The 71,648-nt window shown below is 40.7% G+C and overlaps 5 protein-coding genes across 18 annotated transcripts in view; 2 read left to right on the top strand and 3 right to left on the bottom strand.

The window, feature by feature from the left end:
* The window catches only part of vg (transcription factor vestigial), a 35,735-nt gene extending 17,530 nt beyond the window's left edge, over nt 1-18,205 (bottom strand). The window contains exons 1-4 of one of the 3 annotated variants that reach the window (XM_028179939.2): nt 17,937-18,205; nt 5,639-5,810; nt 968-1,121; nt 301-465 (exon numbers count right to left, since the gene is read on the bottom strand). In XM_028179939.2, the coding sequence (XP_028035740.1) occupies nt 301-465; nt 968-1,121; nt 5,639-5,746 (427 nt within the window). In that variant the 5' untranslated portion in view covers nt 5,747-5,810; nt 17,937-18,205. The remainder of the gene's footprint in view (nt 1-300; nt 466-967; nt 1,122-5,638; nt 5,811-17,936) is intronic. The other 2 variants (XM_028179941.2, XM_028179940.2) reach the window with 2 other exon arrangements.
* An 8,627-nt stretch (nt 18,206-26,832) lies between these two features.
* LOC114247068 (uncharacterized) lies at nt 26,833-41,167 on the bottom strand. Of its 10 annotated transcripts, XR_016325049.1 has the most exons (5): nt 32,690-32,964; nt 29,256-32,051; nt 29,008-29,079; nt 28,431-28,551; nt 26,833-28,339 (listed from the first exon to the last, which is right to left on the bottom strand). XR_016325049.1 is itself a non-coding variant. In XM_089736961.1 (3 exons), exons 1-3 carry the CDS (start codon nt 41,150-41,152, stop codon nt 32,045-32,047), a joined length of 297 nt encoding a protein of 98 aa, XP_089593087.1. In that variant the 5' UTR covers nt 41,153-41,167; the 3' UTR covers nt 31,912-32,044. The 10 variants fall into 10 exon arrangements, 3 of the variants coding, with proteins under 3 accessions (XP_089593087.1, XP_028035675.2, XP_089593086.1); XR_016325048.1 differs by having other exon boundaries at nt 28,431-29,079; XR_016325050.1 differs by lacking the exon at nt 28,431-28,551.
* Gp93 (heat shock protein 90 Gp93) lies at nt 37,515-44,935 on the top strand. The gene is made up of 8 exons (XM_089736959.1): nt 37,515-37,796; nt 38,927-39,016; nt 41,180-41,340; nt 42,309-42,760; nt 42,840-43,556; nt 43,645-43,813; nt 43,995-44,151; nt 44,231-44,935. The coding sequence occupies exons 1-8, from the start codon at nt 37,733-37,735 to the stop codon at nt 44,827-44,829; spliced, it is 2,409 nt and encodes an 802-aa protein (XP_089593085.1). The 5' UTR covers nt 37,515-37,732; the 3' UTR covers nt 44,830-44,935.
* A 12,584-nt stretch (nt 44,936-57,519) lies between these two features.
* Nucleotides 57,520-59,540, bottom strand: TPT (triose-phosphate transporter-like protein). The gene is made up of 2 exons (XM_028179952.2): nt 58,962-59,540; nt 57,520-58,193 (listed from the first exon to the last, which is right to left on the bottom strand). Exons 1-2 carry the CDS (start codon nt 59,281-59,283, stop codon nt 57,580-57,582), a joined length of 936 nt encoding a protein of 311 aa, XP_028035753.2. The 5' UTR covers nt 59,284-59,540; the 3' UTR covers nt 57,520-57,579.
* Nucleotides 59,541-63,493: 3,953 nt separating this feature from the next.
* app (Palmitoyltransferase app) lies at nt 63,494-68,172 on the top strand. 3 transcript variants are annotated; one of them, XM_089736956.1, is made up of 5 exons: nt 63,538-63,850; nt 65,191-65,302; nt 66,744-67,532; nt 67,618-67,739; nt 67,809-68,172. In XM_089736956.1, the coding sequence occupies exons 3-5, from the start codon at nt 66,795-66,797 to the stop codon at nt 68,131-68,133; spliced, it is 1,185 nt and encodes a 394-aa protein (XP_089593082.1). In that variant the 5' UTR covers nt 63,538-63,850; nt 65,191-65,302; nt 66,744-66,794; the 3' UTR covers nt 68,134-68,172. The 3 variants fall into 3 exon arrangements, with proteins under 3 accessions (XP_089593084.1, XP_089593082.1, XP_089593083.1); XM_089736957.1 differs by having other exon boundaries at nt 65,191-65,306; XM_089736958.1 differs by lacking the exon at nt 65,191-65,302 and having other exon boundaries at nt 63,494-63,850.
* Nucleotides 68,173-71,648: the final 3,476 nt, after the last annotated feature.

Below are 71,648 nucleotides of genomic sequence, written 5' to 3'. Positions count from 1 at the left end.
TAATATTTCCGTGCTCAATACAGCATTTATACAATACAGCTTGTAATCTGTCCTTATACTCTAACAACAAATGAAACTAGAGCTTTATCCGTTCTCTGACTTTTGATTAATATGAACCTATGTTATGAATGACAAGCAATAAATATGAAATCAACAAATCTTACTTGTTAATTGAACAGTTCTCTGAAGTACCCGCTCATCTACTTGAACAGACAACCTCCACGACACTGTATGATGCAGTTTGGCGGTGTGTGAGTGTTGGCGTGAGTGAGTGTGAGTAGACAGTGCGTATTGATTGACCTTTAGTCTTGTCGAGCGAGAGCGCCCTGGCGAAGTGCTCGTCGACGACTGCGGCGACGTCCCCGGAGTAGTGCGTGAACACGACGCAGTTGGCGCTGACGTACTGCGCGCGCGCTCGCGGGCCCGCGCCGCCGCACTCGCCCTCCGACTCGGACGAACCGCCTCCTGGACAATACCAACTACCTCACACGTGCTTCAACCTTGTATCCTTCAGTGGATATTCATTGATAGACGAACACACGGCCGCGGCTGATGTGCGCGTGCCTTCAGAGTCTCAATATCCTCAGTCAGTACCTCACAGAGAAGATCCGGCGAGAAACTGAGTGGGCTGTGTCTATGGGTTAATTTACCCGTCGAGCCCTTCGTCGCAAGCGACGGGTTCACACGCAAGCGAGGACCGTGACCGGTGCTTGAGGTACCTAAAAGCACCGTTAATGGATCGGGAGGATCCATAACGACGGGCAACGTCGAATGCTTACCATTCGGTCCACAGGATCGGGTATGTAATTTCCGGCGGCCTCGATAAGAGGGTTTTCGTGTCGTGCCGCCTTCTCAAAGTGAGATGTAAAGCGACAATCAAAATGTTTGCGAAACAAAAGCTTATTTGAATGTAAGCTTCCCTCGGTGTTCAAACTGCAGGCTGAAGGGAGCGTGAGAGAGCAGTTACCGTCAGCGCTGGCTCGGCCGTGTGCAGAGAGATCCTCCTCCTTAGTGCGCAGACGGTGCGCCGGGAGCGCGTGCGGCGGAGAGCCCGGGGACTGCGCCCCCGACACGAACGCCTCGCTGCTGCCCGCATTGACGCCGCCGCTCTGCACGTTCAACTGTACCAACACACGACACCTCACCATGAGACGACACCAAACATATACAATGCGTACGAGAACGCACGTAAGTACATACATGAAACAACCATTGAAATAATCAAGTAGCCGCCATTAATCTTTCGGATTGGGCGTCGTTAGCTTTTATTATACTTAGTCTGGCCATAAATACTGTTACAATAAAAAATAAAAAAATTTCTTTTGCAAATAACATTTATTACTTGTTAGTTTAATACATAAATATAAAAGAATTTAAAGTATAAAAAGCTTATTCGAAGTGGTCTCCATTGGCTGCAATACAGTCCTTTAAACGTTGAGGCCAGTTATCAATAGAAGCACGCACTCTTTCCATGTGAAAATTTTTCACTGCCAATCGTACGGATTGTTTTAGGGACTCCAAATTATCATGGATTTTAGAGCAAGCCGTACTCTCTAAAACTGACCATAAATCATAATCCAGCGGATTAAGATCGGGTCTAGACGACGGCCAGTCTTCAGCTCTGATGAAGTCCGAAACGTTCGTTTCCAACCAAGACTGCGTAGACCGAGCTTTATGACCTGGCGCCGAGTCTTGCTGGAAGGAGCATTCTTGATTCTTGAACATGGTGTTGTTAAGGGGCTTCACTACCTACTCAAGAATGGTATCTTGATACACTTGTGCCGATGTTTTGATACCTTTTTCACAAAAGTATGGCTCAGTCACTCCTTCATAGCTAATACCCCACAAAACCATCACTGAAGTCGGATAGTGCCCACGTTGCACTCTGTTGGCTAATTGGGAAGCTTCCTTAGAGCTTTGAGCATAAATACGGTCATATTGTTTGTTAAAATCTTGCTCAATTGTAAAAAATTTCTCATCCGTAAACAAAATTTTTCTATAACCTCCCTTTGCGTACCGCTTCAGTAGTGTTTCGATTTTACCACCCTATTCTCTTTTAAATTATCAGTTAAGAAATAACCAGTACGTCTCTTACAGGCTGCAAGTCCTAAGTCATCTTTTAAAATACGCGACATGGTGCTATCTTCATCTCCCGAGATAAAATATTTTGCTTTCGGACAGAATTTCTTGGAATTCTTTCCCTTACTGCTTTGACCACCATTTTCGTACGAACACTACGTGGACGGCCAGATCTTTTTCTGTCACAAACAGAGGAGGTCTCATTGCACCTATTATTAGCCCGGTACACAAACATTTTACTAATACCAAGCGTATGGAGAGTTTTAAAAATTGCATTTGGCTCCATACCTACTTTGTGTAATGCAATCACAGCGATTCGGTTCTCTTTATCACCCCACTCCATTTTAATTTTGCAAAATATTGTACAATGTATTGGCGCCAAAACGAGAAAACTCAATGAGCAATCATATAAAAATGACAGATTCCAAATTCAAATGTCATATTTTGTTTATTTTTAATTGTAACAGTATTTATGGCCAGACTAAGTATATTAAGTCCATTCAAATGTTTACCACAATTTTATGATTGATATATTATAACTACTGAAATCTTCGTCACGAGATCTCCGAAGCTCCTCCGAAAAGTCTCCAGCGGTGCCGGCGCCCACTAATAATCGACTTAACGCTAACACTGCCCGACATTGGTGTTCTGACTACATACTAAAATCTAAAAAACAAGAAAGGCACAACTTCTACACTATTACCGTGGCGACGGTTTTCATGGTAACGGTCACTAAAGCAACTTTTGCTTATCGGGGGTGGAAGTCGGCGGGGTGGGGGTGAATTGTTATGTTGATGGGTGTGATTGATAGTAAACGAGGGTTAAAATAACTTACTTCAGAAAAAGGAGCGAGATGGAGATAGAACGAAGGAGGGGCAGAGAGGGGAGCGGAAGGCTTAAATGTAAATTAATTAGACTGCTATTAACGGAAACTCTGTCTGGAAACGTCATATCAATGAATCTTCGCTTGGTACTGGAATATAGCTAAATTCTAAAAGTCGCTCTTGTGTTTACAAGCAAGCATTACGACATTACCTTATAGATTTGGTGTAAAAGCATTAAATGCACATTTTTTATTTGATGGGCAACATTGTAGGTAAATAATATAAGTAGCTTAAGGCGCCGGTGAAATATTACATGAAACTTTGCACCCCCGCTCGAGCTAGCCTTAGGTTACGATACAGACTATAGCTGCCTGTACCCCACCAGTAAGCTATTTATTTAGGATGACTAGGAAATAAATAAGGTCATCAATGTCAGTTTACACCCAAGTGTTGAATGCTAAGGACGCTCCGAGCGCATCAGCATCACATCCAAATAGATATGAGTCGATGAGAGATATAGTCGTCGTTGAAGTCGTCGTGGCCTAAAGGATAACACGTCCCGTGCATTCGTATCTAGCAATGCAACGGTATTCGAATCCCGCAGGCGGGTACAAATTTTTCTAATGAAATACGGACTCGACTAATGTTCACGATCGACTTCCACGATGGAGGAATAACATCGTGGAAAAAATCAAACCCCCAAAATTATCATTTACGTAATTACTGGTGGTTATCACACCTCTTGTGAGTCCGCACGGGTAGGCACCACCACCCCGCCTATTTCTGCCGTGAAGCAGTAATGCGTTTCGGTTTGAAGGGTGGGGCAGTCGTTGGAGACCTTAGAACTTACATCTCAAGGTGTGTGGCGCATTTACGTTAATGCCAGGTGGGCTGTGAACTCGTCCAACCTTGTAAGCAATAAAAATAACATTAATAAAAACTTGAGACTTCAGTGGAAACGCACACCGCAGCGCCGCACGCACACCACTGTGCGTATTATATCGTTAACATAATATGTAATGATGTATACGCGTTTGTTTCCTTCTGTTAAACTTACATTCGTTTAATTAGTACTAATTAAAGTCAGCAATGTATGACGATCCAGCGATACGAATGAACACCAGAGAACACGAAACATGCATGTTAATGTGCGCGCGGAGTGACGTGTCGTTGACTCCGCCGCAGCCTCCCGACCCGATCGATCTCTACTCTCTACTTCATTTAGGGTTATCGACCAAAACTATTTCCTACTTAGTATTAAATATTTGATTCTCGACTGTTTGAAAGCTGCACTAAAATCCCGGAACCGTATAGGATGTGTGACGGAGGTGGTACGTCAGAGATTCATAATGGACTCGTATATCCGGCCACCCGGCGCGCTTTAGAGTGTGTGCGCCCCGACGCTTGTGGACACCAGCAATATCAGAGAGAGGCACAACTAATTTACTTACCACAGAACATTTATTTTTAATAGCTTAAAGAAGTATAATTATTTTCTGTTTCTCAGGAAACACCAAGGATGGTAGGGTAGATAATTCCAGAGCAAACCGGTGCGTGTTAAAAATATGTTTGGAAACTCAGTGTAGATTAGCGCCATGGTTCCAAATAGAATGGTTAGTAGATATCGCTCGTCCTAGTTGTACGATGCGCGATATCTCCAGATGGTTCCGCAGTTTTTGAAGGGTTCCGTAGAGTTAATACTTCCTAGCTCTACGGACCCCTCTCGCGTTGCTATGAGACACGATGGTAAATCGTATCGGTCTCTTTCATGGTCTGTCTCTCAGATCAGAGTCTGGGGTGGTTCCACCTGCGCATTGAATATGAGGTACTAGTGGAGTGCGCGCTGTGAGCACAGGCCACTGTGGGCACCGCCGCAGCGGCCTGATGATGATGAGAGCCGCACTCTAATCTCAAGTAAGCAATTTTGTGTTTATTTAAACTGAGTCGTGTGTTCAGATCCGTCATTTGAAGTTGTTACAGCACATATTATGTATATTGAATCCGCCTGCCGATGTCGTTGACGCCACGTGCAGTTCAGCGTCCGAAGCAATCACATACATACAATACATCAAATTGTACACTACGTACTGGTAATTATATAATTGATATACATATATTGGACTGGCTGACTGGTGGCCGTCGGTCGCGCACAGGAGGGTGCAGCCCTGTACTAGAGCCGGTACACTGGCTGTGAGTTTTTGCGTCTGTGATATATGGCCTGCGACCGGATCTCGCGTCATAAAAACTAACTGCTCCTCACAACTGTCCGGCTCCCAAGAACACGGGTCCAGTTTTACTTTCAAGCCTAGACGTGAATAGCCTCTAAATAGAATTAACTTAAGCTGGTTTTCTAATTATTTTCTTTCCTGAAATCTTAAAGAAAGCTAACCTAAGCATAGGCCTACTATTTCTAATCTTAAAGGAAGCAGAAACAATTATTATATTATACATAAAATATGTACAACACAATCATATTCGGTTTATCTCCACGAAACTCTCTGTTCTCTATTAACTTGACACAAAGCTTATTGAACTGTCCCAGTCCTTCGTTGTCAAATTTCATTAACAAACATAACCGTATTACAACTGGATGAAAGGCCAAATATGCTCCTTACTACCGTAGAAAGAGTTAGAGCGTGAGTGTATAAATGTGTTGTGAGGGAATTTATAATGTAAAGTAGCTAGTGCTCAAAGGCGGTAAAGGCGGTAGAGGCGGTAGAGGTGGTGATAGTTACCCGATCGTACTGGAAGTGCGGCGCGTGGTGGAAGGAGCGCGCGGCTCCGCGGCCGTACAGGTAGGGATAGTAGGCGCCGTACATCACCTCGGGGCAGCTCACCGCCATCCCGCCGGCGGCCCGCGCGCGAGCCCCATGCCGCCGCGACGCCGCCCCTCACCCTCCTCGCACTCTGACAACAACACACACCGTCCTAAATATATCTCGCCAACCAATCGCTTAACATTACTGACAGACGACTGTCATTATTCATAATACATATGCACACACACACACACACATGTACAGAAAGATTTTTTTTTATTTTTTATTTATTGATGCACAAAACAAATTACAATCATTACAGTACATATGAGCTAAATCGTACAAGTAGTACCTAGATCTAATCTGGATTGCAATCTAAATAGTATGTGCACTCAAATCAATATTAATGTGCATAACTTTGGCTATTGAAAACACAATTGAAATTACAAAATAAATATTGATAACTAGGAGTTAAATAGGATATCCTTCACACATTTGACAAATCCCCTGAGTCTAGGTTCAAAGATATCAAGGTAACCGTGACATTTAGCCAAATTATTATAATGCCTGACCATTCTTACCATAGGGTTATAGTATGATATATTATTTTTATATGTCCGTAACGCAAAGAGGTTTACATAATGCGAATTTCGGGCTCTGAAGTGACTGTTGATAGAAATATTCGGCAGCAGTTCCATGGTATCTATGTGAGTGTGAGTGTGAGTGTAAAATTTTGTACAAAAATATCAAATCAAAATACCTACGGCGAGCTTCCAAAGATTGGACATGGAAAAGAGCAAGTCTGGATTCATAATTTATGTCAAAACGACCTGGCCGCAGACGATAGGCGAATATTCTTAGTAACTTCTTCTGCACCTTTTCGATATCGTCGCTGTAGACTATGTAGTACGGAGACCATACCGGACTTCTATACTCTAACACACTCCTCACGATAGTAAAAAACAGATAAAGGGCACTTTGCGGCCTCTTAATGCCCTTAATCGATCTACAGAAGCTGGTTAGCTCTAGTGGTAATGGAATGGTAATGGGATCGAAAAGAAAGCTTGTCGTCAAAAATCATTCCAAGATCTCTAGCCTCATAGTATCGGTTCAGTATCTGTCCATCGATAGAGTAATCAGATATTATTTTGTTACGTTTCTTTGTAAATGACACAATGAAATATTTATTTATATTTAATAACATACGATTCTCCATGCACCAAGTCGATACGGTATCCAGATCCTGCTGCAAGGCTTCACAGTCGGCTATTGTCGAGATACGGTTAAAGATTTTTAAATCATCAGCGTATAGAAGACACTGACAGTGCAGACGTGGTAGCGGCTTGGCTCTGCCCCTGGCATTGCTGAAGTCCATGGGTGACGGTAACCACTCATCATCAGGTGGGCCGTATGCTCGTCTGCCTACAAGGGAAATAAAAAAATAAAAAAAAAGATCATTAATAAATACATATTAGGAATAAGAGGGGCCACAAATGTGATCCCTGCGGGACACCGGATGTTACGGACACTGACGACGATACAAAGTCCCTTAAGGCCACCAGTTGGCTCCTATTGCTGAGATACAAGCAAACCCAACGGTACAAGCAGCCATGAATACCATGTGAAGCTAATTTATGAAATTAGTTTGTGGCTAACCTTGTCAAAGGCCTTAGAAAAGTCTGTGTAAATGGTATCGACCTCCCAAAACAAATATTTTGCAGAGATAATTTTTATATTCCAGTAAGTTACTAATGGTGGACCTAATTTTTACGAAACCATGTTGCCTAGTTGAGATAGTAGGCTTTAAGCTGCAGAAGGTAACTTTTGCAGGTCTAGTCTCCCACCTCTACGCAAGTCAGATGACAGTCTGGTCCATAGTGCGAAAGAGAAGGCTGACCTTCTGGTCAAACTCTTCGCCTCGAACTCGACTGTGGATGACGGGGGTGCCACACCACCGAACATCCTCCGGTGTGATAGTTCCCTGCCGGAGATCTGCTTTACACAGTGTGCAGTCAGGCGGGAACTCCGACTTCTGGACGTCCATAAGTCGAGTGGGCCAGACGGCATCCCTGCAGTGGTTCTAAAAACGTGTGCCCCTGAGCTGACGCCTGCGCTAACGCGTTTGTATCGCCTCTCTTATTGCGCTAACAGGGTTCCGTCTTCATGGAAGACCGCCCACGTCCACCCTATCCCCAAGAAGGGTGACCGGTCGGACCCATCGAGCTATAGGCCTATCGCGATAACTTCCTTGCTTTCCAAGGTGATGGAGCGAATAATTAATATACAACTCCTGAAGTATCTGGAGGATCGCCAGCTGATCAGTGACCGACAGTACGGTTTCCGTCACGGTCGCTCAGCTGGCGATCTTCTTGTATACCTTACTCACAGGTGGGCTGAAGCCTTGGAGAGCAAGGGCGAGGCTCTTGCTGTGAGCCTTGATATCGCGAAGGCCTTCGACAGGGTCTGGCATAGGGCACTTCTGTCGAAGTTACCATCTTACGGAATCCCCGAGGGTCTCTGCAAGTGGATCGCTAGCTTTTTGGATGGGCGGAACATCACGGTCGTTGTAGACGGTGATTGTTCTGATACCATGACCATTAACGCTGGCGTTCCACAAGGTTCGGTGCTCTCCCCCACGCTTTTCATCCTGTATATCAATGACATGCTGTCTATTGATGGCATGCATTGCTATGCGGATGACAGCACGGGGGATGCGCGATATATCGGCCATCAGAGTCTCTCTCGTAGCGTGGTGCAAGAGAGACGATCAAAACTTGTGTCTGAAGTGGAGAACTCTCTGGGGCGAGTCTCCAAATGGGGTGAATTGAACTTGGTTCAATTCAACCCGTTAAAGACACAAGTTTGCGCGTTCACTGCGAAGAAGGACCCCTTTGTCATGGCGCTGCAATTCCAAGGAGTATCCCTGCAACCTTCCGAGAGTATTGGGATACTTGGGGTCGACATTTCGAGCGATGTCCAGTTTCGGAGTCATTTGGAAGGCAAAGCCAAGTTGGCGTCCAAAATGCTGGGAGTCCTCAACAGAGCGAAGCGGTACTTCACGCCTGGACAAAGGCTTTTGCTTTATAAAGCACAAGTCCGGCCTCGCGTGGAATACTGCTCCCATCTCTGGGCCGGGGCTCCCAAATACCAGCTTCTTCCATTTGACTCCATACAGAGGAGGGCCGTTCGGATTGTCGATAATCCCATTCTCACGGATCGTTTGGAGCCTCTGGGTCTGCGGAGGGACTTCGGTTCCCTCTGTATTTTTTACCGTTTGTTCCATGGGGAGTGCTCTGAGGAATTGTTCGAGATGATACCGGCATCTCGTTTTTACCATCGCACCGCCCGCCACCGGAGTAGAGTTCACCCATACTACCTGGAGCCACTGCGGTCATCCACAGTGCGTTTCCAGAGGTCTTTTTTGCCACGTACCATCCGGCTATGGAATGAGCTCCCCTCCACGGTGTTTCCCGAGCGCTATGACATGTCCTTCTTCAAACGAGGCTTGTGGAGAGTATTAAACGGTAGGCAGCGGCTTGGCTCTGCCCCTGGCATTGCTGAAGTCCATGGGCGACGGTAACCACTCACCATCAGGTGGGCCGTATGCTCGTCTGCCTACAAGGGCAATAAAAAAAAAATAAAAAAAATGATTGAACAAATAGTTATAAAGTAGGGATTCAAATATCTTGGCAATGCAACACAACATACTAACTGGTCAATAGTTTTCACCTTTACTTTTGTCTCCTTTTTTGAAAATAGGAATAATATTCTAGATATAACGCATAAGAACTGCTTGTATCGAAATCGGTAACCTTACTAAAATGTGTATCAAGCAAAACCTACATACATATGTATGTATAATCCACTAAGCTTTTAAGACCGGGCTACAAGAAATGATTTGATACAATAGATGAACTGGAAGAGTGCAGGTTTTAACATTCATGGAAAACATCTGTCCCATTAGTTTATTCAGAAGAACCTGTAAAAATTCAGTAAATTACAGAATCATTGTGCAAAGCAAATGTAAAAGTGAATTTAGAAGTGAATCAACCAATAACCAAGATTATCACAAATTCAAACTAATAATCTTCATAATCTATCTTCTATCTATATATAGGTATATAAAAATGAATTGCTGTTCGTTAGTCTCGCTAAAACTCGAGAACGGCTGGACCGATTTGGCTAATTTTGGTCTTGAATTATTTGTGGAAGTCCAGGGAAGGTTTAAAAGGTAAATAAATATGAAAATGCTCGGAATTAAATAAAAATAACAATTTTGTTTTTCTTAGATATGTCTCCCGTCGGACGGATTCCTTTTGTTTGTTCTAAGTTTATTTTATACAAAAGTTTAGGTCTTTTATTTATCGATTGAGGCACTACGAAGTCTGCCGGGTCAGCTTGTTAATAATAGATATGACTAATAATATTTTTTTCCTATCTGATTCTTGGTAGCATAAGGAAATATTCCAACAATTCATTGACCGGTAGGTGAGCTCGCGGGCTCAAGTTGAGTGAATCGCTAACACTGGACCTGGCAAAAGCAGTCATTGAATCCACCACCGCTCATCCACCCCCGAATCGGAACCGCGACCCACTAAGAAGATCCGGCGCGAAACTCAATGGGTTATGTCTATGGGCGTTGACCTGATCACATTTACATTACCGTGCGTAGCAAGAAATGCGAATGAGAAATACGGTGGGCAGCGACTTTCCGGTAGGCAGCGCCTTGGCTCTACTCCTGGCATTGCTGAAGTCCATAGGCGACGGTAACCACTCAGCGTGAGGTAGGCCGTATGCTCGTCTGCCAACAATGGAAATAAAATAAAAAAATAATGAAATGCATGTCGAAAAAGTACGAGAGAGTGATATCATGTTTTAACTGTAAAATTTAGGAAAAGTTACCAAATTTAAAACAAAAACCTGGAAACGGGCCTTTTCGCCATACCAATGTATTGTACATACACACGTTTCCCAGACTTGGTCCCTCGCCAAGCAAGACCTCGGAACCTTCGAAAGGACAGGATTTAGTTAGTGTGTGTTAGTAGTGTTTAGTTAGTTGGACAAGAAATTACAAACAATATAAGGAAAGATGTACTAAAGAATGTGTTCGAATAATAATGGTGACGGGCTGGTCACGCCCGAGGAATAATACATGAACGATGGCCAAAAGTGTTTTAACTATTAAAAAAATAGAGATTACGTAGACCTTAGTGCAGTAAGAATACAGTTGAGTGTGTAGAAAGAACATGTAATGCTCTGACCAAGTAGTAAGTGGCTTTTATCTACTGAGCCCTTTACGTAATTATCGCATAATAACATTGTGAATCACTTGAAATGCTGCTAAGAAAATAAACTCCATGAAATTTCTTGTAAGAAAGTGCTTTACCCAAAAATATAGTCAAATTGTGTCAGGAAAATTAAATAGTTTCTTACCATTTATCAACTTAATACAAATACAATGTAGAAGTCTCAGCCTATTGAAAACATATTGCCGCCATGATTCGATGACAATCAGAGAGCAAAGCCGCCCCACGAGTCATTGGGAAGAGTACTTAGAATACCTATGTTGTGTAGGTACACTGAGCAGACTAGTGTTGTGATTATACGAGTACAATACAATACAATACAATACACTTTATTGCACTCAGATATATCAAAATAAGAACAAAAATATTTTCAAAAGTACAAAATATATACATAAATAGATACAAACAAATATAAATAAAACCAATATATATTTAATATAATAAACAAACATAGAGAACAACAACATAAACACAAATTATTTCTTACTGCAAAATGTAACTTTCATTCATTTGGAAAGAACTCTTTGTTCAAAACAATCAGAAAACTATAAAAAACCTATCTACATAAGTACCTACTAGGTAAATGGGAATAGATGACAGATGTAACAAGGTGATAAATATAATAAATAAAATAAATAATGATTTTTGACGTTTATTTTAGAACACACCAACAGACTCGAGCTGCCAGAAAGAATGGAAATAGGAAGTTGAACGAAGTCTGACAGCCTTGACAGTACCTATAAGATCTGCCATAGAACTCAGTTTTATGAGTAGGCAAACTCACCTCCGTATCTTTAGTCGTTCACTCGAGTTTAACTCGACTCGACGAAACCTCCAACGAGCGTTTATTTGGTATTTTACATAGACCTATATAGTAGGGACACGACATATTGTTCTATACGTACAATTGCTTATATAAATAGCACCCATTTTGAAGGCACATACATAAACATATATCTATCTCGTTCTTACTCAGCACGTTAACTCGCAGGAAAACAATATAACAGTATTTCAGTGCGTACATAAAATGAAACATGAATATACGTAAATGTCTCCGTCTCCGTCTAATGAGGCCGAAAATCCGCCATGTTTAGCGCGCCAAATGTCATTGTCACGTCAGTGCGGCCGTCTGTTTTGGGTTGTACATTATTTATTGACTTTGATATCGATTTAATATGATTGCTTACATAAAATTTCTTATTTTATCATGCTTAAAACATACAAAAATAATAATTAAAACATATTTTATAGGATCTCAAGAAAGTCGTCGGAACTACAGGGTGGCCCATAAGTCCTTTGAAAAGTAAAATTTGAATAAAACGAACAGGGCGCGCGTGAGCGGTGCAGGGGAAGCGTGGGGAGTAACTTCGGTTTCTGGGAATTTAGTCGCGATGGAGCGTTTTACCGGAGCGGACTGTGCGTTTTGTGTGCGCGAGTTTTATAAAAACGACAATTCGGCAACCGTTGCGCGGCGTAAATTTCGAGAACACAAAGGTTTACACAACTTTGACGACACTCCAACTCTTCAAACGATTAAGAACTGGGTTGCTAAGTTCGAGGAGACCGGTTCGACGTTAGATAAACCGCGGTTGGGTCGCCCAAAGACGTCACGTACGGAACAAAACATAGACACAGTGACACAGTCTATTCGCGAAAATCCGACACAGTCAACTCGTAAGCGATATGTGGCTATGATCGAAGAGTTTTTCATACCAGAATTGCAAAACTTTTCAGGCTTTAATGCCAGGACGTGGTTTCAACAGGATGGGGCCACTTCTCACACCTCTAACACTGCTATGCCCGTTATCCGTCAACTTTTTCCTGGCAAAGTTATCTCTAAGAGAGGAGACATTTCCTGGCCTCCACGTAGTCCAGATCTGACCCCGATGGATTTTTTTTTGTGGGGCTACCTTAAAGCTAAAGTATACGACACAAACCCGCGGTCAATTGAGGCCCTAAAAGAAAACATCCGCAGAGAAATGACAAGCATTTCAGCAGTGACGTGCCGCGCAGTCATCGACAATTTTAGACGTCGTTTGCAAGAGTGCCGTGATCGCAACGGATTACATTTAGGAGATGTTATTTTCAAAAAATAATTCCCGTTTTTTAAGCTTTTTATGTAAATAAAAATTTAATTCATAATGTAATTAGTTTTATTTTAATAAATTTTTTTCATATCAAAGGACTTATGGGCCACCCTGTATTTAAATAAAATAGTTTTATAACACTATTGTCAACTCGTTAAATATTTAATAATTAAGTGATTTTAGAGAGGAAGTCACAAGGAATGACGTTTGTAATTTTATTAACGAATAAATGTTCTGTAGGTGTTTTTTTTTATCAGGCGGTCCCTTGATAAGTTTAAAATTTGAATCACTCAAGTGAGAGTGATTCAAATGGTGCGGCGTACCTTCCTTGAGGTGCGCTGCGGTAGTGTGTTACGGACTTTAGAGTCAGCAAAACAATTAAAATAGATTATAATAGTCTAAGAAAAACACGTACTCAAAATACGATAACATTCAGCATGCTAGAAATGGGCAGATGGCACTGTACTACGCCATGTCTTTATGTTTTGCGGCAAACGACAACTTTATAAAATCAGTGTAGCAAATTTTAAAAATCGTCATATCGTTTACTTGGCAAATTTGAAGCACGAACTCGTCTTAGATTTCACATAATATCTAAATCACATCATCTTTGCACATAACAATATACTTACTTCCTATTAAAGTATAAATTCTACAAATACATTCACTCAACAATATTTAAAATAAAATGAGCCAAGAACGTTTATCGATAAAACCTACTAACATTAAAATCTTCTGGGCAGCACTAAAACCGCCATGTTTTGTGGCCAGATGACGTCACAGTGGCACGAATTTTTTGTTGACGTTTCATTTCCATAGGTTTCCTACTTCAGTGGTATTTTATGGTATGCTTGATCGTAAACATAAACTCCACTCAAACGTCCCTCACCGGAGTAGAGTAATTGAACTGTCAAGTCAAGGTATGTCAAGACGTACCTTGACGTACGTTTTTTTTTTTATAAATTGTGTGGTTTAGAAATTGAGTATATTTAAATACGAATTACATATTGATAAAATGATGAAATATTCCAAGATCATTTAGGCATTTTTAAGTGAACACGCGAGTTAAAAAGACACAAATAATATAAATAAACAATTCATGTTCTTGGTCTAACCTTAAACCAAACACTCATTGGCTTCGGGTGGCTTAACAACGCCATCTGAAGTAGCTTAAGTGTTATTGTATCTTTAAAGCAGTTAGTTGCTCTCAATTAAGAAAAATAGTATTATTATTCGCCAATAGATGTCGGAAAGAGTCATGAAGTTGATTATCGATAAAGTTGATTATTAAAAACACGAATAAAACAACATTTTCTGAAAATAAATCGTAGGTACATCGATTTATCGCCCCCGAAATCCCCTGTATACTAAACTTTATAAAAATCGTTGGAGCCGTTTCCGAGTTCAGATTGCTCGTTTAAAGATATAAGATATATGATATTGTTATGCGATTGCCTGGATCTGTGCATGATTCGCGCATATTGAGCAACAGCAGATGTTGTTTGAGATTTGAACAAGGCGATTTGGCTGGAAGTGGCATTCTTGTCTGTCACTGACTTTATGTACACTCCTGTGCTGAATCCTCAAGCAGACCCAAAACATAGCTACAATCGAACACATGTATTAACAACAAACATAATGAACGTGTAAATGGGGTATTAACGAAACGCTTTGCTTGTTTGTATAGAATATTACAAAACAGTACACTAAATACAAGCCATATTATAGTGCTATAGGTACTCTTGTGCTGTCCTACACAACATTTGTTTAATGACTAATGAACCCTGAAAATTAGATAGAAAATGTACCAGTATCTAATACTCAGGACTCTGCCAGAGAGAGTATTATATGATCGGCTTTTATTTCTAGGCATTTTAGTTAAAAAATCTCATATAGGTATATAACTTGCTTCTAACTTCCGTATCTTTGTGGGAACTAAGCAGTGAGCACCATTATTGTAATGCAGAAAGTATTATTTATTTTGAAGATGAATGATTAAATTTGATTTGTTAATTTTGATAATTTTTACTAATAAAGTAAATATGTAGTTCAAGATTACACTTTTGAAACTCCTTATTTTATTTACCTACATAAGAGTCATATTTTGCTTACTACCTAATAAATAAAGTCAATGTGATTATGAGTTTTATTTAAATAATAAACTGGTGGTTGTGGAAAAGCAATTCAACAACACGATGCAATCAAAATCACACGAAAAAGCGAATAAAAATACTAAGCTGGTTCGCTGGAGGAGCTATAGATCAAAATCCGAAATCTATATATATAAAAATGAATTGCTGTTCGTTAATTTCGCTAAAACTTGAGAACGGCTGATTTGATTTGGCTAATTTTGGCTTTAAATTATTTGTGAAAGTCCAGAGAAGGTTTAAAAGGGGGATAAATATGAAAACGCAGGAAATTAAATAAAAATAACAATTTTGTTATTCCTTTTATGTGTCCCCCCGTCGGACGGATTCCTTTTGTTTGTTTTAAGTTTATTTTATACAAAAGTTTTGTTTATCGATTGAGGCACTACGAAGTCTGCCGGGTCAGCTAGTCTATATATATAAAAATTCAGTGCTGTTCGTTAGTCTCGCTAAAACTCGTGAACGGCTACACCGATTTGGCTAATATTGGTCTTGAATTATTTGTGGAAGACCAGAGAAGGTTTAAAAGGTAGATAAATATGAAAATTCTCGGAATTCAATAAAAATAACAATTTTGTTTTTCTTTTGGTGTCCCCCCCGTCGGACGGATTCCTTTTGTTTGTTTTAAGTTTATTTTATACAAAAGTTTAGGTCTTTTATTTATCGATTGAGGTACTACGAAGTCTGCCGGGTCAGCTAGTCACTTATATTATATTATTTGACGCCAATATTTGATTCCAGTTACATTTGGTTTGTAAACTCGAAACACAGTTTCAAACTTTTGAACCACCTTCATGATATCTGACAATAAAAAGTCTAATAAAGAAATTAATATATATTTTTTAGTCAGTAGGTTGAGAGCTCAAGATATCATTATATGAAAAAGATGAAAATGTAAATGTAGAGGGCAACATTTTTCATAAAATCCAAAACAGTGCGTTAATAAATTCGATAATTGATTAATATTTTCACATTATTTGAAAGTACTACTTTTAAAATGGAAACCATTTATTAAAGTCTGTGCTTGCGACGAGTGAACGTATCCTCGCCTTGCACCCGAACAAGCTCTTTGGCGTTCTCGAGTCTAAGGGAGCGGAGAGGCTGCAATTAATGGGATCATGGTAATTGCCCGTTACCCGGCACCTATATGAATGTAAATATTTTTATTTTTTATTGCTTAGATGGGTGGACGAGCTCACAGCCCACCTGCTGTTAAGTGGTTAATGGGGCCCATAGACATTTATAACGTAAATGCGCCACCCACCTTGAGATATAAGTTGTAAGGTCTCAGTATAGTAACAGTAAAAGTGATCACGTTGTGACGTTTAAGAACACGCCTTTTTATGATGCGTAAGCCGGAGCGCACGAGTGGTGGGAAAAAGAAGATAGTCTGTGACACGGGACCTTTTTACCGCCGAAAATTTAAAACGTAAAATAAAATAAAATGTGTATAATAACTAATATCATATAATAACATAGAATTGTTTATGCCGCTACAATAATAAAACTCCTATTGTTTCAACTGTGGTGTTAATTACATAAAACTCGATTTTACGGCGAAATAAATAAGGGACTCTGTTTTTTTTTTATTGCTTATATGGGTGGACGAGCTCACAGCCCACCTGGTTTTAAGTGGTTACTGGAGCCCATGGACATCTACAACGTAAATGCGCCACCCACCTTGAGATATAAGTTCTAAGATCTCGGTATAGTTACAACAGCTGCCCCACCCTTCAAGCCGAAACGCATTACTGCTTCACGGCTGAAATAGGCGCGGTGGTGGTACCTACCCGTGCGAGCTCACATGAGGTTCTACCACCAGTAATATAATAATAATATTATGTATGATAATAAATATGATGTTGTCAAACAAGTACTAGGTCGTGTAAAGAGCATCCACACACTACTGCACGAGTGTGTGGACGAGCCCCCACAGCCCCCAGAGCGACACCATTAAAGTATCAACGGCATCTTATGTGACTGTCGATACTTATCTGAGGATTACGCCCGGCCACTAATAATTACATAAACAATTTATATTATAAATAGAACGGGTTTGAATAGTTAACTCTATGCCCTTGCTGTGCCTAAATATATATATTTTATTTTATTATTGCATTTTCAATTATTATAAGTTTTTTTTTTATAAAAATCGATACTGCAAAAAATTGAAACAGCTGCACCCCTCGGTACCCACTAGACGCGACTCGGAGCCGCTTTAAGCAAACGAGGGCCCGCCTACCATCGACAGAGCACTGTGCAGTGCGCAGACTACCAGCCACCGGCGAACAAGGCGTATACTCCGATGGCTACCAATACTGAGTATAACAAAGTAAGTTGCATTTGATGAGATGAAACTCAGATAAGTAACTACAAATGATTAGAAGGGGTGCACGTTATTATCACTGTGGTGCACATTATGTATGTATTTATACCTAACTCAACATGTAGGTATATGATGCTGAGTGTCATTCGGACATAAGGAGCCCGGGAACATACGTACATAGAGCGCACACCTATATGAGTTGTTATTAAGGGCATTGCAAATCTGTTTGTCATTTTTCGTTACTTTTTATATAATGGTGACATGGTGGTAATAAATATATTATAAAACATTCAATAATTCATATAGGTAATAATGTATATAATAAAACAAAATTAACTGATCGTCTATCTCTTCGCGTTTTTCGCATTCAACGAACACAATAACATTTAAATAAGAAGCATCACTCACTATTGAAGCACTGTGTGTCGTCGGGATCAGTGAGAGAACACTTACAGTGGCACCGGACGCACGTTCAGTTTTACTAAACTGTCGATTGTTTTGATGAAGCAGACTTGTAATATCACAGTACGTAACGGAGACCCCGATCACTGGGCACGAAGCACTGCGCGGTCAGCAGCCGCCGCACTCCCACTGTGCACTCACTCGCGACGACACGCGGCGCTGGTCGCCAGGTTCGGTCGCAGCGAGGCGCCGCACGCCACTGCGCCACTCGCTCCTGCGGCACTCCGCCCCGCCACCGACCCACCAGCGACCCACCGGCGCTCCGCCCACCGCCCACATTGGCTCACACTTTTTGTGCACGCACTCTACAGATACGATTCTTTGAATGGATTCAAACCCATCATCGGTTTCTCGAGATATGATTAAATACGAAATTTAAGTTCTACTTATTCACTTATTACACACTTTTTCTAATGACTTCCCATTTTGTACTAGATGAAATTGGAAAGACTGTCCCGTCACGCTATAGGCTAGACTGTCATCAAACTTACGAAGCGGAGAACTGCAATGTCAGAAACTACCCTCAGATTAGGCTTGGCAAGCGTTCACCGGCCTCAATCGTCAGAGGAGAGGACCAAGTCGCTCCTCACTCCAGCTGAGATGTTTCGCCTTTGTCCTGCGGTCTGCGTTAAAGAAAAAGTACAGTTAATACCTAATCTTTATGGGCACTTATAAAAATCAAATACAGTTTAATAGATAATGGCTGCAGACTGCAGTAGGTACATGAACCCATTAAGCTATATCCGCACCTATCCGCCAGTTTACACGGTACCTGCTTTACATGGTTTATAAATTAAAGAATTTAACGTTAAAAAATTTATAAAACTGTACGTATGTGCATATTGGCATTCCCATAGGTATGTAGTAGTATGTACCCACAAATCGTTCATTTGACATCACTGATGGTAATAACGTAGGACTCCCGTATTGGGAAATTCTTAGGAAAATACGTGGGTACGCTTAAATTTGTACATATAGGTATATGTACATAACTACTTAATATGTAAACGGGAAGTAGGTAGTTGTATGTATAAGCAAGCGAAAAAGAAAAGCTCATATTTTTTATTACGTGTTTATATACCTATTATAGCTGTTGATTATCAGTTTGATAAAGGTTTTTTGGAGTTAGTACTACACATATTATATAGGTACCTAGTGATTTTTTAACTATTTTCTTTTTGGCAGCACTGCTTTTGACAGCTCACGCACGTTTCGTGTTTTATGTCACTGTCAACATCTTCAGTTTGATATACCTACCTACATACCTACTATAACTTACCCATGAATCGTCTTACAAACGCACAGCGCTTGCAAATCATTGAATTTTATTACCAAAATACGTGCTCCGTTAAGAAAGTTCTTTTTTTTTATTGATTGGTTGGGTGGACGAGCTCACAGCCCACCAAGTGATAAGTGGTTACTGGAGTGCATAGACATCCACAACGCAAATGCGCCTTCCACCTTGAGATATAAGATCTAAGGTCTCAAGTATAGTTACAACGGCTGCCCCACACTTCAAACCGAAACGCATTACTGCTTCGCGGCAGAAATAGGCTGGGTGGTGATACCCACCCGCGCGGACTCACAAGAGGTCCACCAGCACCACCAGTAATTAACTAATTACGCAAATTATAATTTTGCGGATTTGTTTTTTATTACACTATGTCATTCCTTCATCGTGAAAGTCAATCGTGAACATTTCTTAAGTACCTACGTAGGTATTTCATTATAAAAATTGGTACTCGCCTGCGGGATTCGAACACTGGGGCATCGCTAGATTCGAATGTCCCGGACGTCTTATCCTTTAGGCCATGACGATTTCAAAACGACGACGTTTCTCGCCGGATCTTCTCATCGGGTCGCGATTACGATCCGATAGAGTTGTTAGGTCTCCTCCGCAGGCGCTCGGCCACCTGTTAGCAAATCCCATTCCACCTGGCCGAACCTATGCTCACTCACCTGTCCTGGTGAAAGTGGAAAGGCCTCCGGGTCATAATAATCCTTCCTTCACAAAAAACACGTAGGGTCATTAAGAGTAACCGCACGTTCTCGATAGAAGTTCGCAGGGCTCGTACCGAAGCGCAACTACTGAAGAGTACATTTAGGTAACGTAACGGTGTCTGAGTGGCCGCCAGAGCCACGTGCAACTTGCCTAAGCGACTTCCTGATCGGATTACGACGAGGGATACATAAAGACAGTTATTTCTCAAAGACTCGAATGATTACTAAGAATGAAACACGCTAGGTACTAACAAACAGTACAACAATCCGACGTAGTACAGTAAGGTACCTAGATTTAAATTAATTAATTTTACATTACATTTCACAATTTAATTTTACAAGCTGCAAGATATTCGAATATTTACATGAGAAATATGTTATTAAAACTACTTTTACGGTTTAATCCCCTCATTTTATATTTTTTTAATGTCAAATTTCAGTAAGTAGTCTTTAGCACAAAATTCAAGAGTGAAATGAAATAATTGAAAAATATATAAATAAGAGATTAAATGTGAAAGTAATTTTAATTTGCAAAAATCGAATATTAAGAGAAATATTTTGATGTATGTATTAATTTTGTGTCTGTAGGCTATAAATATAAATATTATAAACTTCCGTTACGTTATATTTTAATATGTACCATATAATTTAATAAAAAAAAATATATATATAGTAGCTTTTCAAAAAATTTGAAAGCTCAGTAAACTTGATGGTAGTTTTATAATAATATCTCCTGGTTGTAATGTTGCCTCCTTCTTAGGTATGTAATCGATATGTAATGATTTTTCTGATTGCGTCCTGGAAGACTTTAGCCTGCCTGGTTGTGCGTTGTTAATCTATGTTTTTGAAAACAGTAGTTTCGGGTGCCTTTTGTTAACATTTTTGTTATCAGAATGTAAGTATTGTACCTATTTGGGCGTTTCAGCACAAATCAACGTATTAGTGCACTTTCCTTGCTACTGAATATTCCTTGTGGCTGTTAGGTAGTTACATTGGAGTAAATTGAACAAGTTACTTTACGAAGCTCGTAGTTTTATCTTCTGAATTTCTGACTTCTAATTCGTATTCACTGTGAGATAAATCTCTTGGCTAAAGCCAATGAAGTAGAGAACCTACCTTATAATGTCGATGTGAAATCCTCTTTTATTCCCATTTCATGTAGGTATACTGTTTATTTAAGCTAGGACGAGTAATTGACTCTTAAGGCGTTGCTCATATACCTAGTCAATGTTGGAACAGTAAATAGCACGCACGCTGTCGTTACTTAAAATGCTTAGGCGACCATGCCACCACCCACTGCTTGCGTGATATCAAAACAGTGACCGAACCCCTAACTGTACTCCCACCAATCGACTGTATCCTATGCCTTAGCAAGGATACCCCGCCAACTATCGTAGTTGCCCCGAGAGTCCTGTAGAAAAACTTTACCCGAAGCGTCGCCCCCAAAATTACCGGCCTTCTAACCACAACATGTTTCCCGTATGATATCGCTCATCGCCCGAGCACCATCGATCTGGCACTGCTTAGGAACGAAACTCTGTGCTTGAGATTCATCGAAGTAATGTCATAACTTAACTCTAACCACCGACCTGTCGTCAAACAGCTCGGTCATCCTTTCACCCCAGACCCAGTCACGAGGACCATAGTGGATTTGAAGAAACTAAGCATCACCTTGGCAGAATCCTCCCCACCAATCCTCTTTTACAGTCCGGATTCCTCACCATCCCTTTAGAATACTGTCGAATCCATAGATATCTTGACAAATGACCTATCCGCTGCGATAGGAAATGCATTACATCAAAGTCGAGTCCCGCATCCATTCTACCACATCAGACTATCCCCGGAGCTCAGGAATCTTCTATGAATTAGAAACGCGTTAATCCGGTCCTACGATCGTTATCCTACCGAATCAAACCCGATTCGGATGCGTCTACAGCGGAACGTCAAATTTCGCCAATACGAAGCCCGAAATAAGAGGTGGGAAGGTTATTTAAAAGGACTCCCTCTCCCCAAGCGTACTGGCAACTAGCTAGGACCCATAAATCGAAAATTATAGTCACCATGCCTCCCCTCGTATCCCTCTCAGGCCAACTCTCTTTTTTTTTATCCTACCTTTACTGATAGGTTATTTCAGCGTTGCCCTAGCGTGTAGGGAGCTCTCGGGCTCAAACCGGAGGTGTTGCTAACACTGGCCCTAGCAAGAGCAGTGCTTCGCAGAATCTACCACCGGATCGGAAACGCGACCCACTGAGAAGATCCGGCGAGAAACTCAGTGGGCTTACCCAACTCTCGATAACAATGAAAAGGCAAATTTAATGGACTGAAAGAGCAGTGCACCACCAGTACTCAATCCGCGGACCCCCAACACATCGTGTTAGTCCACAGGAAGGCCGAGCTGGAGAACAACATGGAGCTAGAGCCGAATATTCTATACACAGAAGTAACTGCCGCTGTTGGGAAATTGAAACCAAATAAGGCAATCGGCATCGATAATATTACCGCCGAAGTTTTCGAGGGCCTCGGAGAGAAGGGAGTTGCGAAACTTGTAAACTTATGCAACTCAATATGCCGAATATGAATGGCCGAAAGATTGGACTCACTCTGCGATACTGCCCTTACACAAAAAAGGCACTACCACCAGAAGGTGTAACAATTATAGAACTATTGCCCTGATATCACACACTAGCAAAGTTCTGCTGCATGTCATTAACTCAAGGCTTACACACTTCCTAGACTGGCAAATTCCACAATAACAAGCAGAATTTGTTAAGGGAAAGAGAATTCGCGAACAGATACTCAATGTAAGGCTTATCATAGAAAAGTGCTATGAGTATAACATCCCAGCCATCCTATGCTTCGTCGACTACCAAAAAACCTCTGACTGTGTTAGTTGGAAACATTTATGGTATGTGCTTATGGACATGGGCGTTCCCATCCATCTGATTCAGCTGATGAGAACCCTGTACCTGTCGGAACAGGGATTGATACGGATCGGCCCAGCACAATCAACAGAGTTGTGCGCCAGGGTTGCATCGTCTTATTTAACATATATGGCGAATACATAATGCGAAAACCCTAGACGAGTGGGATGGTGGCGTCACAGTCGGGGGCGTAAACATTGCGATACGCTGATTATACCACATTAGATACGTAATCAAAAGGGGAAATGGAAGAGCTGCTGTGACGTCTGGTTATTGTTAGCGAGGAAATGGGGCTAAAGATCAACCAGTCCAAAACAAAGATCATGATCGTGGATAAATCCCGCACCCTTAACGAAAATAATATTCTTGGCCAATACGACATCGTCAAGACTTTCGTGTACCTCGGCTCGATTATTTCCAATAGAGGTGGATCGGAAACCGAAATAAGGCCAAATCGGCCATCGGAATGGCCAAATCCGCTATGAGCCAGCTAAACAAAATATGGAGAGATCGGAACATATTCAAGAAGACGAAAGTGCAAATTGTTGAGTCGCTTGTTTTCTTAATCTTTTTGTATGGGGCTGAGGCCAGGCCCTTAAAAGAGTGAGACAGGCGACACATAGACGCGTTTGAGATGTGGTGCTGGCGGCGCATGTTGCGCATCCCTTGGACGGCTTTCCGGACGAACGCTTCCATCCTCAACGAGCTAAGAGTTGACCAGAGGCTATCAACCAAATGACTGTATAGAATGCTCCAATATTTTGGCCATATAGCAAGTAAACCCTCTGACAACCTGGAGACTCATAGTGACGAGTAAAGTGGATGGAAGACGATCCAGAGGTCGGAGCCGAAAAAGATGGAGTGACCAAGTGTCCGAGCATCTGGATATGAGACGGAGCCACGCACTTCACTGTGCCACTGACCGGCATAAGTGGCTAAAAATTAAAAAAAGGTCACAGGCGGCGCATCACGATGCTCAGCAATGAGCGATAGACTGAAGGGGGAAGAGGTTAAAATTTATTTTGTTAACCTTTGAAAGAGCTGAAGTCTGTTCTAGGTTCAAAGACCTGTATTGGTCTCCAGGCTCCCTCCTTTCTAGGTTAGATTATAAATTAAATTACTACATATTATATTAACATTAATTCCTGAGAAATAAATCATAGCAAAATTGTATTTTAGTGACTACGAGGGCTGCACTAAAAGTATCGGGAATGGAATATTTCCACTGTTCCTGTCATATTAAAATATTTTTAATTGAAGACTCCTTGGTTTTAAAAATCGAATACCATTTATTTATTTAAAAAAAGATTCTCGGTCTTGTCACGAGGTTTTGTCAAACTTGTTTAGTCGTTGAGAAAATGGAATTGACTCGAGAAAATTCCAGAGCGATGATTTATTATGACTTTCGAAGTGGTTTAACACAAAAACAGTGTGTTGACCGGATGATTTCTGCATTTGGTGATGAAGCCCCATCCAAAACCACAATTTATCGCTGGTTTGCTGAGTTTCAACGTGAACGTGTCAAGCTCAGTGATGATCCCCGTCAAAGTCGTCCAAAAATTGCAGTCACCCAAGAAAACGTTGATGCTGTGCGTAAGCTGATTGAGGAAGATCGACATGTGACATACCGCGAAATTCAGGCAACTTTAGACATTGGCATGAGTCAAATACAAATAATCTTGCATGAACAATTAGGTGTAAAAAAGTTGTTTTCCCGATGGATACCGCATTCGCTCTGTGAAGAGCAAAAAGCGGCTCGATTTACTTGGTGCGTCAGAACTCTCGAAAGATTCCACGCAGGATCCTCAAATGCTGTATACAACATTGTATCAGGTGACGAATCCTGGATATACCTACGCGTACGAACCCGAAACAAAAAACCAGTCACGAATTTGGGTGTTCGAAAATGAGTTAAAGCCAACAAAAATTGTTCGTTCACGGAGTGTTGCAAAAAAAATGGTGGCTACGTTTGTCTCCAAAACCGGCCATGTTACGACTATTCCTCTTGAGGGACAAAGAACGGTTAATGCAGAATGGTATGCTAGCATTTGTTTGCCACAGGTCGTTTCTGAACTCCGTAAAGAGAACTGCAACCGCCGCATCATCCTCCATCACGACAATGCGAGTTCTCATACCGCGCAGAGAACAAAAGAGTTTTTAGAGCAAGAAAACATAGAATTATTAGACCATCCGCCGTACAGCCCCGACCTAAGCCCTAATGATTTCTATACTTTCCCTAAAATAAAGAATAAATTGCGTGGACAGAGATTTTCATCACCTGAAAAAGCTGTGGACGCCTACAAAACAGCCATTTTGGAGACCCCAACTTCCGAATGGAATGGTTGCTTCAATGATTGGTTCCATCGTATGGAAAAATGTGTCAAATTTCGCGGAGAATACTTCGAAAAGCAATAAATACATTTTTAAATAGTAATGTTGTGTCACTTCGTTAATTCCCGAAATTTTCAGTGCCGCCTATGTATCTTGCATAGTGGTGTTAATGTGTGCAAATATGAAAGCGTAAAATGATGCGGCCATCAACAGTGCCAGGTACAGCCCAGCCGCTGTCTGCTTCATACTAACTTGGTGCACACCCGAGTTGGTGTTTTCAGATAACTTAGTATTTTAATTATTTCAAAAGTAGTGATTTTTTAATTAAGTTTTAACCGCCACCCATTATAGGAAACAATAAATTAAAGTATTGGCACATTGCAATTGGAACTGATTTAGTGTAAAGTTTATGGACCCTGCAGAACAGCCCAGCGCACATCAACGGCACCCGCGGTCATTGTTGATTCACCTGGCCGCTTCACCGATGACACCGCGGTCTGCTAGTCCAGTAGGAACATGTCCTTCATCGTGCAAAACTTCAGACCGCAGCCACAACCCTCGGACTTTAGTGGTGGTGTTGGACATCCGAAAGTGGTGGACCAAAATCGAAATTCGGCATATAAAAGTATATGCATATATGCAACATAACAATGTTATTAATATTATGTAATGCTTCTGCCCACAGCAATGATCCTGAATGACGACCACGACCGCTCTGACAAGAGTGACACGACAAAGGAAAAGAAAAAATATTAATAACCTCAACGGGCTATGTATGTTTCAGCGAACGTGTATGCGAGCTCACGGGGCTGTCTGGTAGACTTTGCTAACATCTGCCCTAGCAACCCGCCAGTGATTGGTTGATTTTACCACCGGAACGGAATTGCGACCCACTGAGAAGATGGGACAAGAAACTCAGTGGGCTGTGTCTGTGGGTTTAGTTTACACGTCGAACACTTAGTCATATTTGACGGGTTCACAAAGAACGGTGTCCGATGCTTGAAATGTCTAAAAGCACCGATAGTGGATCGGAAGAATCCGAAAAACGTACCCTGCGAAGACCATGACTTTTTAGTTACCTGAATGCTAAACCAGCCATGCCACTTACGAACCAACCAGCATGACGACGCTTACGACAATCAAAAAGACTACATTTCATCGCAAGTGACAATGCGGTTCAAAATCCCTTTACTTCTGCGTAAGTGAAGAAAAAAAAAAAAAAAAAGTGAAGTGCCGCTTGGCATCTCTTAAAGCTTTCGTCGTCGCTGGCGCCCATAGATTATACACTTAATATATTTGAGATAGATGCGCAACTCTCATTTTTATTTTTGCTTTAGTTAGAGCCCGGGACAGCAGGCGTCGCTGCTGTCGATTATTAGTCTCCCTACCCCCCACCAGGTGGCTTTTTTAGTAATTTTAATATTTTTTATAATTAACTCTCTTTATGAAAAAATCTTATCGTTTAGAATCGCTGAAATTCCCGGTAGTACTTATGAAATATTAAAGAACGTTTGATTGTGTTCAGCATTCTAATCGATAAGACCTTTTCATACAGAGAGAAAACAGTTTTTTTAAATAAAAAGCTGTAATTCTCTGTAAGCTATTTAATTTCCCTATATTACAAACAATTTACTGTTAAAAGATAGTATGAACGTACAATTGTATAAAATTTCGAATAACAATAACTCCTCTAGATTAATCCTACTAGAGTACTTAATAACATTAAATCGAAAGTTATCTAAAAGTTAATTAAGTCTAGATAATCAAATCATTCAATGTCACTTAAGTCATTTGTGCGAAATATAAACATGTCAGCTTTCCATTACAAACATAGTAGACAATTTGAATTAAATTTAATAAATTTGTTTCTTAACTATAGCAGTTCTTGCTTAAAGTTGATCGTGACAGATCATGACCTTGTATGAAAATATTACATCTATAAACACTACCTATGCTTCGTCATACAATAATTGTCATTTATACTAGCATTGTAGAGATAATACACACACTAAAGTGAATACTAAATTATTCTTAGCATTCTTATAAAAATTTTGAAATTTAAGAAACGATTAACCCACAATCATGTTCATAACATGTGACATTTTGTTCTGCACAAACGTTTTATTACATGATTTGAAAAACAAAAAATGTTTAAAAAATGTAATGATGATTTAAAGTACTCTTAAATATTGATAGTTTGTACTTAATGACGCTTATAGTAATCTTAGACATGATTACATTAGTTATACTTTTATTCCCTATCTAAATTATTTCTATTCTGACGTTTCTGATGCTTTAGCTTTGGTAATACTAGATGAAACAAACAGCAGATTGAAAGAAAATCATCTTAAAGTTAATTACATTCATTACAAACCATTAGTTTACATTTTGTTACAAAAGAAACTGGTGTTCGTTACATGCAAATGAATTATAAACATACACATGCAAACATAAAATGTAAATTTATCTTTTAATCCAAATTAAATGTACACTAATATTACATCTAAATAATAGAAAGGGTTTCGAAAATTTTTATTGCACTCAACAGCAGACGAGCACGCAACCCGGCCCATGATAAGTGGTCACCAGTGCTTATAAACTTCAGCAGTGCCATAGGGGTTGCTGTCTATCACTTAAGTTTTAATAAATTATTAATATACTCAGTCACAAGCATATTGATTTCACATAATGAAAATGTAAGAAACATAATCATGTTTGGGCATTTTCATTTATATCTGCTCATACAGAAAACACAACTTAGCAAATATATTCCACAGTTAATCTAAATAATTGCAAATAATGCTTTTAAAGACCGTTGACTTTTGATCATTAATTAAAATCATCTTCTCGTAGAATTTACAAAAGGTTATTTACAAAAATTTATATCAGTATTTTCATATATTACTAACTTACTAATTACAACTATTCAAACGTAATACTATAACTATAAGAACTAAACAACCTATTTTAAAACAAAATTGGCATCAATTTAGTTCTTATGAACTATTTCAATTATTAATTTATCAATTATAAACATATTTAAAAAAAATTAAGATCCCTTGAGAGTTCACGTTCCTTGCTGAATCAGTTTCTCTTCTGAAACGGAGAAACAAAGTATCTTAAGTATGTAACAAATATTGAAAAAATACGACCATGAAAAATTTAGTGTTAATGTAATCTTACTTACAAATTAATATATTACATAACACGTTCTGGTTCAAATATAGTGCATCAATCTTTTCATGTTTCAGACATTTTAGTGCTCCTTATAATTTTTCCATAAAATTTTGTCATTATCAAACCTTTGTCTACAAAAATAAAAACATTATTTTATATTGGGTAGAAGGATGAACGTGGTCACAGGCCACTTGGTGTAACTTAGTTATCAAACACCAGGAAACAAAACGTGAATGCCATCATCTAACTTTGGATGTGAGATCAATTGTGCTGTATTTTATTTAAACAGGAAAGCATGACTGATTGATCATTCCAAAAAACTAGTTCGGGCCCACTTGACAATAAGCATATAATACGCTGAGTTGCAAAACATAAATACTTCAACCCACTCGAGACAATTTTATTATCTGAGGTGTGTGTGTGATAGTAAGAGACTTAATACCGACTGTTTTGATCAAAACTTAACATATATGATAGCTAGGCAGCAGAAATAGGAAGGACCATTAGTTGGTGCTAATTCATTTAATTATATTATGAATAATAATTCTGTTAGCAAATAATATACCGGGAAAATAGTGTAAACTCACCGTTATCAAGGCATCCGAAATAGCATTTCATTTTCGATCTTCGAGGCATGCTGATTTTTAATAATAAACATTCTGTAAGAAATGAAAATAGTTACACAGGCTTACGAAACGCTAACGAAGAAAAAAGTATTGGAGCCAAGTTATGTCTAAAGATAATTCAAAACAGAGTTTCTCAATGTCTAATCGTCTAATATTCTCATAAAGCTAAAAGTTGCTCTAAATTAATACTACAACGTAAAATAACTCACACCAAGACCAAAAAAAAACGATTTAAAAAATTAAATCGTTCCGACATTTTGAAAACTTTTTTTTTTTTCTTGAGATTGTTTTACGGCCCTGGAATTTTGAAAACTTCAAAGCAGTGTTTCCACTTACGTTTTTTTTAACACATTTTACCCTAGTTTCTTTTGAATTTACCCTAAAATTCCCTAGACAACTTTCATAAATCCTTTATATAGAAAGCGTAAATAAAATACAGAAAATAAACCACAGCATATTATTTAATGTAGGTATATATAATATAAACGCCCCCAGAAGATCATAGATCTATAGGATTAGAATTTTCAAGGAAGTCGACGCATTGCTTTTATATTCTTTTGCTGCACAACCTAACACTGTTCGGTTCTAAAATTGAGCAATTGTTTGCTGGCAAAGTTGGGAACTTTCTATGAAGCAAGCCGTTCAGGGTTTCAAAAGCCTGTTTCTTTTGTCAGTTTTTAAATTTGAGAACACTGAATAATCTTTCCACCTCAGTCTTTGAAGAAGGAACTGCTAGCAAAAGTGAAATGACAATTACAAGGTTTTCGTAAATGAAATTACCATGATAATCTTTCATGGTACATGAAGTACCTGTATATTACAATACAAGTAAGTTCTGGTGACATCAACGAAAATAGGTAAATAAAAATTTGGCGGATTATACTTATTGGGATTCTGGGGAATCCCTAAGAAAAAGCAGTGGCTTAATCTATGATTTACTTTACTAGAGGGTTACTGTTGAATCAAACCTTTATAGTTTTTATACACAACTCTGTTTTATTCTTTTACTTGTCAACTCGACTTAATGTCATTCTCTCTCCATAAAATAAAATGTTCATTGTTTTACTTTAATTATCGTTTATTTTAAAATTCACAACAGTTACTAGTATAGGCTTTGCTTTTTACCCCGAAATATCCTAAATCCTGGTATTTTTTAAATTGTCTTTATCATCCAAAATATCAGCTATTTTTCCCTAAAAAAGGGAGAATTCCCTAAAAGTGGAAGCACTGCTTCAAAGTACGCTACATTTTTTATTGAGTCAGAACTCATATCTGCCATCTAGTGAGTTTATTAGATCATTAATGCCTAAAAGTTACAAAAATGACGTCGCCACAGGAGTAAGATGACGCTAGTTGTATGTTATTTTCCTTTGTATGGGAGTTGCACCCCCCTGCTGGCGCCCGTTCAGTTCGTGTGGCACGCACTTATCAAGTTTTCTTTGCCAAATTGCACACATTGTTGTGATGCTAGCTGCTAGCTCAGACGTAGTGTGTATCGTCAGCTTGCACTGTCGCCTTTCATTCGTCATTGTTGGTTTCAGGTTTCCGGCGACCACGGGGCTCATTTACAGATTAACATTTCCACGACGAAAGCGTCGAAACTAACAACCAGTTATTAGTGTTCACTGCGAACACATCGTGAACCTGGTGACTCGCTTTGTGGGGCATTGTTACAGAAACAAAACTATTATCCCATGATTACTTATATTTGTAATGTGTCCATATTGATGAAAAACATACTAATGTCACTACATTAATAGGTTTCATTACATATACAAAACAAAAAACTAATCAATAAAAAAATACCCGAATTTGTACATTATTTTGGTTTTACAATTTATTGCCAGCCATACATAAATTAATCAAGTTTCAAATGACCAGTATTTTTCATAGACAATACTTATGTATATATAATCTGACAAAGCATGTTGCGGATAATATAATAATATTATGTACTTTTAAGTTATTAAACTACCTTGCATTCTAAATTATCGTAATGTGTTGTGTCAAATAAAGTATTGATACTTAAGTATTGATTACATTTATTGGCCACGGGTCAAGCGACACTATAATTGTACTAAATCCCATAAAACTAAGTCGAAGAAAATACTAGATTGTATGTAGGCACTAACTAACAACTTCCAATGGATAAATGCAGGATGTTCCATTTTTAAATTAATTTTAACCAGATCTTAAGTTCCTTTTCTGTAAGTGAAAATTTATTTGTTAGTTTTTCATATCTAGCGGTTAGTTATTATTTATTATTTTATTCTTATATACATATGTAATTTATAAAAAAATATAAATAAAGCTTCCACGCAACTTCTCAGCAAAACCCCTTACGCTCGTGCTCAGAAGACTACAGTTTTAAATAAAACTATTTTTATAGTTTAATCTCAGTATTAATTCCGCCATTTCGAATACTTTACGGATGACAGGTGCTATTCGTCGACATTTTAATATTGTGCAAACCACCTTCTTAATGAAGAAGATTCATGAATCAGAGGTCCATCCATACAAATCAATAATGCCGCTCGCCGTCCGCAGCTGCAGTGTGTCCTCTGTGGTCAGGTCTCAGAAACATTCAGGGCTACTTTTAATTTCTGTAATAAGTGCTCGTTCAACAAGCGGCAAAGTGAACCTATCGAACATACTGCCGCAGGCGACGTACGCAGGGTGGTTGAGTGTGGCGGCGAGTCGACGCGCCATGGAGGTGGTGAGGGCGCCGTCCGCGCCGAGCAGCGCCGACGCCAGAGCCGCTCGTGGCGCGCCCGGTGCCGGCACGCCGAGCGCTAGCTCCCCCAACGCCGGCTCCTCCTTGCTTCCGAGCCACACCAAGACTGAATCCTTCATTCGCAGTGTCACCACTCGACATATCATTTCAGTGCTCCATATCTCAAACTCATGGACGCGCCACTTACTCCTTACGTATTTAATGCGACGCCTTGATGTAACTATTTTGGGTGATGTACCTTCTATCATGTTCACTGGAGTCCTTTTATACCCTGAAAAATATATCAGTGATCATTTAGTATTTACCTATGATTATTTTGAATTTTTTTATTATATTTAGATGAGAACAATAGTTTAAATATTTCAAAGGCTACATATAAAACTATTAAAGATATTAGTATCTACAAGTTTTATCAATGCCATTCAATATTAGAAAATCGGTGTAAACAGTTAAATGTACTTTCTGTCCAAAGTCCCTAGTTTAATTTGTTGTTACTTTATCATATAATTTTACATTATCAAACTGCATCGATTTAATATAGTTGTTAAGTATCTACATTAGATACTAAAGTATTGGTTTTTCTGGCAGTAAAGCATTACAGCATAGGTAGGTTAATGCAGTCCTTTGTTCCAGTTTGAAGGGTGGGACAACTGTAATACAATACAATTGAGACTTCAATCTCATGTCTCAAGGTGGGTGGTGGCATTCATGTGTAATATCCATATAGTACAGTAACCAGTTAACACCAGGTGGGTGATGGGCTCATTCACCCATATAGTATACTACTTACTTCCGTATTATATTTGACTTTAATTTTTTCTTCTAAGTTACCTGAATTGTCATTATAAAATGTGATATTCTAACTAGGTAATTGTAAGCTACCAGTGGAATAACCTGTGTGTACCTTACCTTAAATTACTAACCTAAACTACATTAAATTATTAAGGTGCACTCAACCATATTAGGTTTTATTTATTTAGTTTGGGTTTCACTGGCACCTATTGACAGGTTAATATCAAGTATAATACTTTGGTACTAAATGTCTGGTTTATCAAACCAGTGCCAAATATTTTTGTATTTATTTGTCTCTTCTACACAATAATGTATTTATAACTGTTTATTTAAAAACAATGATACTACTATAGTTTGGTGTACATTGAAATATAAGATCATAGATTATACACTTAATATATTATAAGATGGCCCTCTAATAGATTATACACTTATTATATTTGACAATGTAGGTACCTATGTAGTTTGTATGTCTGCCATGGAAGCCGAACAACTTATTACGAATAACAATGTTATTATCCCATCTATTTCTTAGCTAATAAGAAGAAATCAAGAGATAGCTTTCAGAAATTTGGCAAACATAGTTGCTTAATATTAAAGAACATGCTTTTTTAATTATTTCTGTTGAAGCGGAAGGTACTTTAGAAAATAAATTCAATAAATAAGACTTTATAACACTCACACGAAGGCTACGTTCCGATATACACCGTTAAACACTGTTACTCACTGCGTACTATAAAATGGGGCGATTAGGGATGGAGAGGCGAATCGGGAAAAAACCGGGAAAATCTTTCGACGCTCAATATAAGTTTTATATTCGTTGCAAAATCTTCCATTTTTTGTAGTTTAATAGTAGAAAGAATGTTAAAAGTTCGCAAAACAACACTGAATATGCATGATAATAGCTTAGATATTCAGTGTTGTGTCAGCTAACTTATAAAAAATCGCGTTTCAAATTAACTTCCTGTGGTGGTAATTATTTTAGTGCTAGAAACTTTGCTCTCTTTTATATATAATAATAGAAGACGACTGTGATTTATAAACGTTATTTAGTGTTTGAACCAGCTTATATATTAAAGGTTAGTCTCAGTAGTTATTGGTTATAATGTATTTGATAAAATAAAAATACATGTAAAAATCTGTTGTTTTTGGGGATATTGGGGACGTCTTTTTTTTTTTTTTTTTTTTTCCTACCTAAGCTGAGGGCCTTGAGAGGCTATGTCAGCGTAACCCTAACTTTTGTAGGTGAGCTCACGGGGCTCAAACCTGATGACGTTGCTAACACGAACCCTAGCAAGAGCCGTGCTTCGCAGAATCTACCACCGGATCGGAAACGCGACCCACTGAGAAGATCCGGCGAGAAACTCAGTGGGCTGTGTCTGGGAGGGACGTCTTAGGTACAAATAACAACCAAAAAGGGGTCAATTGGGATGAGAATAAGTGAAATGGAAACGACCTAAGTATAAATAGGTACAGGTTTGTAGGGTTGTCTATGTAGTTATAACAATATTTTTTTAATTTGTAGATAAAAATCTGGTTTATTCATGATGTTTTGTCTAGAACTTTTATTCAAAATTATCAATGTGTTATTTTATTGTTTGGTAAATATTTATATTATCAGTTACGTATTGTTTTCTATTTTTAGATATGCCTCGCGTGTACGTATCAAAGAGTGCAAAGCCTTATAAGGAATATGATCCCTTAATATTAAAAACAGCAATAGAAGCCTATGAAATTGGGAATAAGTCTTTAGTTGAAATAGAATAGTTAAGTAAGTCAATTTTGCACAGACATGTAACAAGAACAATGAAATCTCAAGGTGGACAAAAATGTCTAAGTAATACATAATAAAATATTTAATATTTGTTCAGAGTGGGGGTATTCATCTGATTAATCCATAGAATAACCGACAAATCTAATCTCTTAACCCAGATAAAAATATCAGCCCCTAAGTACTTACCAAGAACGAAGAAATATAAACCGTTTATAAGAAAGCCCACTATAATGTTAATGCACTGTCGATTGCACCTATTATTGAGGTGACATCTGCCATGAACTTTTGTCAGTTTTTCAATGTTTTTTAATGATGATCACTTTGTTGGTGCAACTAAATAAATTAATTAATTAAAACCAAGTAGTGCCAACCCTAGCAAATTTCTCATTTCGTCCCAATTAACCGCAATTTCTGGGTAAATAGGGATTACACCTATTTTTGCATTTTTTGCTTAAACTGGAATGCTAGTTGCATAGTTTTAAATTGGACAACAAAGATGCCCCCAAGACACAATCATTTTTATCCTGATATAGCATTATATACATCAACAACTACCTTAAAATTGGTCATAAAGTTGGAATTTGTCCCTAATCGCCCCATTTTACCGGTATACAGTCATAGCATCCTAGGCTAGGGCAATTGATGACAACATTTCCATACTGTGAACACGGATGTTTTCGAGGTAAGATGCTCTCAGTACTTTGATCACGTTGAGGGAATCCATACAGAGTCCCTTCTTTATTTCGCCGTAAAATCGTGTTTTATGTAATTAACACCACAGTTGAAACAATAGGAGTTTTATTATTGTAGCGGCATAAAAAAAGTGTGTGTGTCCGCTCCGACGCACGACTGGAGTTTACTGGATATAAAAAATTAAACGAAACAATACGAGAAATAGTTCTATATTACGACAACACGATACACTACAGATTATTAACAAATTAACGAGACACAAAACAAACGACTAACAAATATATGAAAATACAATAATGAGAGAAACGCGCGATCAGTACGAGGCTTTGTGGCGGACTGCCGGCGCATGTACTAGCATGTCACACGAAATGCGCATAACGCATTTCGTGTGACATGCTAGTACGATTTTGGTCCCCATAATTTTCATACCCCGGGCCTATATATGTAAATCGATTCTAAAGGAGTAAACTCCAATAATTCTAAGTTATTATATTATATTAGTTATTATACACATTTTATTTTTATTATATTATATACGTTTTAAATTTTCGGCGGTAAAAAGGTCCCGTGTTACAGACTATCTTCTTTTTCCCACCACTCGTGCTTTCCGGCTTACGCATCATAAAAAGGCGTGTTCTTAAACGCCACAACGTGATCACTTTTACCGTGCATTTTACCTCATTTAAAAATTCGGTTATTATGTTAATATACATTAAATTCTTTGATAAACAAAAAATTATTTTACTAACAAAGTATACTTACATTTACTATGTGATTAATTTAACTGAAAATAACTTAAATACTCAATAGTCAGGCTATGCTGCATTCCATTTTAAGCAGTAACCAGCATAACTAGCTATGTTTTTAAAAGAACAGCTTCGAATATACCAAATTGACGTCACACCTTATATATGAATTGGTTGCTCGCAGTGTAAATCGGAACATAGCCAAAGCCTTCCTCACTTTTTCAACATGGCAATAGGCTTCTTGGGATGTCATTATTGCCAGTTTTGATTTTATAAATTATTCCATTTTTGCACCTTTTATTACATGGTAAACTAAGATGAAACTGATTTATTTATACAAGAAAGAAAAAAGAAAATGAAATGAACTTTGCTACTTTAATAATTTCAGGGAGGCAGCCAAAAACCCTGAGTAAATTAGGAAGCGTTAAGATTGTATAGTAAGGATGTGGGTAGGCTAAGCTAAATGAGCTAGTGATAAATTCGGAGAGTGTTAAGTTACATCAGTTAATCTGATATTATTTTTTCTTTTTATCACTCACTCGAGAGCTACACAACTCTGTTATAAAGAACTCAATGCATATAACATAGCTCCAATGTGATTAAAAAAGGTAACAACAGATATATAATATTACGCGCTTAAAAATAATTGTGGCTATAACTGCTTGAGATTATGGCTTTAGACGAAAACATTCTTAAAATGGACGGATAAGCAATTTCAAGATCTCAATCAGGAGGGGAAGGCTTATTAACAACTACCCGAGCCCCCAGAAACAGTCTGACACCTCAATAACAGATGCTTCTAGAGTATATTTACCACTAAATCAGAATCACGACCCATCGAAGAGATCTGGCAAGAAACTCAGCGGGACGATGCCGAAGTTTACATCGAAGTTTCATTGTTTACATACTCGAAAAGAGAGTGAGGAGAATGTAACCCAAGCCCCTACCCACAGTTGAGGACTCTTCTCAAACCTAATTTTAAGAAAGATAGTATGTCAAATCGTACGGAAATCCACTGTCTACAGCGCTTTGGCACTGCCCCTAGTCTCCTGGTAGTGAAAGAAACATAGTGCATTTTTCCAATTGACTCATTTAAACCATTACTTACTTAAGAAACTTTATTTTCATATTATTTAATGTTGACCTCCTTAATACTTAATGTTAATGTTGACACAAATTATCGAATTTTCAATGGTTAGAAAGATATTAATATATTTTTTCTCTATCACTTGTTTAAATGCAAATATTATTATGTGAAACTATAAGACATGCCTTTATAAATTCTGAAGAACTTTTAAAATACCTCAGAATAGCATTGTAATGAATTGTTCACGACAACTTTTAGGAATTCTAAACACACACGTTAAGTATTTTATAGACAGAAATCGAAAAACTTAGGGAAATTTCGTCAATTCAGAAAAAATACAAATGGCTGTTCTAACGTAAACGTCGTCCATAGTTCAATATTATTGTTGGAAATTATTTTGTTAAATTGAAGCATGTTACATTGTTCTATGTTTCTTGTTATCTTTTTGTACTAATATGACAATGGACTAGTACTGCTAAGAATACACTTGATTGCTAATTTTGATTCTATTATTTAGTAGGTTTCAAAGAATCAATACTGGCAGGGAATAACAGCGGTCACTACTCAAAAAAAAGATAGAACTACCAATGAAACAGAGACATTTGTATTTATTTATCTGTGATTTGTCAAACTTGTTGCGTGGTTGTAAATGATTGGTACAGCACAGCTGGATTCTCTAGCCCTCACCAATAAGAATTAATGTCGAACACTTCTAAATGTCAAGAGTACATGATCAAGTTCACTGAAATGCCGAATAGCCTAACGGGTCTGTTGAGAGTACATTAAAACTGGGAACCTGTGTCAATTAACATTTTCTACAATTGTTCAATATAGAATAATTGACATCTAAATCACGTTGGATGTTCTTGACTCCAGCGATGAAACATATTTGGCTTTTCGGGCTCGGCGTCCTGCTGCTTTCAGGTAAGTCGTAAGCTTGTCGACGTTGCAAATTAAAACTTGTATAAATTCATAGATTGTAACAAACAACGTTCTGTGTCACTGAAACTACATTGGTTCTGAAACGAACTATTAATTTAAAAAGTTAAAATGTAGGCGTTCACTTAACCGTAGCCCAATTCTAGTCATCAAACTTACTAGAACTTTCGCATCATATAAACACCTCGTTTCAAAAACAAGTTATTACAAATCGATTTCAGATCTAATCATGTTAATACATCCCATCACGAAGTTTCTTAAAAAGAAAAAAAACGCGAAAACGTGAGCAACCAAAATTGAATTCTTCCATACTACCTCAAACCACTGCTTTAACTCGCAGTGCGTTTGCCGAGCGCTCTATTGGCCACGCACTATCCGGCTTTGCAATGAACTTTCCAATAGTTTCCAATATGACGTTTCCTGTATGTCCTTTAAACGAAGTATATGAAAAGTGTTCAGTAATGGGCAGCTGCATGACTGTGCGCCTGTCATTGCATTTGAAAGCATTTATAACTATAATAATATTTTGGAAGAGATAGATCGGAAGAGCTGTTTCTTTTTTCTGTGAATACTGGACTGATGCTAATGAATGTATATAAACAATCATAATATTTAGTAAGTATGCCCATTGATGTGATAGACCCATAGGTAAATACAGCTATTACACCATAATTTAACTATATGACCAAAGTTGATATGACTCAAATGACATCTGAATGGTAAGAGTAAAAAATGTGTTAGATTACTATTGAAATGAATATTTCAGAACAAGAAAAAAATGAAACACTATCAATTAAATTTTAATATGGTTTCAATTGATCTGTATCTATCTGCAATCATATCTTTTAATAAAATTTTTACAAACTTGGAAATGTCCAGTTCACTTGAAAATTTGCACACATATCAAGGACTAGTTACAATACAATCATATAACTTTACCCTAATATCCTGACATGTATCAACAGGAAAAGAAAATGAAATTAGTTGTTAGTTCAGTTTGCCATTTAAGCATGTTTCTTTAATTTTTAAACTACAAATCCTGTAGTTTTAGACTAAATTAACTTAAGTTTATCAACACCCCATGTTAAACTATACATCCTTTATTACACATATAGGATGGAGCCAGGCTCAAGAAGGGGTTGGCACAGTGGAAGAGGTCACAGTTGATGCCGACCTGGGTTCATCCAGAGAAGGATCCCGCACTGGTCAGTAAAGTATCTTTTAACAGTACTCAAACATAAAAAGGGGCTAGTAATAAATTGATCACTACAAACACTAAATATAATAAAGAAACTTGCCATAAATTTAATTGAAGTTCATAATATGTGTTCAATAATCCTGATTATCATTTATAAAATTACCTATGAAGGTTCCACATTATAAGCAGTAAATTTAATTTCAAATAATCAAATCCTGAGGATTATAGATACCTTATCGATATTATCATATTTAATATTGCGTGATGATTGTAAAATGTTGAATAATAATTCAAAATTAATTTTAGTTTATTTGTTAGATAATGAAAAAGTTACAGCTTGCTTAAGTATAAAGATACAATCAGTAGTAAAGTTACATAGTTCCAGAAAGAGTGAAATGAATAAGAATACTGAAAATTAAATGTATGCAAGTAACAGAAGAGTAATTGTATACCAAAAATTTTTTTGCAACATACAACACATAACATTGAAACTCACACAATACTAATAATAGAATATTAATTATAATACATCACTGTTAATAATAACCCAATCAAGTAGTTCTTTACAAAATGAGAAGTGGTATAATACAAATTTTTGTCAGGGAGCCATGGCAAGTATAATTGTTGTTGGTCACCGTGATCATAATGAGTTCTGCCCACAAGGGCTCCTAGTCAAACACATTCGATCTAATAGTTCAGGAAAATTTACCAACCAATTTGCTATAAGAATGTATTAAGGTTCCTCTATAAATATTTGGAAGTAGAGCAAAGAATTTCACAATGAATGCGCAATATAATCCACGGTGTATTTTATTTGTTGATAATGTAAAGGTATACCTATTGATTTAATATTATTGATCTAAATTAAACAGTCTCTTTTAAAAATAAAGAAGGAAGAGGACAGCACTGCTGCTCAAAAGTGTCTTTGATAAAAAAAAACTTGCTTAGGTGGGTGGACGAGCTCACGGCACACCTGAAGTTAAGTGGTCACCGGAGACACCATAAGTGAATGCCGCCACCTTGAGACATTAGTTCCAAATCTGTTTTTCCAGTATAATGACTGCCCCGCCTTTAAAACTGAGAAGTATTAACTGCTTCACGGGAGCAACAGGCAGGGCGGTGGTTCCTACCCGTGCGGGCCCATAAGACGTCCTACCACCAGTAATTACGCAAATTATAATTTTTGCGTGTTTGCTTTTTATTACATGATGTTATTCCTTCACCATGGAAATAATTCATCAAATTCCAGAAAAACCTACTGCCTTCAAAGGCATCGCACCAGGTTTCTTATCCTTTAGAACACAATTTCATTACTGAACTGAAGCTGCAATAAATTATTTAAGCTTCAGTTTATCATCAGCAGCTAGCACCCGCAGCCTTTCTTTAAGCCAGGCTGAATCTCTGATGTGATGCTGGAGCACAGCATCCCCTTTACATCGCTCACTGCACCACCATCCATATCTGTTGTTTAAAAACTATGTAATAAAATCAACAAACCAATTTATTTGAAAAGAACATAACATATGCTAACTGAAACAAAATAAAATTTAAAAACTAATATTGAAGATAATTATTTTTCATTTATAATTTCCAAAATTTGTGTTTGTGAGGCAGCGGCTCGTCCCTGGCATTACTGGTGTCCGTGAGCGACGCCGCGCTCGTCTGCGCACAATGGCAATAAAGGAGACTGGTGCAGTTCAGTGTAGTTAAATGAAATGAAATAAAGTCGAAGACCCGTGTAGGTTACATATCTAGAGCAAATTGAATAGGAAACACAACTAACTCTTGTGCTGAGGTGGACGGTTCTTGGTATTTATCCCGCGGCCCCAGCGCGAACATGTTGTCGATGCGGCTGAGGGCGCTCTCCTCCTGCAGCTCGCCGCCCTGCGGCCTGCTGTAGAACTTGTCCGTCACCGTTGCCGCTGTACACAAATAGCATCATGACTTCCGGAGACCAGCAACTTAACGTCCAATCCATTCAGAGAGACATACGTAATCCTAATGGTTTCACGAGAGACACGTAGGAACGTCCGACCTCCCTTTGCGCGGCAAATCGTAGTTTGAAAGAACGGGCGTGCAGAGCTCGCGGAGCATCCGCATTCTGCACACTCCGCTCTCGTCCCGAGCCGCTCGAGCGGGACATGACGTCACCGTGCCTCGCCCTCCGCAGACGCCGAGGCCGTGCTGCGCGAGGAGGAGGCCATCTCCCCGGACGCGCTGAGCGTGGCGCAGATGAAGGAGCTGCGCGACCGCGCGCAGAACTACACGTTCCAGACGGAGGTCAACCGCATGATGAAGCTCATCATCAACTCGCTCTACAGAAATAAAGAGGTTGGAATATTAATAACATTTCACACTTCATACTATTTGTAAATAGGTAAAGTACCTAATTAAATGCATTCACTACCCAATTATTTTACTAGATCTGAGAAAAAAAGTTGCAAAAAAATGAAAGTAACGACTGGTCGCACGTTCTAACACAGGCGCTAAACCATCATGACTGTCCACTAAATCAGTCACAACAAATGGCTCTCCTGTAGACCAGACTGAAATATGACAGTAGTTTTAGACGTAATCTAGTGGAAAATCTCACCTGAATTTTAATTACGCCAAGGCATCACTGATTAATTTATGACGTACACATGTACAGCTCGCCACAACTCGACGCGGCAGTCGGGAGTGAGGTGAGCCCCGAGGGCGGCTCAGTGGACCGATTGAACAATTTCGATCTCACTCACGTCGTTGTTGCTTGTAGTTGGTTATGTTTTGAAATTGACATCGGTTGCCTCTTTGTTCCGTATTAATAAAACATTATCAAAAACAATCCGAAAATTCGTCAAACGCACCAAAGAAAAAAAGAGATGTGTGATATCGAACGAAAAAACCTATTATCCTGTCGCCCGGCAACGGATAGGCCTCTGTCTTACATCGGGATAGCGCAAAGAGCTGTGTTAAAAATAAAATCAATTGATTGATTGATTACAAATGAATTGGACCAGATTAACATTACTCGAAAGAAGGAAAAAAACAGGTCTAAACATTTGTCTGGATGGATGACTTCGGTCGCCCGATGATCCACAACACTGGGTATAACATAATTATAACGACATAAGATGGTTCCGAAATGAAATTAACCTTAAATATTATAAATAACAAGGTCATTATTATTTTTACTTTCGTAATTAACAAAAATCACATAATTGAAGTCACTCAATAAATCTCTAGATTGTAGAATGTGCATTTGTATTTTTCGATGATGACCGCAAAGTCAGCCGGAATAATAATCTATTAATTTTCAGATCTTCCTCCGCGAGTTGATCTCGAACGGTTCAGATGCGTTGGACAAGATCCGTCTGATGTCGCTGACGGACCGCGGCGTGCTGGAAGCGAACCCGGAGCTCAGCATCCGCATCAAGGCCGAGCCCGACAAGCGGCTGCTGCACATCATCGACTCCGGCGTCGGCATGACGCGCGCCGACCTCATCAACAACCTCGGCACCATCGCCAAGTCCGGCACCGCGGACTTCCTGTCCAAGATGCAAGACGGCGAGAAGAGCGCGGCCCCCGAGATGAACGACATGATCGGCCAGTTCGGCGTCGGCTTCTACTCCGCCTTCCTCGTGGCCGACAGCGTCACCGTCGCCTCCAAGCACAACGACGACCGCCAGCACGTGTGGCAGTCCGACGCCAACTCCTTCAGCGTCGCCGAGGACCCGCGCGGCGACACCCTCAAGCGCGGCACGCATCTCACGTGAGGGCCCTCTCACTCCTCTCGACAAATGTGCTTGCGTACGCACACGTGATTCTATGTCAATGTCTTATTGTTTCAGGCTGCACATGAAAGAGGAAGCGAGCGACTACTTGCAGGCGGACACCATCCGCGCGCTCGTCAAGAAGTACTCGCAGTTCATCAACTTCCCCATTTACTTGTGGGCCTCGCGCACCGAGACCGTGGAGGAGCCCGTGGAGGAGACCGCGGAGGAGCGCGACGCGGAGGGCGACGAGGACGCGCAGGTCGAGGACGCCAAGGACGACGCCGAACCGAAGACCAAGAAGACCGAAAAGACCGTCTGGGACTGGGAGCTCATGAACGACAACAAGCCGATCTGGACGCGCAAGCCCAGCGAGGTGCAGGACGACGAGTACGCGCAGTTCTACAAGAGCCTCACCAAGGACGAGTCGCCTCCGCTGGCGCGCGCGCACTTCGTGGCCGAGGGCGAGGTCACCTTCCGCGCGCTGCTGTTCGTGCCGCGCGTGCAGCCCGCGGACAGCTTCAACAAGTACGGCACCAAGACCGACCACATCAAGCTGTACGTGAGGCGCGTGTTCATCACGGACGAGTTCAGCGACCTCATGCCCAACTACCTCGCCTTCGTGCAGGGCATCGTGGACTCCGACGACCTGCCGCTCAACGTGTCCCGCGAGACGCTGCAGCAACACAAGCTCATCAAGATCATCAAGAAGAAGCTCGTGCGCAAGGTGCTCGACATGCTCAAAAAGATTCCTGACGATGAATACGAACACTTCTGGAAGGAGTACTCCACCAAGTTAGTATTATTTTGGCAACAGTTGTGATGGGTGAATGTTTGAGGGCCGCACATGGCAATCTAATCATTTACGATGATACCATTACAGCATCAAGCTCGGGGTGATGGAAGATCCCAGCAACCGCTCCCGTCTTGCCAAGCTGCTGCGGTTCCACTCTTCCCACTCGGAGGAGAAGACCTTCCTGTCAGACTACGTGAAGCGCATGAAGCCCAAGCAACACCACATCTACTACATCGCGGGCTCCAGCCGCGCTGAGGTCAGTGTCGCGCGGGACTGATGCCCATTCATTATAAATCTGCGAACCGTGGTACCTTCTAAGATTCTTTGAAAACTGCTACAGATGCAAATATTTTTATTTTCACACTTTACGTCCTGTTGATGTGAAAAATGTTCGGAGGAGTTTGTCCCGCGGGTGCTGACCGAGCCGCCGGTTGCAGGTGGAGAAGTCGCCGTTCGCCGAGCGCCTGGTGAGCCGCGGCTACGAGGTGCTGTACCTCACCGAGGCCGTGGACGAGTACTGCCTCTCCTCGCTGCCCGAGTACGACGGCCACAAGTTCCAGAACATCGCCAAGGAAATATTCGACCTGGAGGAAGGTAAGCGCGGCACTCCACACTTACTTACGTTTGGTAATCATCATCGAAACGAATCTAAACTGTTGATCTGCGCGGACAGGCGACCGCGCCAAGGAGAAGCTGGAGGCCTACAAGAAGCAGTACGAGCCGCTGACGCGCTGGCTGGGCGACAAGCTGGGCAGCTGGATCACGCGCGCCACCGTGTCGCGCCGCCTGGCCCGCTCGCCCGCCGCGCTGGCCGCCACCGCCTTCGGCTGGACCGGCAACATGGAGCGCCTCGCCCTCTCCAACGCGCACCAGAAGGCCGACGACCCGCAGCGCCGCCACCACCTCACGCAGAAGAAGATGCTGGAGATCAACCCGCGCCACCCCATCGTGGCCGAGCTGCTGCGCCGCGTGCAGGACGACCCCGACTCCGCCGACGCGCTGCTGGCCGCCCACACGCTCTACCGCACCGCCGCCCTGCGCTCCGGCTACGTGCTGCAGGAGGGACAGGCCGTGCTCTTCGCAGACTCCGTCGAGACCATGCTGCAGCGCACCCTCGGCCTGCCCGCCGACGCCGCGCCCGAGCTCGACGACGAGGCCGACGACGACGCCGACGCCGAGGCCGACACCGAGGCCGACACCGAGGCCGACACCGAGGCCGACACCGGGGCCGACGCCGAGGCCGACGCGGTGCCGGAGCGCGACGAGCTGTAGAGTGTAGTGACTGCGAACCGAGTGTTTGTGTCGAGTGCTCAAACAAACCTTAGTCTTATTGTAAATAATTTATATTTATATTATTAAAAAAACTAAGAAATTGTCAGATCTGGTCATTACTTCCTGTTCACCCAGTTCTTTGTAAGTTTCTAGCAGCGAAGTTAATTGGGGCGACTCATCACACACATCGAACTAATTATTTACCGTAAAATGATTGCAGCGGCTTCACTGAATTATCACTCACGAATAAAAAATTAAGAAAAATGCCAATAATATTATATTATAAATACATAAATAACAATATTGGTTGTTAATTAAACAACTAATGTTAATTTAAACAATTTTGATTAAGTACTTTGCAACAATTTTTTTTGATAATCATACATATAATAAAATCGTAACTGGTCGCTGTCTATACATGGAAGATATCTTAGGAAAACTATTATAGGGGGATTTATGAACGCAATAGAACTCAAAAAAATGATTTTTTGAATTTTTGTCTGTTTTTCTGTGCGTTTGTGCACGCTAATCTCAGAAACAGCTCTGCCGATTTCAATGTGGTTTTCACTAATTTATTGTGGTAAGATTTACTTAACACTTGGTGTTTGTTTCATGCCAATTGGTTCATAAATAAAAAAAGTTATGCCAATTTAAAGAATCACGTAGCTGGGCGTTTGTAGATTGTTTACGTCTGTGCAGCCGCGCGGGTATACAGAGCGCGCCGCTGCCTCCTTGCCGAGCCGAGGGCTCCACGAGTAAATTAACCTATAGGCACGGTTGTTTTCTATAGTTAAAAGATTAGGTTGAAACGTCTTATAATAGTTGTATTATAACTGTAATAAAGTTAAACTGTGTAATAATCTGTAAGTATTTACAATTTAGTTTTATGATAAGTACGTGTTTACCAAACAACGTTGTGTTACTAGGTACTACTTATTGTAAGAATGCCTTGAAAAAAATCCAACCTCTCCCAGCGCAAGCAGGAATGCTAAAAGGATAAAATTAGTTCGATCACAGGAATCTGAAGCAGGTCATGAGGCAATACTCACTACATCTCAGGAACGTCGGGCGAGGTTTCGTGTTAGAGAAACTTCGGCTCAACGAGAATCTCGATTGAGTTCACATTGTTCTCAAATAATGGCCACTCGAATTGGGTTAACAGGGAACAGCGTGACGCAAGTTTGTCCATCGATCGTGAATCTTATACACTATCGCGTGAGTCTGAGACTTTCACTAATAAGGGAATCCCGCCTGAGCTCTCAGAGGGTTCAGACAACAAAAGCATGCCCGGTCTCGAGAGACACTAAAAGAACGGGAAGCACAACTGACTACCGATCGCGTTTCCAGTGAGCCTATGCTTCGTGATCATAGTAAATAAAGCCCAAGGTCAGACGCTAAAAGTTGTGGGTGTAGATATAAGTGTTAACTGCTTTTCACACAGTCAACTCGGTCACACGGTTATGTAGCTCTGTCACATGTTAGTAATCATAGCAACCTGTATGCTTTGATCCCCGATGGCTATACGTCTATGTCGTGTATAGAGAAGCATTACTTTAAATTAGATTTTTCTAAATGATGGTGTTTATAAACCAAAAGATACTTATGTCCTAAAACTGCTGCCCAAAGTCGCTATTCCACGCGGACGAAGTCGCGGGCACAGCTATTTCAAAATAAAATTAGTACCTATGGAAATGGATAGAGGCGCGTGCGCATGGATTCGCCGCGTAGTTCGGTTGGCTCTGGCGGGCCGCGGTGCGCTCCCCCCGCCCCCGCCCCGCCCCGGTTCAACATCGTCATCACGCGGCATGCGCGTGAACATTGGTGGTGGTAGGGCGTTGTGAGTCCGCGCGGGTAAGTACCACCGCCCTGCCTATGTCTGCCGTAAAGCGTTTTGATTTGAAAGCCGGGGCAGGTGTTTTACTAAAAAACTAAAATTTTAAACATGTTTCGAGGTGGGTGGGCGCCTGGGCGGCTTTTACGTTGTTGATGCCTATGGGCTCTGATGACCACATAACAACAGGCGAGCTGAGAGCTAGTCCGCCTACCTCTACAAGAAAAATATGAATGTAAATATTTGTAAAGATGTTGAATGGTGACTACTCAATTATACAAATTTGGATAAAATGTAGCATATCGATAGACCATTTCTTGGATTAACACCTAAAGGAATAATTTATATTTCGGTAATTTAATGTGTTCCGTTAGGATAGGAATTCCCCTTAGTTATTTTAACAATACTTCAGTCAGTGCGGACTCACAAAAGGTCCTACCACAGTAATTACGCAAATTATAATTTTGCGGGTTTGATTTTTATTACAGGATATTATTAAAATTTCTTTACCGTGTGTTCACCCTGTTTCTTCCAACTCCTAAAACCGTCACTAGAGAGCGCTGTAATACGCAAATCCGTTGTCATGATACCCTTGTCACAAGTGACACTGTATCCGTAAATTATTGATTTTTTATTGAATATACAAGTTTTTTTTCTAATCCAAGTTTATTTTCATAATCATCCTTCGGAAAGTCGAACATGGTCCAATACGAGCCGGATAAGAAAACAACTAATGATAAACAACAATTTTAAGTGCAAAAGAACGTTACAAACCGTAATTAACACACAACTATTTCGTTGCTAAGTACTAGTGAATGTGAAGAATGGGCCCGGAAAGTTATATTAAATTACAAACCGATGTTCAAAATAAGATATTTAAGGCACAGGTTAATTTAAAAAAGTCACCTGCGTCTAGAATAACAAGGAAATATATCGAAACGAGATTGCAATTATCGGAACAACATTGGTTAAAGTTTGAAGAAAATCACCAGAATGTTATATTGGGATGCGAAAGTAACGATTATAGCTATTAAACAAAAGGTACAATAACAAACGTTACATCGCGAACTGCATTCTGACCAGGCTAGTTGGGCAAAAGGGCTTTATCTTCAGAGTCATCCAACGGATGGATAAACCGAAGGTGTTCAGCGTGACGACGTCTGTATCCTGCCCATTCTGTTCGGAAGATCACTTGCTTTATCAATGCAAGAAATTTGTACAAGAAGCAATCGAAAATCGCCGGGAGTTCATCCAGAAGAGAAAACTGTGTTTCAATTGCTTCGGAGCTAACCATTCGGTAACACAGTGCAAACGACGCACGGCTTGTCGGCGCTGTGGCCGACGTCATCATTCGCTGCTGCACCAGGAAGGCGGCACACACAATCCGGCCCTGGCGGGCCCTAGTCAGCCCGCTAATCAACAGCGGGAGCCAGCACAAGAACCGCAGGCGGCGGATCACGTGGAGCGTGTTGTCAGCCATTTTTCTAACAGTGAAATGAGATCAAGTAGTCAAGTAATGTTAGCTACCGCATTAGTTAATGTATCCAGCAAGGGTATGTATCACACACTTAGGACATTGTTGGATCAGGGCTCTCAAGCCTCGTTTATTAGTGAACACGCAGTTCAACTTTTGCAGCTTTGAAGGTTGCCAGTTCGAAGTACCATATCTGGTTTAGGAGGAGAAAAATCTAGTATTTCAGTAAAACATATGGTTCAATTTAAAGTACAGTCCACATATAACTCTTTTAGCTATCCCGTTCAAGCCTATGTTTTTAAACTGCCTAACATCCACTCTTCCTTCACAGCAAATTAAATTTCAGGATTGGCCGGTATTTTTGCAATTGCAGATGGCTGATCCAGGATATGGTACACCAAGCAATATAGATCTTCTACTAGGCGCTAATGTGTATGGTCAGGTTTTGTCAGAAGGCATATTGAGAAATCCACCTGGAACCTTGACAGCTCAAAATACACAGCTGGGATGGATTCTGTCGGGACGAGTTTAGGTTAGTGGGGATACTCCTTGCATTATTAGCGCACATACCCATGACAAATCGATCAATGATTTGCTGCGTCAGTTCAGGGAGATTGAAACTGACTAGCATCATCCACTTTTATCCAAGGAAGAAGAATCCTGTGAAAGATACTTTGAATCCACTACAACTAGGGACAGTTTGGGTCGTTATGTTGTAGGTCTTCCTTTTCGCGACAACAATCCACTTGCTCAAGAAGAAACTTGAAAATAATCCAGTCTTGAAGCAAGAATAATCCAAGGTAATAAATGTAGCCACCTGGCTATGAATCATATAGAAGTAATTAATGACAAACAAGAAGCTGCTAAACCAGGATGCGTTTATCTACCTCATCATGCAGTTGGTTGTTCGCGAGGACAAAAGTACAACGAAGGTCGGCGTTGTTTTCGACGCTTCGTGTAGGGGTACCAGCAGCAAGTCATTGAACAATGATTTATTGGTAGGTCCAAGGCTTCAACCAGAGTTACGACACATAATTATGAAATGGCGTACTTATCCTATATGTTTCGCAGCGGACATAGCTAAGATGTATCGAATGGTCAAGGGCGTACCAGAGCATACTGACTTCCAGCGAGTACTGTGGAGAGAGAATCCTAGTGAAGAAGTCAAGGACTGCAGGCTGTTAAGAGTTACCTTTGGTGTTTCGTCGGCCCCATATCTAGCAGTTAAGAGTTTGCAACAAGTGGCAAAGGACTGAACCCACCATCGCTCTGGTTTGGCTGAAGGGACAGCCAAATCGATGGAAGACCTTCGTCGCAAATCGAGTGACTGAAATCTTGACAGTTTTTAAACAACGACCAATGGTCGCTTGTGGAGTCATGCCAGAATCCAGCCGATTGTGCATCCCGGGGGCTGGCTCCACAAGAATTTATCCACTGTGAACTCTGGTTCCATGGCCCTACGTTTTTAAGAGAATCCACGTATGTATCGCCAACGGTAAACATATCGACTGATTTAGAAGCCAAGCCGTTGAAGTCTCATCACCTAACTATTTCCGAAGTGGCTAGGTCAGATCTCCAGACATGGACGAAGTATTTATTTTTATAAAAAATGGTTAGAGTGGTCGCGTTTTGCATTCCATTTATTAATAAATTAAGGTCAAAGCGATATCCTTCTTACTTGATGGGTTCCGAATGAGATCATGCATTAAAGATAGGAATTAAGGTTTGTCAGACTCAGGCGTTTTCTAAAGATATTGAGCAAATAAATAATACAAAAAATGACTCAGCAGTTCTGGCGTAAGTGGTCTGCCGAGTACCTCACGACTCTAAATCAGAGATATTAGTGGACTAAAACTACACCAGAACCCCATTTAGGTGACGTTGTTCTTGTTAAGGAAGATGGCCTCCCTCCTTCAAAATGGTTATTCGGTTTGATAGAAGAGAAGCACACTGATCCAGATAATGTCACAAGGGTACTATCAAATGTAAGAAATCTAAAATTGTAAGACCAGTCTCCAAACTTTGCATTTTGCCTATCGCTTTTTAACATTACTTACCTGAATAACTGTAGATATTTCATGCAATGTATGTAACTTAAATGTATCTTTGGATGCATCAGCTATTAAGTATTTTGTTATTGTTTAGTTGTAAGTAAGTACGAACTGTTTAAAAGCAACCCTTGACTGAACTTTGTCGTTATTATGGTTTCTTTAATGTGTAAGTTTATATTTAGTTCATGTTGAGCAGTTCTTTATTGATTACTATTAGGTTAAGATGTTACGGTTTCATGGAGATGTTAATTGTACATGTAAAATTTGATGGCCTTATTGTTGGCTATGAACTTTTGTAGTTCATGGTGGGCGGAATGTTCACCCTGTTTCTTCCAACTCCTAAAACCGTCACTAGAGAGCGCTGTAATACGCAAATCCGTTGTCATGATACCCTTGTCACAAGTGACACTGTATCCGTAAATTATTGATTTTTTATTGAATATACAAGTTTTTTTTCTAATCCAAGTTTATTTTCATAATCATCCTTCGGAAAGTCGAACATGGTCCAATACGAGCCGGATAAGAAAACAACTAATGATAAACAACAATTTTAAGTGCAAAAGAACGTTACAAACCGTAATTAACACACAACTATTTCGTTGCTAAGTACTAGTGAATGTGAAGAATGGGCCCGGAAAGTTATATTAAATTACAAACCGATGTTCAAAATAAGATATTTAAGGCACAGGTTAATTTAAAAAAGTCACCTGCGTCTAGAATAACAAGGAAATATATCGAAACGAGATTGCAATTATCGGAACAACATTGGTTAAAGTTTGAAGAAAATCACCAGAATGTTATATTGGGATGCGAAAGTAACGATTATAGCTATTAAACAAAAGGTACAATAACAAACGTTACATCGCGAACTGCATTCTGACCAGGCTAGTTGGGCAAAAGGGCTTTATCTTCAGAGTCATCCAACGGATGGATAAACCGAAGGTGTTCAGCGTGACGACGTCTGTATCCTGCCCATTCTGTTCGGAAGATCACTTGCTTTATCAATGCAAGAAATTTGTACAAGAAGCAATCGAAAATCGCCGGGAGTTCATCCAGAAGAGAAAACTGTGTTTCAATTGCTTCGGAGCTAACCATTCGGTAACACAGTGCAAACGACGCACGGCTTGTCGGCGCTGTGGCCGACGTCATCATTCGCTGCTGCACCAGGAAGGCGGCACACACAATCCGGCCCTGGCGGGCCCTAGTCAGCCCGCTAATCAACAGCGGGAGCCAGCACAAGAACCGCAGGCGGCGGATCACGTGGAGCGTGTTGTCAGCCATTTTTCTAACAGTGAAATGAGATCAAGTAGTCAAGTAATGTTAGCTACCGCATTAGTTAATGTATCCAGCAAGGGTATGTATCACACACTTAGGACATTGTTGGATCAGGGCTCTCAAGCCTCGTTTATTAGTGAACACGCAGTTCAACTTTTGCAGCTTTGAAGGTTGCCAGTTCGAAGTACCATATCTGGTTTAGGAGGAGAAAAATCTAGTATTTCAGTAAAACATATGGTTCAATTTAAAGTACAGTCCACATATAACTCTTTTAGCTATCCCGTTCAAGCCTATGTTTTTAAACTGCCTAACATCCACTCTTCCTTCACAGCAAATTAAATTTCAGGATTGGCCGGTATTTTTGCAATTGCAGATGGCTGATCCAGGATATGGTACACCAAGCAATATAGATCTTCTACTAGGCGCTAATGTGTATGGTCAGGTTTTGTCAGAAGGCATATTGAGAAATCCACCTGGAACCTTGACAGCTCAAAATACACAGCTGGGATGGATTCTGTCGGGACGAGTTTAGGTTAGTGGGGATACTCCTTGCATTATTAGCGCACATACCCATGACAAATCGATCAATGATTTGCTGCGTCAGTTCAGGGAGATTGAAACTGACTAGCATCATCCACTTTTATCCAAGGAAGAAGAATCCTGTGAAAGATACTTTGAATCCACTACAACTAGGGACAGTTTGGGTCGTTATGTTGTAGGTCTTCCTTTTCGCGACAACAATCCACTTGCTCAAGAAGAAACTTGAAAATAATCCAGTCTTGAAGCAAGAATAATCCAAGGTAATAAATGTAGCCACCTGGCTATGAATCATATAGAAGTAATTAATGACAAACAAGAAGCTGCTAAACCAGGATGCGTTTATCTACCTCATCATGCAGTTGGTTGTTCGCGAGGACAAAAGTACAACGAAGGTCGGCGTTGTTTTCGACGCTTCGTGTAGGGGTACCAGCAGCAAGTCATTGAACAATGATTTATTGGTAGGTCCAAGGCTTCAACCAGAGTTACGACACATAATTATGAAATGGCGTACTTATCCTATATGTTTCGCAGCGGACATAGCTAAGATGTATCGAATGGTCAAGGGCGTACCAGAGCATACTGACTTCCAGCGAGTACTGTGGAGAGAGAATCCTAGTGAAGAAGTCAAGGACTGCAGGCTGTTAAGAGTTACCTTTGGTGTTTCGTCGGCCCCATATCTAGCAGTTAAGAGTTTGCAACAAGTGGCAAAGGACTGAACCCACCATCGCTCTGGTTTGGCTGAAGGGACAGCCAAATCGATGGAAGACCTTCGTCGCAAATCGAGTGACTGAAATCTTGACAGTTTTTAAACAACGACCAATGGTCGCTTGTGGAGTCATGCCAGAATCCAGCCGATTGTGCATCCCGGGGGCTGGCTCCACAAGAATTTATCCACTGTGAACTCTGGTTCCATGGCCCTACGTTTTTAAGAGAATCCACGTATGTATCGCCAACGGTAAACATATCGACTGATTTAGAAGCCAAGCCGTTGAAGTCTCATCACCTAACTATTTCCGAAGTGGCTAGGTCAGATCTCCAGACATGGACGAAGTATTTATTTTTATAAAAAATGGTTAGAGTGGTCGCGTTTTGCATTCCATTTATTAATAAATTAAGGTCAAAGCGATATCCTTCTTACTTGATGGGTTCCGAATGAGATCATGCATTAAAGATAGGAATTAAGGTTTGTCAGACTCAGGCGTTTTCTAAAGATATTGAGCAAATAAATAATACAAAAAATGACTCAGCAGTTCTGGCGTAAGTGGTCTGCCGAGTACCTCACGACTCTAAATCAGAGATATTAGTGGACTAAAACTACACCAGAACCCCATTTAGGTGACGTTGTTCTTGTTAAGGAAGATGGCCTCCCTCCTTCAAAATGGTTATTCGGTTTGATAGAAGAGAAGCACACTGATCCAGATAATGTCACAAGGGTACTATCAAATGTAAGAAATCTAAAATTGTAAGACCAGTCTCCAAACTTTGCATTTTGCCTATCGCTTTTTAACATTACTTACCTGAATAACTGTAGATATTTCATGCAATGTATGTAACTTAAATGTATCTTTGGATGCATCAGCTATTAAGTATTTTGTTATTGTTTAGTTGTAAGTAAGTACGAACTGTTTAAAAGCAACCCTTGACTGAACTTTGTCGTTATTATGGTTTCTTTAATGTGTAAGTTTATATTTAGTTCATGTTGAGCAGTTCTTTATTGATTACTATTAGGTTAAGATGTTACGGTTTCATGGAGATGTTAATTGTACATGTAAAATTTGATGGCCTTATTGTTGGCTATGAACTTTTGTAGTTCATGGTGGGCGGAATGTTCACCCTGTTTCTTCCAACTCCTAAAACCGTCACTAGAGAGCGCTGTAATACGCAAATCCGTTGTCATGATACCCTTGTCACAAGTGACACTGTATCCGTAAATTATTGATTTTTTATTGAATATACAAGTTTTTTTTCTAATCCAAGTTTATTTTCATAATCATCCTTCGGAAAGTCGAACATGGTCCAATACGAGCCGGATAAGAAAACAACTAATGATAAACAACAATTTTAAGTGCAAAAGAACGTTACAAACCGTAATTAACACACAACTATTTCGTTGCTAAGTACTAGTGAATGTGAAGAATGGGCCCGGAAAGTTATATTAAATTACAAACCGATGTTCAAAATAAGATATTTAAGGCACAGGTTAATTTAAAAAAGTCACCTGCGTCTAGAATAACAAGGAAATATATCGAAACGAGATTGCAATTATCGGAACAACATTGGTTAAAGTTTGAAGAAAATCACCAGAATGTTATATTGGGATGCGAAAGTAACGATTATAGCTATTAAACAAAAGGTACAATAACAAACGTTACATCGCGAACTGCATTCTGACCAGGCTAGTTGGGCAAAAGGGCTTTATCTTCAGAGTCATCCAACGGATGGATAAACCGAAGGTGTTCAGCGTGACGACGTCTGTATCCTGCCCATTCTGTTCGGAAGATCACTTGCTTTATCAATGCAAGAAATTTGTACAAGAAGCAATCGAAAATCGCCGGGAGTTCATCCAGAAGAGAAAACTGTGTTTCAATTGCTTCGGAGCTAACCATTCGGTAACACAGTGCAAACGACGCACGGCTTGTCGGCGCTGTGGCCGACGTCATCATTCGCTGCTGCACCAGGAAGGCGGCACACACAATCCGGCCCTGGCGGGCCCTAGTCAGCCCGCTAATCAACAGCGGGAGCCAGCACAAGAACCGCAGGCGGCGGATCACGTGGAGCGTGTTGTCAGCCATTTTTCTAACAGTGAAATGAGATCAAGTAGTCAAGTAATGTTAGCTACCGCATTAGTTAATGTATCCAGCAAGGGTATGTATCACACACTTAGGACATTGTTGGATCAGGGCTCTCAAGCCTCGTTTATTAGTGAACACGCAGTTCAACTTTTGCAGCTTTGAAGGTTGCCAGTTCGAAGTACCATATCTGGTTTAGGAGGAGAAAAATCTAGTATTTCAGTAAAACATATGGTTCAATTTAAAGTACAGTCCACATATAACTCTTTTAGCTATCCCGTTCAAGCCTATGTTTTTAAACTGCCTAACATCCACTCTTCCTTCACAGCAAATTAAATTTCAGGATTGGCCGGTATTTTTGCAATTGCAGATGGCTGATCCAGGATATGGTACACCAAGCAATATAGATCTTCTACTAGGCGCTAATGTGTATGGTCAGGTTTTGTCAGAAGGCATATTGAGAAATCCACCTGGAACCTTGACAGCTCAAAATACACAGCTGGGATGGATTCTGTCGGGACGAGTTTAGGTTAGTGGGGATACTCCTTGCATTATTAGCGCACATACCCATGACAAATCGATCAATGATTTGCTGCGTCAGTTCAGGGAGATTGAAACTGACTAGCATCATCCACTTTTATCCAAGGAAGAAGAATCCTGTGAAAGATACTTTGAATCCACTACAACTAGGGACAGTTTGGGTCGTTATGTTGTAGGTCTTCCTTTTCGCGACAACAATCCACTTGCTCAAGAAGAAACTTGAAAATAATCCAGTCTTGAAGCAAGAATAATCCAAGGTAATAAATGTAGCCACCTGGCTATGAATCATATAGAAGTAATTAATGACAAACAAGAAGCTGCTAAACCAGGATGCGTTTATCTACCTCATCATGCAGTTGGTTGTTCGCGAGGACAAAAGTACAACGAAGGTCGGCGTTGTTTTCGACGCTTCGTGTAGGGGTACCAGCAGCAAGTCATTGAACAATGATTTATTGGTAGGTCCAAGGCTTCAACCAGAGTTACGACACATAATTATGAAATGGCGTACTTATCCTATATGTTTCGCAGCGGACATAGCTAAGATGTATCGAATGGTCAAGGGCGTACCAGAGCATACTGACTTCCAGCGAGTACTGTGGAGAGAGAATCCTAGTGAAGAAGTCAAGGACTGCAGGCTGTTAAGAGTTACCTTTGGTGTTTCGTCGGCCCCATATCTAGCAGTTAAGAGTTTGCAACAAGTGGCAAAGGACTGAACCCACCATCGCTCTGGTTTGGCTGAAGGGACAGCCAAATCGATGGAAGACCTTCGTCGCAAATCGAGTGACTGAAATCTTGACAGTTTTTAAACAACGACCAATGGTCGCTTGTGGAGTCATGCCAGAATCCAGCCGATTGTGCATCCCGGGGGCTGGCTCCACAAGAATTTATCCACTGTGAACTCTGGTTCCATGGCCCTACGTTTTTAAGAGAATCCACGTATGTATCGCCAACGGTAAACATATCGACTGATTTAGAAGCCAAGCCGTTGAAGTCTCATCACCTAACTATTTCCGAAGTGGCTAGGTCAGATCTCCAGACATGGACGAAGTATTTATTTTTATAAAAAATGGTTAGAGTGGTCGCGTTTTGCATTCCATTTATTAATAAATTAAGGTCAAAGCGATATCCTTCTTACTTGATGGGTTCCGAATGAGATCATGCATTAAAGATAGGAATTAAGGTTTGTCAGACTCAGGCGTTTTCTAAAGATATTGAGCAAATAAATAATACAAAAAATGACTCAGCAGTTCTGGCGTAAGTGGTCTGCCGAGTACCTCACGACTCTAAATCAGAGATATTAGTGGACTAAAACTACACCAGAACCCCATTTAGGTGACGTTGTTCTTGTTAAGGAAGATGGCCTCCCTCCTTCAAAATGGTTATTCGGTTTGATAGAAGAGAAGCACACTGATCCAGATAATGTCACAAGGGTACTATCAAATGTAAGAAATCTAAAATTGTAAGACCAGTCTCCAAACTTTGCATTTTGCCTATCGCTTTTTAACATTACTTACCTGAATAACTGTAGATATTTCATGCAATGTATGTAACTTAAATGTATCTTTGGATGCATCAGCTATTAAGTATTTTGTTATTGTTTAGTTGTAAGTAAGTACGAACTGTTTAAAAGCAACCCTTGACTGAACTTTGTCGTTATTATGGTTTCTTTAATGTGTAAGTTTATATTTAGTTCATGTTGAGCAGTTCTTTATTGATTACTATTAGGTTAAGATGTTACGGTTTCATGGAGATGTTAATTGTACATGTAAAATTTGATGGCCTTATTGTTGGCTATGAACTTTTGTAGTTCATGGTGGGCGGAATGTTCACCCTGTTTCTTCCAACTCCTAAAACCGTCACTAGAGAGCGCTGTAATACGCAAATCCGTTGTCATGATACCCTTGTCACAAGTGACACTGTATCCGTAAATTATTGATTTTTTATTGAATATACAAGTTTTTTTTCTAATCCAAGTTTATTTTCATAATCATCCTTCGGAAAGTCGAACACCGTGGAAGTCAATCGTGAACTCACTAACTTGTGGGGCGTGTTCCGGCGATCAGGGCGGGACAGAACTTAAACAAAAAAAATGTAACTTTGACCTCTCTCGAGGTGGCATATAAACATTTTTTTTTTTAATTTTGCTGGTTAAAACTCTTGGATCTCAAGGATATGAATGAAACCAAACGGTAGAAATAAAAGTTTATTGTAACATGAGAAACAGCGTTCGAACATTAAAGTGATCGAATGTCAGACTGGCAGCGCGGGGCGGGGGGCGCGGCGGGCGGCCGCTCGGGCTCGGTCATAAGCCAGCACACCCAGCACTGCCACCGACATGCCCACCACGTTCAGCGGCGGCGCCGGGTTCCTCAGCACCACCAGCGACGCGCCCACCACCACGGCGCGCTTCGCAGCCGACGCCACTGAGTACGTCAGCGGCGACACTCGCGACAACACCGAGAACGCAGCCACCGCCTGCAGCCACGCCAGCACCCCGTCCGCCAGCAGCAGCGGGCCCGCGCGGTTCCACGCCACCTGGGCGCGCAGTACGGCGCCGGCGTCCCGCACCAACCACAACGGAGCCATCGGCACCAGCGCCAGACCCGACAACGTCGCCAGCAGTCGCAAGTGGTGCACGCCGGAGTCCTGCAGCGCGCGCTTCGAATACAGATGCTGCAGCGCCAACAGCGCGGCGGACGTGAGCGCGGCTCCCAGCCCCAGCGCATCGAACTGCAGCTCGGTGAGCGAGGCGAGCGCGACCCCGCCCGCGATCACGAGCAGCGCGCCCGCCACGCCGCGAGACACGCGCTCCCCAAACAGTACGCGAGCCAGCCCCGCCGTCCAGAGAGGAGTCGTCGCTTTCACTGTAAGCGAGACGAAGTCTGTTCACTGTGCACTGTAGTCTGTGCTAATTTGAATACCGTTTTTTTTTTATGTTCTAGTGTTAACCTTAACTATTTGTAGAAAATGAAGTTTTAGTCCTGCTAAAAAATGGTGTTCGTTAAAAATCTATAATCTTTTATTTTGCACTTTCACAAATGGGTTGTGAATGAATTTTTGACCAAAAACTCAACAAATACCATACTCAACCACATTATTCATCAGATTTGGGTCCAGCCGACTTCTTTCTTTCGCCTAAACTCAAATTACCACTTTGTGGCACCCTTTTCATTCAGTAGAAGACATAAATGAGAATTTGTGGCAAGAACTGAACTCAATTCCTGAAAAAGTATTTAAAAAATGTTTTGATGATTGGATTCTTCATTGTCATAAGTGTATCTTTTCTAAACTACTTACGAGGATACTTTGAAATAGATAAAATAAATTGGGATGAATAACTAACATTTTGTGTATTATTGATTTCTTTTTCAGATAATTTTTTGACAGAGTGGTATACAAATATAGATATTAGACACCCAGACAATAAGCAAAGGAAGTTGGTCATCACACAAACGTTTTCCTGATGCTGGTATCAAACCTGCTATCTTTGGTCTAGCAGTAAAGGGCATTAACTTCTGTACCACCAAGTCGATCTAATTAAAAATAGCTTCAAAGGTTGATGCTGAAGGTCTATAATGAAGGAATATGAGTTTTCCATCAGTGTAATGCTCACAGCTGTACAACAAACAAACCTGTGTGGGCATAGGAGACTGGCACTTTCCAAATGGAAACTTGCGAGCACAGTGTGGTAAGGAGTTTGGCGATCGCCAAGGGTACTAAGACACGGGTCCAATAGTCCGTCGGCCATCGCGTCGAACGTACTCCACATAGGGCTAGCGCGGGTACACTCAGCGAGGCCGCTGCACACAGCTGTACTGCTGTCATAGTTAGTGGAAATGGTAGCTCTGTTAATGCCAGTTTGCCCACGACATTACTGGCTGAACTTAACATATACCACGCTGCGCACAAGAAGCCAACTATTAGTGTCTCGCGCCTGGAGCCGGTTGTACCCATTGCGCTTTTTTTTTTATCAGAAAGTACTCTAAAGCAAAGTTGCTATCACAGAATCACTGAAGATCTTTAATTCATTATTATTCCGTAAATACACGAGATAATTTTGTGTAACATATACATTTGTGGTAATCAGGCTTGCTTATATTATATTGTAATGTAACAAGGAACAATTTCATTTTCATTTAATGTGAATGTGGCATGTGGCATTGGCATTTGGCATTTGGCACAGAGACTAGTTTAAGAATTACTCTATCATAGACTAATTTGACACAGGTAGTTCTTCTTCTTCTTTATTTTTGTCTCCGGGACGGGTTGTGCATTAGCCAATGTCAAGTAATAAGATTTTTAATTCGCCGTTTTAATTATTTACAGTTGATGAGTAATAATAAACGAACGAAACTTAATCAATTGGCATGAAATTAAATTAAATGAAATGACATGATATGAAATGAAATATAATCTCAGTAAAATGGTGGTCGTTTACTGAGACTTTCAGTGAATTTTTTGGAGGATCCCGAGAAGATACGTTCAGCGGCTTTGTTTGATTTTCCTACATTTGTGCACTTTCACAGATACTAAGCAGTTAATAAACCACCGTTATTGCATATTTAAACCTGAAGAAACACTAAATAGACAAAAAAACATCACTCAAATTCACTCATCGCGTTCCTGCGTTTTGTTATATAATTATTGATATACTAGCGACCCGCCCTCGCTTCGCTTCGGAAACATTAAAACACACATGAAACCAAAAAAATAAAATAAAATAAAAATAAAAAAAAGTAGCCTATGTTCATCAGGGACAATGTCGGCATCTAATGGAAAAAGAATTTTTCAAATCGGTCCAGTAGTTTCGGAGCCTATTCGAAACAAACAAACAAACAAATCTTTCCTCTTTATAATATTAGTATAGAAGTATAGATTTCTAGTTTTCTGCCAACTTCACTGGCTACCACAATTTCGGCTTCTGTAGTGGAGATAGCGAACGATGTTTGTCGCTGACTGATCCATGAAACTGTGCTTCCAGAATAGCGACCGATTACTCCCGTCGTGGAACGTCCAGTTTCTGGATCGCCTCCGTGGTCAGCGTCGTTAAATCTTTCTAGGATTCCAGATTTGAGACCAGCTTTATAGGAGATCCCATGCGAAATGGTACCTTGATATAGCGTAAGATACGTTTTACCTTGAGCCAATTTTTCTGTGCAGGTTTTTCCAACTTTTTTGAGACAACTCCGATAGCATAAGCAATGTCAGGCCGTGTACCAGCCATTAAGTATGCCAGAGCACCGACAGCTTCTCTATACGGGAAACAGGAATCTTCCGTTTCTTCTTTCCCTTCTTGAAGAGTCTCTCTCTCAATAGGTGTGAAAACAGGATTGCAGTCACTCTTTTGAAAGCGGTCTAATACTTTTTTCGCGTATGCCTCTTGATTGATGAAGATGGAGCCATCCTTTCCTCGACGGATTACCGATGGAAGACCAAGATAATATGTCACTGGTTTCGTCGTTATGCGCAGTCTCTTCTTCGAATGTTCTAACTAAGAAGGCTTTAGCCGTGTCTTCATCAGTGGCAGCTACTAATCTGTAATCGACATACAAGGAGATCAGTAGTTTCTTTCCGTTAACTTCTTTGAATATAAGCAGCAATCAGCATCGGACTGTTTGAATCTGACATCCAATAGGATCTCTTGTAAGTAAGAGTTCCAGCACCTTGGTGCTTGTTTAAGTCCGTACAGGCTACGATTATGCTTGAAAACAGTAGACGTAGACGTTCCTTCCGTGAGGTTGCACCCTTCTGGCGGTTGAACGTATATTTCTTTCTCGAGCTTTCCGTTCAGAAAGGCAGTGCAGACGTCGAATCGGACCAGGCGTAAGTTTTCCTGTGCACTAATACTGAGTAGTGCTCGTAGAGTAGTCAGGCGTGCCACAGGACTGAAGGTCTGGTCATAGTTTACTCCTTTCCTTTGTCTGTACCCTTTTACGACAAGTCGAGCCTTGTATTGGTCGATTGTGCCATCTGAATTTCGTGTGATCCATAAAACCCATTTGCAGGGAAGTGCTTTTCGTCCTTTTGGCAATGCACACGGCGTCCAAACGTTCAGGTCTTCGAAGGATTTTAATTCGCTATCCTATTCCTATTGGCCTTTGCCATTCTTCGCAATCGTCCCTTTTCATAGTTGTATTTCCCTCGTGAACGTGTGTTTGCTCTGGAATTGCAACTTCTCTTTCTGAGTTCGTGTTTGGTGTTATGGTAATCGGGTATTCTCTTGTCTCAACTTCTGTTTTAGGAATTTCACTATTACAGATGGAAAGAGGTTTCTCATCGAAGATTACGTCACGAGAGCGGACGAGCGTAGGGTATTTTTGTCTGTGACCCTGATACGGTAGCAATCTTCGTCGTACCCTCTGTTCTCTCTTTCGCTTACTCCGTTTTGTTCCGGTGTATACAGGGGGGGTGACGAGTTGCTGTACTATTCCACGAGTGGCTAAAACGCGTTGTCAAATTTACCGCTGTTGTCACTTAGTAGGCATTTTATGGTGTGTCCGACTGTTTTAGTTTGAGCGATCATTAAAACTAACTTGTTTTTGACCTGTGACTTTTTGCGTATAAAGTACACCGTACGGTAGCCAGTAAAATCGTCTTTAAACAAAACGTAGTACTGATAATTTGAGAAGCTAGGTTGAAACGGTCCACAAACGTCAGTGTGTACGATTTATCCGGGCGCGGTAGCTCCGGTTCTTCTACCAAATTTAAATCGATGCGCCTTTCCAAAGATGCAGCCTTCACAGGTCTCTTTATCCATTGGCTGGTTTAGAGCTAGTTCCCGTTGGTTCGTCGCTCTTACGTATCTTTTATTTTAGTGAGCGAGTCTCTCGTGGTACTCGTTGCTGTAGTTGTAAAGACTTCGGGTAGTGTTTCTAACAGTACGGGTTTTACTTCCAATCGATATGAGCCACCTTGATTTTATCTCTTCCCTATTAAGCATACTTTTCCGTTGACAATGACGTTGCATTCAGTTGTCCTGGATGAAAAGGTGCTGTTTGGGACTCGGTCGTGAAGTGCTAGTAGGGGAAAAAGGTTCTTGCTTATGGCTGGAAGTCTTGCAGGCTGATGTCGATTTGTTTCCTGTTAACATATTATTCTCTGAGCTGTACTTTTCCTTTGCCTTTGACACGGACTTCATTACCAGTGGGCGTTGTAACAGTGTAGTTCTCATTGAAATGTTCGTAGGCTTGGGAAATATCAGATCTGTTGGTGACGTGGCTTGTTGCGCTATTATCGATGTACCAGTTCTCGTTGTCCCGTGAAACGGTGAAGATTTCGTTGTCTTCTAAAGACATGTGTAACAAGTTAGCGGTCTTTGAAGTAGAAGGCATTGCTGTCTGGTCCGGATTTTGGCTATTAGGAGGTCTACCGTCACGGATCCATCCCACAAAGTACGCAACTGTCAACGTACTTTGTGGTCAATACCCAGGCAGTAGTTGCGTTTAAGCTACTTGCCCTTCTTCTTCTTCGTATTCGAAACCAGGGCTTCCGATTGATGCGAGGGTGCATTATTACCTTGCAGTGCCCTTTCAAATGCGCAGAGATGACTGGTTAGGTTTTCTACGGTACGGTTGGATTTGGGCAGGAGGAGCCAACTACTTCTGAAGCTGAAGTATGAATCGTCAAGCGTGTCCAGTATTTTACAAGCAAGAAGCAGTTCGGGTAGCTCTTGGTTACTGTCCTTCTTGAGTTCTTGATTCAGTTCAGTCCAAATGCTCTTTAATTTTGACGTGTGGGTGGCTATGTCGTCTGCTTGATCCTTCTTAAAGCTGAAGAAACTCATACACAGGTTATAGGTTTTGTCCTCATTTGTTACGCCGAACAGCCTGTGGAGCTCTAACCAGACATCACGTACTTTAGTGAACCGCATAACTTTTCGAAGTGTGTCTTCTTGCATATTGGTGGTAAGTATTAGGATAGCACTGGCATCAGCTTTATCAAACTTATTACTTAATAAACTTAACTTAACATTACTTTTGAGAGTGCTCGATTGTGCGAAGCGTTGCTGTAGTTGAAACATTCAACGTTGAGCATTATGCCGCTTAATGCGCTCTTGTGCTGTAATTGGAAAACAGGGTCTATGTATGTAGTGCCTACATACATAAATTCTTTTTCTATTCTGTGGTGCGCTGTCAAGCCTAAAATTTTAACTACCATTTGTCAACGTTGTAATATTCTCATTCTTACAAAAATCATTCTTTCATTCATTCTAGATGAAAATAAAGAAACAAGTTTAAGTTTGTTACCTACAATTTCTCAATTTGAAAATAGATATACGTTTTAAATTGACAGAAATCAATATCACTGTGCTAAAGTGCTGATTTCAAAGAAAGATAAGATAAAACATACGATGGTGATGTCACGAGAAACTAGTCTACATTAAACATTCAAAACTAATTTAATTTGTTTTCACAACTTTTTGTTTTGAAATAGAATTCTTGTGATTAACAACAATAGAATACAAGATAAATTGTAATCGATTTCGGAACTAACAACTATCAAAGGGGAAATCTTGAGAAAGGTAAGGTCATTATATTAGTCAAAACCAAACATTTGTCTACAAAGAACTTGAATAGGGAATCGTTAGCACTATAACTTATTTCCAAGTGTTAACATTAAATGCGAACTTCCAACTGCCGAACAAGCCATAATTGAACCACTTAAACTGCTGATTTGAATAGGCCCTAGTTACTCTGACACCACAACATAGCTTTGTCATTGGCTGTTTAAGCATTCTTCAAGGGGAACAGCATTAGGTGCTAACATCACATGTCTACTTTCAGTTAATAGTTTTCTGTTCATGAACATCACCATTTTATTGGAAAGTAAAAACTTATATTTTTTAAGTATAGAAAAAAAACCACTTTGTTTTTGAAATAAACATACAATAAAATACAAACAATAATAAATAATAGACTCTTTAAGTTTTATAATTCTAGGAAAGCTTGATACCAGGTGATAAATAAACCAGGTGGTTTTATTTATTGGCTATATGTGTAGCAGGTATAAAATCAGTTCTCTTTTTTAAACTTTTTGGTTAAACATATTGTAATTGTATATATATGTGAAATTATAAACATTGATATTTATATTGATCTTCTATTTCAACCACCAATCACACATAAGGATGGTTGATGCTAGAAAATATTTTTGTAAGTTTCTAGGATTGATATTTGTCAGAGTAGACATAATAAAAATACTGAATGTTACTGATTGGATAAATAAATTCTTAAAGTGTTTGATATTCAATTATAGCATAAGTAAAAAGCAAAATTAGTGAGATTAAACTGTAGGTACAATGTAACTATTGCAGCCCAAAGACAGTGTTAATTGTCGGTTTGTCGGTTCTCTTACTGTGTCACCTATGTATTTTCACAGCCATAAATTACTGAAAGCTAGCTAAGGTTACAATTTTCTTTGAGTGTGCACCGCACATGGCCTTTAGTCATTAAAGTATATTAGCTAGCTATTATGTAATGTATATTTATTCCAGATTACTAATCTTTAATAAATATGATGCTGACTAAACTTTTTCATTGCACTAAGGAAACAGCCTACTCTTTAGTGATCTGTGCCTTATAGATATCTGCTTCGCCAGAGGCATACCAAAGCTACTGCCTACTGTTTTGAGAAAATCATACTTAACTTTTCTTTTTCTTGTCCATTTATGTATACATAAGTTTGATAATATAATATTTAATATTTAGTGACTGCACCAGCCTATTTATTTGTGAAAATATACACTTATCCTAATATATTTTGAAAAACAAATTCTCCTAGCCCATTAAATATAAGTTTTATCACAATTTCAAGTAAAAGTTGATAGTCAAACTACTTATAATAAAAAAAATCCCTTTACAGTTTTTTAAATTTATGGGACGGAAGTTAACATAAATTCGGAAGACACACTTAACCTAGTTCACTCCTATCGAGCCACACTACTACATCGTGACATTCTGTGGCAGTATTATATGTAGGTAAATACTTTCTAATCACTATTAACACATCGACGGCCCCTACATACAAAGCTTCATGTCAAAAATTGTGTTTTACAGGAGAGTTTACTGGTGGTAGGACCTCTTGTGAGTCCACGCGGGTGGGTACCACCTCCCTGCCTATTTCTACCGTGAAGGTTTTGTTTGTTGTCAATAGATGGCGCTGTATGTATTTCTAAAACGCGCTATAGACATGTGACAAAGAAAAATACAAAAACGTTTCGTCACATTTGCGGAGATATGCGTGAACACGAATATGTTTGATACATATTACTAGAAGTTTTAGGCGCTTCGCATGATAAGGCGCGATGCCTCAATAAAATAATACAAATCATGATGCGCATACAGTGTAACGTCAGTTAACGTCACACCACGCGTTCATTCACAAACACTACACAAGCGCAACGTGTGAATGTGTTGAACGCGAGCCACATAGTAGGCGTAGTGAGAGGTGGCAGGTTTTTTTTCGTTACGGAATTTCATGATTCGGTCGTCGCGCTCATTGCCGCTCATGGCCCGCAATAAAATCTATGATTGCATAGATTTTATTGCGGGCGGATAGCATGCTAAAAAATTATTAAGCTATTGAGCTTAATAATTTTTTAGACTGTATAAATGTTCACGTAAAGATATCTACATCAACAGTCCTTTTATTTTTAAAAGTTGACATCTTATACGTTTATCTTTAAAATGTTTACTTATAAAATAAAAAAAATTATATGGTAATATATGTGTTGACAAATAGAAAATGATTATGAAATAATAATAAAACGTGGTTTTGGACATGACTCTTTATATGTAGGAACCGTCGACATGCTCATTAATAGGATAAAGGAATAGTACTGTCTTAAACATATGCTCATATAACTTATAACTTTGCCTAAGTATTAGAAGTAGGGTGTGTTATGAACTGCTATAAACAGTTAAACCACCCTGATTAAGATTGCGTTGATGGCTCTGTTGTCCATTTCATACTATTAATTTTATAATTCATAAAATCTATAACATCTCATAAGACAACGGCCATCTATAATTTGACCACAAATAATTAATTTTAAAAGATTGTTAATTGTCTTCCTTGAATGAGGACATGTCCTTCTTCTAAGGATCATTAGGAAAAATATTCAATTAAATGATAGAAATAAACAATAATTATTTTAACTTTCTGTATACTAAGCAGCAATTTCATTGGTGAATACTTAATATTATACCCTTTGTCGCTTCCACAACTCAGACGAATCCTATGATATCTCATATATTAAAATCATCTAAAAGGTGTAGAGCATCAGTCAAACAAAGACACCCCTGAAAAACAATATCCGTCTTCGGTAGTCCGGTAAAGAACTATAGCCCTGTGCACTGGAGCATTGTAGATCCGTATGTTTTCATCACATTAAAATAAATACAATTATTATATAGGCTGAAACGTGAGTTGGGAACGCGAGAGTGGGAGCGGCAGGACATGGTGCGATGGCGTCGCGGCGCGTGACGCGCAAGTGGGAAGTGTTCGCGGGGCGAAACCGGTTCTGGTGCGACGGGCGGCTCATGACTGCACCGCACCCCGGCGTCTTCCTGCTCACACTGGCGCTCATCTGCGGCACGTGCGCGCTGCACTTCGCGTTCGACTGTCCCTTCCTGGCCGTGCGCGTGTCGGCCGCCGTGCCCGCCGTGGGCGCCGCGCTGTTCGTGCTGACGCTGGCGGCGCTGCTGCGGACCGCGCTGTCCGACCCGGGCATCATCCCGCGCGCGGCCACGGCCGAGGCGGCGGCCCTGGAGGCTGCCGAAGCGGGTCGGCCTCCGCCGCGCGCGCGGGAGGTGCTCGTGCGAGGCCGCCCCGTCAAGCTCAAGTACTGCTTCACCTGTAAGATGTTCCGACCTCCGCGCGCGTCGCACTGCTCACTCTGCGACAACTGCGTGGACCGGTTCGACCATCACTGTCCGTGGGTGGGGAACTGCGTGGGCAAGCGCAACTACCGGTCGTTCTACACGTTCGTGGTGTCGCTGTCGTTCCTGGCGGTGTTCGTGTTCGCGTGCGCCGTGACGCACCTGGCGCTGGCGGCGCGGGGCGCGGGCGTGGCGGCGGCGCTGCACGCGTCCCCCGCCTCGGCGCTGGTGGCCGCCGTGTGCTTCCTGTCCGTGTGGTCCGTGCTGGGGCTCGCCGGCTTCCACACGTACCTCGCCTCCACCGACCAGACCACCAACGAGGACGTCGGTATTTTTCGTTCTTGTTCGATCCGTTTCGCATTTTCACTTTCATCGCTTACGACAGAACGCTTCCGTTATTTTTTCGCAGATTAAAGGCTCATTTTCGAGTCGGCGCGGCGTGTCCAACCCGAACCCGTACTCGCGAGGTAACGCCTGCGCCAACTGCTGGTACGTGCTGTGCGGTCCGCTGGCGCCCAGCCTCATCGACCGGTAAGCGGGGCTCCCCGCGGGGCGCGCTCGGGGTTGTCGGCGACGCCTAACGGCGGACGTTGGTTGCAGGCGCGGCGTGTTCACGATCGACGTGAAGGACGAGCTGCCGCCGAGCTTCGTCCGCGCGCTGGGAGCCGTGACCGTGGCCCCGGCGCCGGGCGGCGGCGCGGAGCCGGCCCGCCACGCCTACATGAACAGGTCGCTGGACGTGGAGCCGGCGGGGGCGGGGGCGGGGGCGGGGGGCGCGGTGGCGCTGAGCGCGTCCCGGCTGCGGCTGCTGCACGACACGACCATGATCGACGCGGCGCTGGACCTGGACGAGCCGGAGCCGCCGCCGCACCTGTCGGTGGCGCTGCCGCCCCTCCCCCCGCACCCGCTCACCGACTGCAACTGAACACAGCGATCAATAAATACGTGATATTGTGGATTTCTATGTACTTTGTTTTATTTTCCTTTGTCCTGCGCGTGCTGTTAACCTTTTTTTCTTTTGAAGTGAAACTTCTTTGGAATCGTTGTGATTTCAAACTCGATTAAACGAAAAAAAAGTGTGTGTGTCCGCTCCGACGCACGACTGGAGTTTACTGGATATAAAAAATTAAACGAAACAATACGAGAAATAGTTCTATATTACGACAACACGATACACTACAGATTATTAACAAATTAACGAGACACAAAACAAACGACTAACAAATATATGAAAATACAATAATGAGAGAAACGCGCGATCAGTACGAGGCTTTGTGGCGGACTGCCGGCGCATGTACTAGCATGTCACACGAAATGCGCATAACGCATTTCGTGTGACATGCTAGTACGATTTTGGTCCCCATAATTTTCATACCCCGGGCCTATATATGTAAATCGATTCTAAAGGAGTAAACTCCAATAAGTCCATAGAGACACAAACAGATAAATGTATAGGATTCAGCCGGCGAGAGTATAAGATAGAACACTTTTATACGTGAAGTTGTAGGGAAGAAGTGGAGTATGTGGGACTGGTCCGTGACTGTGTGACCGCGAGAAGGATGTTTTCAGAGCCCTACCCACTAAACGACACCCTTGCACTTTTCGTCCAAGCGTCCGATCCCTCCGAGGCCAGAATCCGGATGAGGTAAGGGGATTACCGTGGTCAACACTACAACCAGATGATGTAGCTCACCCCAAGGACACCCGGCCGACGGAGCCTTCGTGGCGAATTTCTGAAACGTCGGCCGTCTCGGTACGGCAGCCCGTCAGGCCGCCCAGACGGTGTCGCTAGTGTCCCGGAATATCACGCTGGACCAGAACCAGCCTGCCGGGTCGGGACGCGATACACCGCAAACCGGTTGCTCTATTATTGATACTCCTTTTCAGCGCGCTAGAGTGCTAGTAGCGCGGCGCGCGGCGCGCGGCCTCGACCCCCTCAGATCGCCCCGTGACCTTCACCGGGGGGAAGCCACCACCGACAGGGGCCGGGAGGTGCGAGCGTAATTTCTCCTCCGGCCCCCGGCTCGACGGCGACGGATCGGTGCGGAGAGGGAAGAGCTCTCCCTCTCTCGTTCCGTCGCTACCGAGGGCGGCGCGTTGCTCGTCCAATCCAGAGCAAAGCGCCAATGTGTGTACCGCACGCGTGCTGTTAACCTGAGAAATGGAGCCTTTTTTTTAAGAATATTGTTCCTTGATGCAACCTCTCTTCAGAGCCTGGACGTAGACTGAATTCATATTGCGAGTGGATATGGAGCTCTGTCGAGGCAAGGCCTAGCATTATTGCTTTAATTTTATGAGTATAACACCTCCCCCTTTTTGCAGACTCTGGGATTGAGCTTGGAGGCTCTGTTATTTTTTGATTCCAAGTGTAGCCAATACCTACTAGTACCTACCAAGTACCTACTAATAATTTCATACTCACGGCTTAATCAAGTATCGTGTCGAGTAAGATTTAGATCTTAGAGATTAGATTTAGATTAAGATAAAGACGACTCCAGATTCTCCAAGTATCTGGTATAATTTAGATGTAATAACTTAGAACAGCATTTCCTGAGCAACACAAAGGCACAGGCCGTCAATTCATCCTCCCATGGGATAGCACTTAAGTCACTAACAATTCTGTTATAGTCTGCTTTGTAAAAATGTAATTTAGAAGAGCATATTGGCAGTAAGGACTCAGAGCACTCAAGAGTAACACAGAACTGTAGTGGAGGCTGAAGAGGGTCAATAACCGAGAGTGGATCTGGGCACGCTTCAAGCTCTGAAATAGTTATGGTACTTAATATAAGATCTAATATTTTACCTTGAGAATTCAAGCAGGAATTGTGCTGACCCAAGTTGTTGAGTGACATGAAATCAATTAACTCATTGTGCAGTAAACTATTTATAGTTTCACATGAAAGGCTAGACGTGTGCATTTTTATCCAATTTATGCCGCTCATATTAAAGTCCCCTACTATAAGGATCTGCCGCTGTGATCATCCAATGTACGATTGGAGTTATTAATGAAACATTCTAATACAATGTCCAGACTTTATGGGGTTAAAATACAATCAATTTCATCGACAAATCAGCCATCAAATATTTTTTATATCCAACTATTAAAAAATGGCAGCCCTTTAAAAACTTTTGTAGCCGAAGCACAGGTGCATGTGTTAATTTAACAATACCTACCCAAGTAGAGGTGTTAGAAACACAAAAGAGGTCTCATATGTTAGCTAACAAAGAAGCCAAAAAAATTGATTTAATAACAAGACAAAACACTTGAGTAAAAGATCAAAAACAAATTTACGAAAAATTGATTTTTTTCATTTATTGTTTTTTTTTCAGATTGTTTACTATAAAAAAAAAACAATGTTCTAACCTATCCGTTTTTTTATTTCTTTTGAATAATACAGGATATTTGCCAAAAATGCACATTAAAATCTTATCTCTAAGCTAGATAGTTTAGGAGCTATGACAGTATAAACATAGCCACTTCAAAAGCATGTTTTTCCTGAGAAATTAAATAAAAAAATAATTATTGATAGGATTGCATTTAATTTGGCAAAAAAGTTACAGAAACTGTTCGAAGTGACCTCCTCGCCTCTGCAGACATGCTGTTGCTCTTATTGCGACATGTTACGTAGAGCGCTGGATCATCGCCCTGTCTTCTTTTAATTCATTCCCTGTTCGAATGATGTTTGCGATTAACTCTTCTCTTGTATTACGTATCGTTTACGTATACTTTTTGTTTCATTGTGCCCCAAAGAAAAAAAATCGAGGGGTGTTAAATCCGGCGAGCGTGGCGGCCATGAGATTGTTCCAACGCGCCCAACCCACGGCGAATACTGCGCGTTTAAATGATTTCGCACAAGTAGTGCAAAATGTGCGGGAGCACCATCCAGTTGCAGAATCATTCTGTTTTTGTAGGCCAGTGGTAACTCCAATAGAGCATCAAAAGAGTCCGTTTCCAGGAAATTCAGGAACCTTGGACCATTCATTGTTTCTGGTAAAATGATTGGTCCAACAAGGACATCGTTAATCAGTCCTGCCCAAACATTGACCGAAAATTGGTGCTGAAAAGAACTTGGTCGGATTGCATGTGGATTTTCTTGAAGCCACAGATGTTCATTGCGGTGGTTCGTATACCTTGATCTTGTGAAAGTGGCCTCATCGGTCCACATAATTCTTTTTAAAAAATTTGGGTTAGATCGCGTTTTTCTTAAAATCCACGAACAAAAAACTTCTCTTCTTGTATAGTCAAGTTCCAGTATTTCTTGTAGGTACCCTACGAAAATGGTAAGGATGCAGTCCTTCTCTTTTTAAAACTTTCCACACCGTCCATTTAGTTAAATTTAGCCGACAGGCTATGAGCCTGATGCTCAGGCTAGGGTCTTGAGCAGCCCCTATTCTGCTTACTCACACTGTTGGCCCTTTCGTTTTTTTACCTGCACGCAC

The sequence above is a fragment of the Bombyx mandarina genome, chromosome 22 (assembly GCF_030267445.1).
Source record: "Bombyx mandarina strain Sakado chromosome 22, ASM3026744v2".
Lineage (NCBI taxonomy): Eukaryota > Metazoa > Arthropoda > Insecta > Lepidoptera > Bombycidae > Bombyx > Bombyx mandarina.
The sequence above is the reverse complement of the archived record's forward strand: the minus strand, read 5'-3'. Positions and strand labels throughout refer to the sequence as shown.

Bases quoted from the DNA above. Each gene is read 5' to 3' on its own strand.
- Gp93 (XM_089736959.1), top strand. From the start codon at position 37,733: ATGTTCTTGACTCCAGCGATGAAACATATTTGGCTTTTCGGGCTCGGC. The intron at 43,557-43,644 runs GTTAGTATTATT...ATACCATTACAG, and splicing joins TGGAAGGAGTACTCCACCAA to CATCAAGCTCGGGGTGATGG. The intron at 43,814-43,994 runs GTCAGTGTCGCG...CGCCGGTTGCAG, and splicing joins CGGGCTCCAGCCGCGCTGAG to GTGGAGAAGTCGCCGTTCGC.
- LOC114247068 (XM_028179874.2), bottom strand. From the start codon at position 41,152: ATGTCCCGCTCGAGCGGCTCGGGACGAGAGCGGAGTGTGCAGAATGCG. The intron at 40,932-41,001 runs GTATGTCTCTCT...ATTTGTGTACAG, and splicing joins CGTGAAACCATTAGGATTAC to CGGCAACGGTGACGGACAAG. The intron at 40,471-40,792 runs GTTAGTTGTGTT...TTTAAACAACAG, and splicing joins CCGTCCACCTCAGCACAAGA to ATATGGATGGTGGTGCAGTG.
- TPT (XM_028179952.2), bottom strand. From the start codon at position 59,283: ATGGGTACAACCGGCTCCAGGCGCGAGACACTAATAGTTGGCTTCTTG. The intron at 58,194-58,961 runs GTTTGTTTGTTG...TCTCGCTTACAG, and splicing joins AGTCTCCTATGCCCACACAG to TGAAAGCGACGACTCCTCTC.
- app (XM_089736958.1), top strand. From the start codon at position 66,795: ATGGCGTCGCGGCGCGTGACGCGCAAGTGGGAAGTGTTCGCGGGGCGA. The intron at 67,533-67,617 runs GTCGGTATTTTT...ATTTTTTCGCAG, and splicing joins ACCAGACCACCAACGAGGAC to ATTAAAGGCTCATTTTCGAG. The intron at 67,740-67,808 runs GTAAGCGGGGCT...CGTTGGTTGCAG, and splicing joins GCGCCCAGCCTCATCGACCG to GCGCGGCGTGTTCACGATCG.